This window comes from Nomascus leucogenys, chromosome 3 (assembly GCF_006542625.1).
Source record: "Nomascus leucogenys isolate Asia chromosome 3, Asia_NLE_v1, whole genome shotgun sequence".
In the NCBI taxonomy this organism is placed as follows: domain Eukaryota; kingdom Metazoa; phylum Chordata; class Mammalia; order Primates; family Hylobatidae; genus Nomascus; species Nomascus leucogenys.
In genome coordinates this window covers 123,361,792-123,433,880 of record NC_044383.1, presented here as the reverse complement: position 1 = coordinate 123,433,880, position 72,089 = coordinate 123,361,792, and the positions used below count along the sequence as shown (strand labels likewise).

At 39.9% G+C, this 72,089-nt stretch overlaps 1 protein-coding gene across 4 annotated transcripts; it reads left to right on the top strand.

Annotated features, from left to right (window-relative positions):
• Window positions 1-47,215: 47,215 nt before the first annotated feature.
• Window positions 47,216-69,187, top strand: IFNGR1 (interferon gamma receptor 1). Of its 4 annotated transcripts, none has more exons than XM_003255777.4 (7): window positions 47,216-47,405; window positions 59,604-59,718; window positions 60,340-60,512; window positions 62,149-62,321; window positions 62,976-63,162; window positions 65,727-65,854; window positions 68,033-69,187. In XM_003255777.4, the coding sequence occupies exons 1-7, from the start codon at window positions 47,321-47,323 to the stop codon at window positions 68,639-68,641; spliced, it is 1,470 nt and encodes a 489-aa protein (XP_003255825.1). In that variant the 5' UTR covers window positions 47,216-47,320; the 3' UTR covers window positions 68,642-69,187. The 4 variants fall into 4 exon arrangements, with proteins under 4 accessions (XP_003255825.1, XP_030665615.1, XP_030665614.1 ...); XM_030809755.1 differs by having other exon boundaries at window positions 47,293-47,374; XM_030809754.1 differs by lacking the exon at window positions 47,216-47,405 and adding an exon at window positions 47,793-47,978.
• Window positions 69,188-72,089: the final 2,902 nt, after the last annotated feature.

Genomic DNA, 72,089 nt, shown 5'->3' with positions numbered 1-72,089 from the left:
AGTTCCCTCCTCAAAGAAACATAAACATAGCATAACAGAAGAGGACAGCCTTTTGCGCAGTTTTTCAGACACTGGCTCTCCTTGTCCCCTGAGGTTTTCTTCTTTCTGAGTGCACATTCCAGATGGCTGTGCTTTGAAATCCCACACCTGCTCCAACCCTGATCCTCTCCTAGAAACTCCTCTGAGGAGGCATCTCTGGTCTCCCGGCCAGGGTGACCAACTCTCTTCTCTGTCCCTTCGTTTCCTTGCATACCCTCCCTGTAGCACTTAACATGTGATATGAAACGCATTTGTGTCTCTTCCCTGGACCATAAGCTCCTTTAGGGCAGGGACTCAGCCTTTTAAACATTTCTTTCCAGTGTCTAATATCTTCTGGCAAATAGCAGACTCTCAGTAGCTGCCAAATACATGCATGCTCTGGTACTATCTCCTGTAAGCCTTGGTAACCTTAACAATGCTTCCACTATGAAAAATCTGTTCTTAATTTCCTTTATGAAGTATTGAGCTTTGGATGTTTCTGCCTAGCAAAAAGCCTGTCCTCTGAGCCAGTAATTTAATCCTCTACCTGTTTTGTTGATTAAAAGATAATACTTGTCTCTCAGGGTTTCTAAGGCGCCGCACCCAGCCAAGAGTTTTTATTCCTTGGCATGTGTCCAGGAAATTCCTAGTTAAGAATAGGCTTATGATAATCTGGTCTAGGATCTAGAAGATTTACAAGTCATAGGAGTTTTAATTTATGGGATTCTGGAAAGTGAACTAGTTGCATAATTTGTATATATATATATCCATTTTCCTGAACTATTTTAAAAAACATCTTTCGTGAGATGTGTCACATACCATAAAATTCAATCATTTAACATATACAATTCAATGTTTTTAAATATATTAATATATTTGTGCAAACATCTCTATAACTTTAGAGCATTTTCATCACCAACCCTCCTCCAAACACCCTGCTGCCATCACTGCCCATTCTCTCTCCCCTCCTTGGCCCTAGGTGTCCACTAATGTACTTTCTGTCTCTAGATTTGCCTACTCTAGACATTTCTTATAAAGAAAATCATACAATATGTGATCTCTTATGACTTGCTTTTTTAATTTAGTATTTACAAGGATCATCCATGATGCAGCCTGTGTCAGTACTCCATTCTTTCTTCTGTTGCCAAATCCTATTTCGTTGTATAGATACACCTCATTTTGTTGATCCATTCATCAGATGATGAACATTTGGGTTGTTTCCAATATTTGGCCATTATAAATGATGCTGCCATGAAAATGGCAAATTAAATTTTTGTGTGGACTTAAATTTCCATCTCTCTTGGACATATATAGCTAAGAGTAGAATTGCTGGGTCCTATGGTACCACCATGTTTAACTTTATGAGGAGCTGTCAAACTGCTTTCCACGGTGGTTGCATCATTTTACATACCCACCAACAATATATGAGGGTTCCAATTTCTCCACATCCTCACCACTTACTATTGTTCCTTTTTGTATTACTATAGCTATCCTAGTGAATGTGGTTTTGATTTGCATTTGCCTAATGACGAAAAGATATTGAGCATCTCTCCACGTGCTCATTGGCCATTTATATAACTTGTTTGGAGAAATGTCTATTCAAATACTTTGCCGTTTTAAAATTGTGTTGTCTTTTCATTGTTAAGTTATAAAAGTTCTTTATATATTCTGGATTAAAGACTCTTACCCGATATGTGATTGTCATAGTTAAGAAATCATTGATTTGCCCAAGGTCACAAAGATTTAATCTTGTCTTAGTCTGTTTTCTGCTGCTATAACAGAATATCACAGGCTTGATAATTTATACACAAAAGATTTATTTGGCTCACAGTTTTGGAGGCTGGCAAGTCCAAGGGCATAGTGCCAGCATCTGCTTAGCCATCTGGTGAGGGCTTTCTTCTTGCATCATACCATGGCTGAAAGCAGAAAGGCAGGTGACAAATGAGACAGGGAGAAAATGGAGGTCAAACTTATTCTGGAGTCCTCTCCCTCAATAACTAATCCACTACTCTGATAACAGCATTAATCCATTCACGAGGGCAGAACCCTCATGATCTACACCTCTTAAAGGTCTTAACCCCTAGTACCACCCCAATGGCAATTAAATTTGACCATGAGTTTTGGTGGGACATTCAAACCATAGCAAATCCCATGTTTTCTTTTAAGAGTTCTGTAATTTTAGCTCTTTCATTTCAGTTGTCAGGGAAGCAAAAGATTACCTGTCCCTGTGTAAGTTCTTAGTTGAGACAAGCCCCTGTAACAAAAGCAGATCAACAAGAAAAAAACAAACAAGTTTATTAACACGTACAGTGAACACCATGCAGGAAAAACCTCAATGAAAAGTAACTCAAAGCAATTGCTTAGAACTCTGGCTTATATCCCATCTTCGACAAAGAACAATAAATTTATAGAGAAATGACAGGACAAAGGAAGGCAATTTCCCTTCAGGGGTAGGAAACAGTGGGAAAATAACTATATGGGGGTAAACTAATGAAGTAACGTTTGTTTGCAGATTCTTCTGGTGCCTTCACTGGGTGAATGGAGTCTAGAGTTGTCTCCAGTAAAGGAGAATTTATATCCTACCTTGAGGCATATAAGGGGAAGACAAGGAGAGCTTTTTCCATTTGCTGCTTCTTAATTGCCTTCAGTCCCAAAATAATTGATAATTGTTTTAATATAGTGTGAAATAGTAGTTGAAGTTCATTCTTTTGCATGTAGAGATCCAGTTGTCCCAGCAGCATGTTTGGAAAGACTTCTTTTCCCCATTGGAATTGCCTTGGCAATCTTATCTAAAATAAATTTATATACATATATATATATTTATATACATATATACACATGTATATATGTGTGTGCGTAGGATTTTTTAAAAAAACTTTTATTGGGCTATGATTGACATAGAAAAAGCTGTACATATTTAATGTATGCAACTTGATGAGTTTGAGGCTAAATATACATCTGTGAAATCATTACCACAATCTAAACATACCCATCACCTCCAAAACAGTTTCCTCCTACCCTCTATATTTATAATTTTTTTTTTGTGTGTGTGTGTGTGTGTGTGCATGTGTGTGTGTGTGTGAGTGTGTGTGTAGTATGTGATAAAACATAAGATCTACCCCCTTAGCAAATTTTTAAGTATGTAATACAGTTTTGTTGACTATAGGTATTATGCTATACAGCAGATCTCTAGGACTTACTCATCTTCTGTAACTGAAACTTTGTCACTTTTGGCTAATAGCTCCCTATATCCCCCTTTCCCCAGCTCCTGACAACCACCATTCTACTCCCTGCTTCTACAAGTTTAACTATTTTAGATTCCTTATATAAGTGGCATCAAGTAGTACTTGTCTTCCTGTGTCTAACTTATTTCACTTAGCATAAAGTCCTCTAGGCTTATGCATGTTGTCACAAATGGCAGGATTTCCTTGTTTCTTAAGGCTAAACGATATTCCACTGTATATATATAACACATTTTCTTTACCCATTCATCCATGATGAATATTTAGGTTCCTTAGGTTCATGCTGCAATGAATGGGAGTGCAAATGCTCTTTGAAATCCTAATTTCAATTCCTTTAGATATATACCCGGTAGTGGGATTGCTGGATCATATAGTAGTTCTATTTTTAAATTTTTTGAAGACCCTCTATAATGTCTTGCATATGTAGGCTGGCTTCTAGACTCTGACTGTATTCCCTTGATCTATGTGTCTATCCTTATATCAGTACCATGCTGGCTTGACTATTGTAACTTTGTAGTAAGTTCTGAAGTAAATGTGAGTCCTCCAATTTTGTCCTTCTTTTTAAGGATTCTTTTGATTATTCTGGGTCCCTTGCTTTTCCATATTACTTTTAAAATGCATATATCTTGTTCTTCTGAAATTATTTCATTTATATGTTATTTCTGGTTATATCATCCAAGTTTGTTTATTTTTTTTCACTCATGATTTCCTTATCTTCATTTCTTTCTCTTTAAGATTTTTAAAAATCTTTCAGACAACAAATTTGGGTTCCAAAGTGACTAGCTTGTATTTTAATATTTTAGCTAAAAGCATTTTAAATTTGTGTGGTATATGTGTGTATTTTGTGACTGAATCTTCTTACATCCTCTTATTACAATTTCATTTAATAAGTGCTTTACCAAAATTTAATTAACATAACATAAAATTCAGCCTGATAAAATGTAAAATTCCGTGTTTTTTAGTAAATTCACTCAGTTGTTCAACCATCTAATTCTAGACTGTCTAACTTCAGAACGTTTCATAACCCTCCAAAGAAAATCTTGCCATCTTAGTTTTTGAAAATTTTTTGGCAAGGTTCATTCTTGACAACTTCTTTTTTTTTACTTTAGTAAAACCACCACCTTGCCTTGAGCTATTTGCTCATTCAAAACTAAAATTTATTTAGGCCACTTGATATGATTCACCTTGTCTCTAGAGAAATCTTAAAACTTTTTCAAGGAAGTGGTCAATTATTTACATAAACTTGAAAAGGCTTTGCTTCTCATCACTTAAAACACAAGGCTTTGAGAATTACCCATTTGATTTGCTACTTTGCAAATTCACAAATAACTCTATACTTGAACATGTAAATTGTTTGAAGTGTTTGGGGAAATAATTTACTTCCTGGCTCTATATCTTTTTTAGTTATCTCTTCCTTTTATGTAAGAAGTGCATTAATAGATGACTTTCAAGAATATTATGAGAAAAAATAGTGAAAGTAATTTAAGCAAAGTATATTCTGTACTCAATTCTACATCAACAATGAACGAACCTCTTGTCCACACCCATTTGAAAACACTGCATTGAACTCAGATGTAAAAGTTTACTGAGTTGTCAGTGGAAACTTTGCCAAGAACAAACAAAACAATGAGGCCATAACTGGAGAATGTTCTGTTCTCTATTTTTTTTTTTTTTTCGAGACAGAGTTTTACTCTTTCATCTGCCTCCCAGGCTAGATGAAGTGCAGTGGTGCAATCTCGGCTCACTGCAGCCTCCATCTCCCGGGTTCAAGTGATTCTCCTGCCTCAACCTCCTGAGTAGCTGGGACAACAGGCCCACCACCACGCCTGGCTAATTTTTTGTGTTTTTAATAGAGATGGGTTTTCAACATGTTGACCAGGCTGGTCTTGAACTCGTGACCTTGTGATCCACCCAGCTGGGGCTCCCAAAGTGCTGGGATTACAGGTGTGAGCCACTGTGCCTGGCCTATCCAACTATTTTTCAAAGTCATCAGAAAAGCCTTGATATCCATCATTCACTATAATGCAGAAAAACCTCACATTTTGAATTTAGGCATACCTGGGTTAGAATTCCACTAAAGAGCTGAGTTACCTTAGATAACATATAACAACTGTAAACCGAAAAGTATCTGAGACAAGTCACAATCCATTTAGAAGTTTTTTTTGCCAAGGTTAAGGATGCACCCAGGAGATAGGTCTGTGCCTTTCTCCAAAGATGATTTTAAGGGCTTCAATAATTTAAAGGGGAAAAGCAAGCTGGAGAAAGAATAGGGAGGGTATGGTCACGTGACTGAACTCACATATTGCAAGACAAAAGGATCAGATAGAGGAATAGTCGATTATGTATTTGTCTTGCACTCAGTGAATCCACACTTCACACAAGATAAGGTGAACACGTTACCAGTGGAAGGTGTCCAGGAACAAAGAATTGGACAAAACGCACAAATAAAGCAAGGAAAGAATGAAGCAACAAAAGCAGGTATTTACTGAAAATGAAAGTACACTCCACAGTGTGGGAGCGGGCCTGAGCATAGGGGCTCAAGAGCCCCGTTACAGAATATTCTGGGGTTTAAATACCCTTTAGAGGTTTCCATTGGGTACTTGGTATATGCCCTATGTAAATGAAGAGGATGAAGTAAAGTTACAAAGTCATTTACTCAGTGTACGCCCTATGTAAATGGAGACAATATTTCCTGTCATAGCTGAAGCATTTCCACTTGATTTAGGTGTAGGAAGTCATTAGGTTCCCTGCCTCCAGACCCTATTCTCCTGCCTCAAACACAGAGTGAAGATATTTAATCTTTTATCTGTAGCTATCTGCTTAGGAACAAAAGGAACGGCAGGTGCTTGCATGAGTCAGCTTTCAGCTTAATTTTTCCCCTTGGCATACTGAATTGGGGTCCCAGGTTTTTATTTTCCTTTCATACAACAGACCTCCACTCTCTGACCCTCAGCTTTCTCATCTATATATATATAACCTGACTTCTTCCAGACCTCACTGGCTGGAGACGTAGATGAAGTAAGCTATAGTTTGAATGTTTGTGTCCCTCCAAATTTAATGTTGCAATTTAATCTCCAGTGCAACCATATTAGAAGGTGGGGCATTTAGATGGTGATTAAGTCATGAGGGCTCCACCACAGCAAGAAGGTACAAGCCTCACCAGACACCAAACCTGCTGGCACTTTGATCTTGGACTTCCCAGTCTCCAGAACTGTGAGAAATAAATTTCCATTGATTATAAGTTACCCAGTCTGAGGTTTGTTTTTGTTTTTGTTTGAGACAGAGTCTCGCTCTGTTGCCTAGGCTGGAGTGCAGCGGTGCCATCTCGGCTCATTGCAGCCACCACCTCCCGGGTTCAAGCAATTCTCTTGCCTCAGTCTCCTGAGTAGCTGGGATTACAGGTGTGCACCACCAAGCCCAGCTAATTTTTTTTTTTTTTTAACTAGAGACAGGGTTTCACCATGTTGGCCAGGCTGGTCTCGAACTCCTGGCCTCAGGTGTTCCACCTGCCTCGGCTTGCCAGTGTACTGGGATTACAGGCATGAGCCACTGCACCCAGCCTAAGGTATTTTATTATAGCAGCAGGAATGGACTAAGACAAAGTCACATTAACAATCATAACACATACTTCCTTGGCAACTTTCCACCCTAGCCTTTGCAGGATTTCCGCTTCCATGTCAAGTTCATCACCCCTGAGTGCTTCCTGGGCTGTCTCTCATGTGCTTACCTACAAACAAGTTGGTTTCACTCCCACCATCAAGGGCAGTGCCCCTACTCCACACTCCACAGGGGGATCAGATCTGTTTTCTTGCTTCCCTGGACTCGAAGCAAGCCCTGCTGCTGCTTCTCCAGTGAATGAAGGAGTGCCCACCAGGTTGAGGATGACCAGGCATCTGAAATCATTTTGTTCTTAGAGTCACAAAACCTCTACTCTGATCTAAGTTTCTCTCTTATCCTACGGGCTGGAGTTTGTGCAAAAAATCTTGAGATACATGGGTTTCCAATTCTAGGGCACATAAGAATAACTTGGTGAGTTGTTAAAAATGCAGACTCGTGAGCCCCACCCAGGACTCTGGATTGAATTTTTCATGTTGAAAGTCCGCAGGTCACCTGAAAGCTGTTCCCTGGTGTACTAATGATTTGGATAGCCAATGGTCTGTTGTCGGGACTATTAAGACAGACTCACTTCTTTTCTCTGTCTCTCCAGTCTCTTACTTACAGCCTTGAGCTGACCTCTAGCCAGAGTGACATATGAGAAATGCAAATCTCTATCATTTATTTCTCACCATCCAGCAACTCAGTCATTTTCTCTCAATAATATGATACAACAAAAGCCCAATACATTAAACTGATGTCATTGGAGCTGCTCAGCTGAAGGGAACTCATGAGATGGGTTGATGGGGAGTGGGGAGCAGACCTCCACCCAGCCACTCAGTCTTCCTGACCCTTTCCCACCCCCCTGCCAGCCCCAGCAGCAGCCCTGGATAACCTGTATAGAACCAATGACCATGGAACACAGCCTGAAAATCACATCTCCAGGGGACAAATGCAAAACTCCCTGCCTAACAAACAAACAAACAAATAAACAAAGCCTGGCATAATCCGACCCCCATTCACCTCTCCAGCTTCATCTCTCCCATCACCCACTCAGAGGTACTCTATGCCCTACAGCTGTGCTGACAATATGGTAGTCACTAGCCACATGTGGCTATTTAGATTTAAATTAATTACAATAAAACAAAAGAAAACATTCAGTCCCGTTGTCAACTAACCATATCTCAAGTGCTGAATAGCCACATGTGGTCAGTGGTGATGGTGATAGGCAGCACAGACACAGAATAGTTGCATCATCACTGTAAGTGCAGCAAAACAGCAGCGCTCTAGCGACACCAAGTTAACCACAGCTCCCAAAGCCCACATACTTTCTCACAGTCTAGAGCCTTCGCATATGCTGTTCTATCTAGCCCCTTCTATTCTCTATTGTCTATTTGGAAAATTCCCAGACATTCTTCAAGATTGTCTCCAAGCTCCCCCTGCCAGGAGCCTTCTAGTCAATTTCCAATCTCCAATCTCATTCAGAGATGACTTGAGCACTGTTTCTTCTCTGATCTCTTAATACCCTGAAATTCTTTTCAGATGACACTTTTCACATGGTTTTACAACTGTTTGCTTGGCTCTGTATATTTCATATTAGATGTAAACATATACATTTAACTCATCTTTATAGCCAAAGTAATCAATAAATATCTATTAAATTAATGACTTTATTGGAGAATAATCAAATTGCTGTATATATCTGAGTGAAAATGGCAATAATCATGGAAATGGTGGATGTGGGAGGCAGAATAATGCCCATCTTCCCCATAAAGATGTCTGTATCTTAAACACCAGACTCTGTAAATACGTTACCTTAGCAAAACGGACTTCACAGATATTAAAGGGCCTTGAGATGAGATTATTATGAATTATTTAGGTGGGCCACATGGAATCACATTGTGATCCTTAAAACTGGAAAAGAGAGGCAGAAAAGGAGGGCAGAGTAAAGCAATGTGAGAAGGGTTCAAATTGTAGTTGCTGGCTTTGAAGATGGAGGAAGAGTCCATGAGCCAAAGAATGTGGGCAGCCCCTAGAAGCCAGAAAGGCAGGGAAACTGATTGTCCCATACGGCCTCCAGAAGGGAACACAGCCCTGCCTGCCCTTGGATGTTAGCCCAGTGAGACTCACTTCAGACTTCTAACCTCCAGAACTGTAAGATAATAAACTTGTGCTCTTTTAAGCCCCTATGTTTATAGTAATTTGGTAGAATGCCAAAAGGAAACTGACATGGTGGAGTTAGAAAGGGAAGGGTGTTAGTACAGAAAGAATGTGTTTCACTGGGGAACTGCTCAGCCCCGAGGTCTCAGGGTCCAGTGGAGAAGGAGGCCACACTGCAGCAGGGCAGGAACATTATTGCTGGCCCCAAGGCACAGAGGATGTGTCCTGGGCTCTTGCTTTAGTTTGAGGAGCTCTGTCAGGTGTGAGAAAGGCTTTCCTGTGCCCCTGGAGCTGGTGATTTTGGTACAGGTAGGAAGATAAGTTTCCTGAATAAATCTAATAGTGCTAACACCTAGTTTAGACTTTACCCTCTTTGACAGCACAGAAAATTACCAAACACCTCTTAAAATTCGCAAGTGTATAGCCCATTGCATGACTTCAGCAAATATTTACAGTGTGACGTATAAAAGACACTGTATACCTTCACAAACACACTGGAAATTTTGTTTTGTACAGTGTAAACAGAGTAACTTGCATCACAACTATAATATATCCACATAAGCAATGAAGAATTTCTATTGTGATAAACTGTAAATATTTACTATCTAGTTCCCAATCAGGGTTTCAGTATGAATTGAATAATTTCCAGTGATCTAATTTTTTTTGAAAAAGCATTTCTTTAACAAATATCTCTTATTCCCAGAACCATTCAAACCCTTCTGGATGCAGTGATAAAAAACCTGGTCACATTCTAGCAGTGGGGATAGAGCTATAAAGCAGTGAACTCAATAAAGTGCTAGCGGCATTGTGATAAGAGCTCTAAGGCCATGGTAGTCATCATGGCCACCCCCGTCCTTAAGGAAAGGTAATGATTAAACTATGTCTTAAGGATAAGTTGGTGTCTGCCAGGTGAAAAAGGTGGAGTAAGGGTGGCTCCACAAATATAAATGAGGAAGGTGGCATTGCCAGCAGGTATCAGCTTGAGCCATGATCCAGTGCCCTGGTTGACTCAGGAAACTGTAGTCATTCCACACTGCAGGCCCAGAGTGTAAGTGGAGCCAGCGAATTCTAGGAAGACCTCCCTGAGGAAGTGATGCTCTGAGCTGAGATCTGAAGGAAGAATGATGGTTAACCAAGTGAGAGGTAGGGAATAATAGCAGGCAGATGGAACAGCACATGCCATGATCCTGGCGCAGGATGAAGAAAGAAAGAAGGAATGATTGGTCTCCTCTCCTAGAACAGGTCAACCTTCAGGAAAGAAGGTCAAGACATTCATCTTCTTCACATTCCATCGCCACTTCACCGCTCTTCACAATATCAGTATCAATATTAGGTGGCAAATATTCCTACATTAAGACTGTATCCAAAGTTGGGATGTTTTTCAACTTTCATTTAAACATTTTTCATTCATAGTTCTCAAATTTTAAATTTCAGATTTGCATGCAGAAACAATCAGTGGCCCAGGATCATAAGATCTAAGTTCTAATTACTGTGTGATCTTGGTTAATCACTTAACTTCTCTGGGTTTCAGTTTCTTTGTTTGTAAAATTAAGAAGTTAGACCATAGGGCTTCTACAGAAGCCCTGAGAGTTCTATATTTATGAGGTTTTAAGGATTTAAGGCTTGAAGGGGCCTTGGCATGGTATAATTTAGAGCAAATTATGACATGGCTTATATCCCAGCTCTGCCATTTTATAGCTATGTGACCTTGGGCAAGTACTTAGTTTTTTTTTCTGATCCACAATTTCTGAATATAATAATATCTACCCTGAAGAGTTAGGAGAAACCGATATATATTTATATATATGAGAAACCCATATATACAGAAGCTATTTTTATTATAACAGAAATGCACTATTTTAATACTTTGATAAGTTTTATAACTTTTTTTAAAATTGTGACACAATATGTAATAGTCTCAAGAAAACTTAACCTTTGTCAGAGTTTTTCCAAGGAGAGTAATAATTTATCTTCCGCAGATGTGAGGTGTTATTATCACCAACTCAGACACACACAGATAGAAAATTATATTTACTAGCATGTGCCCTTCTGCTGAAAAGACCATTGAACTTGAGAACATGGGAGGGCTTTTTCTCATCAAATAAGAGACTGAAGAAGAGAAAAGAATTAGTATCAACAGGGAACTAACATCTACAACCTAACAATTTTTGTTTGTTTCAGCTTCCATTCTAAAAGGCATTGTCACTAAGATTTAAGGAACCAAATGTAGGAAGTGAACCCATGAAAACGACAGGCTGTGAGAATGCTCACTGGAGAATTTAGTTCAGTGCAGTTTTAGAAAAACTGAATTATCGGGGAACCCTGCCCCCAATATTTCAACGTAGGTTCTTTTTATTTTCCCTAAGTGTCGGCCAGTCGGAGAAATAAAGAGAAAGAGTACAAAGAGAGGAATTTTACAGCTGGGCTGCCAGGGGTGACATCACATATCGGTAGGTCCGTGATGCCCACCTGAGCCACAAAACCAGCAGGTTTTTATTAAGGGCTTTAAAAGGAGAGGAGGTGTACGAACAGGGAGTAGGTCACAAAGATCACATGCTTCAAACGGCAAAAGGGAGAACAAAGATCACATGCTTCTGAGGCCAATAAAGGTCACAAGGCAAAGGGCAAAGCAAAGGTCACAAAGCAAAGGATGAAATAAAAAACTCCTGATGAGGGTCTATGTTCAGCTGTGCATGTATTGTCTTGATAAACATCTTAACAGAAAACAGGGTTCAAGAGCAGAGAACCTCAACTGCACAGGACAGACACTCCCAGAGCGGCCGTTTATAGGCCTTCCCCCAGGAATGCAATTCTTTTCCTAGGGTCCTAATATTGTATTCCTTGCTAGAAAAAGAATTTAGCGATATCTCTCCTACTTACAGGTCCATTTATAGGCTCTTTGCAAGAAGAAAAATATGGCTCTATTCTGCCAGACCCCACAGGCAGTCAGACCTTATGGTTGTCTTCCCTTGTTCCCTAAAATCGCTGTTGTTCTGTTCTTTTTCAAGGTGCACTGATTTCATATTGTTCAAACACACGTTTTACAATCAATTTGTACAGTAGTGGTCTTGAGGTGACGTACATTCTCAGCTTACAAAGATAACAGGATTAAGAGATTAAAGTAAGACAGGCATAAGAAATTATAAGAGTATCAACTTTGGGAACTGATAAATGTCCATGAAATCTTCACAATTTATGTTCATCTGCCACAGCTCCAGCCGGTCCCTCCGTTCCGGGTCCCTGACCTCCTGCAACACTGAATAAGAGAAATAATTTTCACCTTTATTTTACCTACATAGGCCATAGTCCTGAGATTCCATTCATGTGCAGCTCCTTTTCTTTTCTTTCCTTTTTTTTTTTTTTTTTTTGAGATGGAGTCTCACTCTGTCACCCAGGCTGGAATGCAGTGTCATGATCTTGACTCACTGCAACCTCCATCTCCTGGGTTCAAGGGATTCTCATGCCTCAGCCTCCCAAGTAGCTGGGACTACAGGTACATGCCACCACACCCGGCTAATTTTTGTATTTTTAGTAGAGATGGGGTTTCGCCATGTTGGCCAGGCAGGTTTCAAACTACTGACCTCAAGCAATCTGCCCACCTAGGCCTCCTAAAGTGCCAGGATTACAGGTGTGAGCCACTGCACCTGGCCTTATCTTCTCTTTTCTCAATAACTATGACAGAAACAGGGCTATGTGCTTCTAATAGTGATAGATAAAATTAGATGTTTGAAGCTACATTCTTCATTATATACAAAAAATTAAATGATTCAAGTTTTGAAATCTACCAAAATTTGCATTGCTTTACTAAACTAAAAAAATCACATTATTTATTCCGTTTTTTCCATTTCTTCCATTTTTGGCCAAATGACATATTGCCTATGTAGAAAAAAACCTTCCAGTACAGAACACCTATATTAAAATTACATTTCGAAAACATTTTTAAATGCAGGGTTGAAGTTATGGAGCAGTAAGGCGAGTCCTTAGAGGTCCCAAAGAACAGCACTAAAGTGGTATTTATGCTGAGGGCATCGTCTTCATCCTGGTGGCCCAGGGCATATAGTCTAGGATTCAAATCAGTCAGGTTAAAGCCCCGTGCACAAAACATAAAAAGAGAATAACTGGGGACATGGAAACCCACTCTGCAGAGATAGATGCTAGCACTACTTGCCAATTATAACCTCAGAGCAGGAAGAAAAAGAAGGAAAGAAGAAGCTGGGTGCAGTGGCTCACATCTTTAATCCCAGCACTTTGGAGGCTAAGGTAGTCAGATCACCTGAGGTCAGGAGTTCGAGACCAGCCTGATCAACATGGAGAAACCCCGTCTCTACTAAAGAATACAAAATTAGCTGGGCGTGATGGTGCATGCCTGTAATCCCAGCTACTCGGGAGGCTGAGGCAGGAGAATCGCTTGAACCCAGAAGGCAGAGGTTGTGGTGAGCTGAGATCGTGCCATTGCACTCTAGCCTGGGCAACAAGAGCGAAACTCCATTTAAAAAGAAAAAAAAAAAAAAAGAAGGAAAGAGGAAAAGGAAAAAGTAAGAAAAGAAGGAATGAAGGGAGGGAAGAATGGAGGGAGGGAAAGCTAAAGAATACAATCATTTGTGACACTTGTTCAAGATGTTAAGGCAGACTTTATTCAAGGGAAGCCTGGTCATAGGTATAGGGAGCACTGTAACAGGGTCTTCCAGTTGCAAGAGAGATTTGGCTCAACTCCTACTCCAACAAGAATAAGTGGAGATTTTTAACCAAGGAGCAGAGTGGGGATCAGTGAACAGAAAATTACTCAGTGGAAACATCAAGGACAAGGGTTTCTGGCTAGACTGATCTAGCAGGATAATTCCTGAAGGCAAGCCAGGGGGATCAGATATGGAGGGGGCTCAGATACCAAAGGTAGGGGATTTTCTACAGCTAAGCTGACTTAGCAAGATCCTTGCTCACACTGGATTCTACAAAGACAGGGAGGGAAGCCCAAGGTTGGGCCTAGTCAGAAAGTGCTCAGGAGCCTGACTAAAGTTTTAGTCAAAAGAGAGAGTCTTTGTTGGAAGGAAGGAAGGATAAGAGAGAGAGAGAGGAAAGGAGGAAGGTTAAGGATTTAGGGAAAGAATGAGAGAGAGAAAAAGAAGAAAAGAAGACAGGGAGAGGAAAGAGAAGGGAAGGAGGAAGAGTCACTTCAAAGAATTCCTTCCATAAGCTGATCCTTATGTTGGCTTGCAACAAAATTCACATAACCTGTGTTCCCAAATTGAAGCCCCAAGCTGAAAATTTAGTTTTAAATCTCCAGGTTGATAGTATACCAACATGTTTAGCAGAAGTAAGTGCAGTCAGTCCTCCACATCCATAGGTTCCACACTGGTGGATTCAACCAACTGCAGATGGAAAACATTTAGAAAAAAGAATAGATGGTAGTGTCTGTACTGAACATATGCAGACTTTTTTCTTGTCACTGTTGCCTAAGTGATACAGTATAATAATTATTTACATTGTATTAGGCATTATAAGTAATCTAGGGAGATGATTTAAAGTTTACCGGGGGATATATGTGTAGGTTATATGCAAATATTACATCATTTTACATCAGGCACTTGAGTATCTCTGTGAATTTTGGTATCTGCAGGACATCCTGGAACCAATCCCCCACGAATACTGAAGGACAACTGTGTATATATATATATATATATATATATATATATATATATATATATATGTATACACATATATACACACATATGTATGTGTTTAATATGTTTAAAGAAATAATAGAAGGAATTAAAAATGACATAGAGTAATAAGACGCCATTAAAATAGTCAAGCGGATTTGAAATACTGAAATAGAAAATGTAAAATTAATATTTGAAGTTAGAAATTCATTGGAGGTATTGAACAGCAGATTAGACACAACCGAAGAGATGATTACCCAAACACAGCCAGAAAGGTGGTACGATGAAAACTGGGAAGGAGAGGTTGAAAGTTTTGGGGCATAGAATGAGAAAACGTAAAATATATCTAATCAGTTTTTCAGAGTGAGCAAACACAATGAAGGAGAAATGTTTTTGAAGAGAGAAATTGGCTGAGAAATTTTTGCAACTTATGAAAGATTATTCTCAGATTCACTGAGTCCAAGGAAACTTAACAAGATTTAAAAAAAAAACAACAGACCTATATCTCTAGACAATACATTAAAACAAACCAAAGAGACACACCGAAAAGAGAAAATCCAAAAGTAGTTAAAAGGAGAAGATATTCACCTCAAAGAATCAACGATTAACAGCTGCCTTCTGAAAAGCAAGAGTGGAAGTCAAAAGATTGTGATATATTGTCTTCAAAATACTAAGAAAAACTCAGTACAACTGTCTTTCAAGAACAGGAATAAAACACATTTGCAGACAAAGACAGATTTTGCTAGCAACAGACTTCACTAAAGAACCTCTGAAGAAAAAGGGAAATGATCCCAAAGAAATATCTCAGATGCAAAATGGAATGGTGAGTGAAGAAAACTATAACACGTGGCTCCATCTAAGGAATCACTGATGGTACGAAATAATAATATCAACAGTGACCACTTTTTGCAAGTTTAAAAATTAGGCAGAGCCGAAATACTGAATAAAAATAGCATTGCAGTTGGGTGAGAGGTAATCAGGGTTGAAGCATTCTAAGACTTTAATGTTTAAAGAGAAGGAAAAGTTTAAGTTGAGACTTATTAAATTAAATGTAAACACTAAAGTTTCTAAAATAACTATTAAATACCTAGACATAGAATGTATAATTTCCTTTTTTTTTTTTTTTTTTTGAGACAGAATCTCACTCTGTCGCCCAGGCTGGAGTGCAGTAGCGTGATCTCGGCTCACTGCAAGCTTTGCCTCCCAGGTTCACACCATTCTACTGCTTCAGCCTCCCAAGTAGCTGGGACTACAGGCGTCCGCCACCATGCCCGGCTAATTTTTTGTATGTTTTAGTAGAGACGGGGTTTCACTGTGTTAGCCAGGATGGTCTCGATCTCCTGACTTCGTGATCCACCCGCCTTGGCCTCCCAAAGTGCTAGGATTACAGGTGTGAGTCACTGCGCCCGGCCAGAATGTATAATTTCCAAATCAGCAAAGGGAAAAAAATGGAACACAAGTGAGGGAGATTTTAAATCAATCGATTTACATAAGTCAAAAAACACAAAACTAAACAATATACATTTTGACATACTTATATGATGACATTAGTTCTTTTTAAGCAAAGGAATGATTAACACAAAGTTTAAACCGGTATATACCTCTCCCGAGGATAAGGGAGAGCCTCCGCCGGCCCAGCTCAGGGGGAGCTGGTTGGATCCTTAAAGGAAGTAAATAGAAACCTCAAGTTAATTTGAGGAGAAGTTAAGAAAGGGATTGTGTACAAAAGTAGGGACAGTGTGTAGAAAAACAAGTTTAATGCAATACTCCATTGGCCAAAACTAACTGGAAGTTGAAAAGCAAAGGAGGCTACAGATGGTGTCCATAGACATCCTCTCCCTAAAGCCCAGAGCCAGTGAGGCAGTGAAGAGGGAGCCAGATGAAGGGCAAACCCAAGATTACACTCAGTGAGGCTCATTTCATCCTCCTTTTTAAAACAGTGAATGTACGTTATTTCTACCAGTTTGTATGCATGATATATTTTACTGGGGAAAAAATACAATAAAATAAATAATGTTTGGGCTTTTCTTTTCTCATTGAAAACTTTAAAAATGTTTCAAAAGTAGGAAGGGGGAGCAAAGAAAGTAAAAAAAATTAAAATGACTAGTAATCGCCATTATTTTTCTTTTGTTGTTATCTATCTTTTTTTACTTCTATGTATCCTCTGCTATGGTCTAAGGGTTTGTGTCTCCCGGAAATTCACATGTTGAAATCCTAACCCCCAGAGTGATGATATTAAGAGATGGGGCTTCTGGGAGGTCATTAGATCATGAGGGTGGAGTGCTCATGGATGGAATTAGCTCCCTTATAAAACAGGCCCACAGGAAGAGTGAACCAGGAGAGCCCTCACCAGGCACCCAGTCTGCCTGTGCATTGGTCTTGGACTTCCCTCCAGAACTGAGAGAAATAAACTTCTAATGTTTATAAGCAACTCAGTTTATTGTGTTTTCTTATAGCTGCCTGAATAGACTAATACACTCTCATCTGCAAAGAGGACAGCAAAATATTTTAAAGGGTCTCAATCTTAAATTATCTCAAGCACAGAGCACCTGAGGCAGTGAAGCCAGTAGCAAAGTGAGGGGCAAAGAAGCTTAAATCAAGTTTGGCCTACAGCTGTCTCCTTAAGTATTTTAAGTTTGACTTAAAGGCTTCTCTGTACCTAGGGAACTATAACCTCAATGGATTTGTAAACAGACTGTAACCTACTCTTGTGTCAAACACTGAGTTTTGGCCTATCAGAGAGGGCCAACCGTTTCAACCGTGTTCAAATAAGGCATGCACCACGCTGTGACCAATCCAGCTGCTTCTGTACCTCACTTCCATTTTCTGTGCTTCCCTGTTCTCTTTCTGTTCATAAATCTTACACCATGTGGCTGCACTGGTGTCTCTCTGAGCCTACTCTGGCTCGGGAGGCTACTTCATTCGCAAATTGTTCTTGGCTCAATTAAATTCCGTCAAATTTACTTTAGCTAAAGTTTTCCTTCTAACACTCATTTATCAGATCTGTCAGTGAAGAAATAAAGGCAATTTCCAAGTTTCTCACTGGGAAGTCAGGGATGACCATTTATGAGGAGGTAATTTGGTAGATCAAAAATGGCAGACTGGGAATGAATTAAATCTCATTTACATGAAAATAACATACAAATAAAAATTAAACAGAAAAAAACAATTTAAACATAAGTTTAAAGATCACAGACAAAGTGGTTTTCCTTTTTTTTTTTTTTTTTTAGTTTCAGTGTTCTTGATTATAAAAAACATTGTATTTAAAAGCATAGTCAAGCAGTAATAATGACTAACAATTCCTGGGTGCTTGCTTTTTGTCAGGCAGGGTTCTGAGTGTCATACATGCATTTAGTCCTTTTGTCATGACTGAAACCTACAAGATAGGACTATTAGTACCTTTTTATAGATGAGGACACTGGAGCATAAAGAAATCAAATCACTAGGCAGTGGTGGAGCTGAGCTAATGTCTTTCATGCCTGTGGCCTTGAAGCTGCTTGTTCTAAGGGGTGGGATGCCTGCCCACAGCTCCATCCCTTCCATCTTCTCCTCAAGCAATGGGGCACCCTAAAAGAGGGCCTGTGGAACTCAAAGAACTATGTGGAACACAGTTTGAAGTCTACTGACTTAGAGGTCAAGAAGAACATAATAACATTCAGGAAAATATTGGAATTGAGTATTTCATTTGATACAGGGCTTCCCAGAAGCCAAGAAAAACTGGGAACTAGCATGGCTTAGATAAGGATTTCTTAACCTATGACTCATTGAAGGCCCTGAAGTCAAAGGTAAGCTCCTGTTCATGTGGTTACCTAAGTGTCCTAGACACCCTTGCCTGTGGAACTGTTTCCCTTTAATGTCCAAGTCAGGAATAATCTGAGTCTCCAGCAGGGTTGGGTGACCAAAGTCCAGTCTTTATCCAGCTTCTGATAAATGGAATCTGGGAATTTCCAGGCAAGGCCATATGTGCCAAAGATCATCCTGATTGTAGCTTGCCATCCCAATCAGACTTCTGGCTCTACAATGTAGTTCCTCCCAATTTCTTACCATTTTATGTGAATAATTCTACACATATAGCATAATTACAATATAAAACATTGGTTAAGGCCACAAACTTAGAGATCTAACAGACCTCGGTTTGAATCTTGTGTCAAGCACTTATTAGGTGTGAGCAAGTTGTTTAACATAGCTTCGGTTTCTTCATATGTAAAGTAAGGATTATAATATACACCTAAAAGACTATAGTGAGAATTAAGTTCAGTAAAGCATGTGCCTGGGTCATCCGATGTATTCTCTGAATGGTAGCTCTTGCAGAATTATTAATTTTTGCAACAGAGTCTTCTAAAAAGATGCAGAAACCTTAATTCCATAGGACCATTTCTCATATCAGCATTCAAGAATGCCAAAGACATTCAAATAAGGCAGATTAACTTACATTAGTAAAGGCAACTTTACAAAGAGTTACGCTAAATAATTCTGGTGATCTAATTTGATAAATATGGTGATTTAATTTGAAACAAGCTAGAACCTGAAATCGTACTAGAGATGAATGGTTAATATTTTACTTAAACTGTCATCAATATCAGTTACCTTAATTGCACTTTTCTCATGAATTAAGTCAATTCAAAACTGAGCTTTCTGATAAGTTCATAGAATACAAATATTATTTGTTGTAAACTGAGACTAGATGCACAGTTTCCAGATGTGTAGATGGCAAACTTAACTTCTTATTTGGAAATTATGAAGTATGTTTTGCTTGCTAAATAAATGGGAATTTGTTCCAATCTTGTAAGGAGGGGGAAAACAAGGGCAGTGAAATTCGTCTCCCAGAGAGCACTTCTCCTTTTGCTTCCCAAAATATCACCAAGAAGGGCATGTAGATCTTCCTTAAAACAGGACAAGAGAGTTTTTGCCTCATAATCAAAACTTCTGCATTCAGTTTTACAAAGCTCACTCACAAACAATTAATGGTGTTTGGGTCAAAATTGAGAAGTTAAAATATTTTTGAAATAACAAATCCCAAACAATAAGCAAATGTATTAAAGGATTTGTTCAAATCAACCTTTAGTAATCTGTTCTTCTCTTTAAGTAGCAATTAACTGCTGCAGCACTGAAATAATGCTGTCACAGTGGCGTGCAGCCTACTCCAGCTGCTCATCCAAAGTCATGTTTATTTAGCGGTCATTTACTTCACAGTTATTATGCATTAAATTATACTAACAAGTATAGCATATTATATATTTATATTTTTCTAACATAGTTTTTCCTCACAATGAAACAGACTTGTCCTTCATACTAAACTTTGTGAGGCAGTCCAGGTCAGTGTTCTAGGACAGGTGCCCCCATCCCCCACGCCGTGGACCAGGGCCAGTCCACGGCTTGTTAGAAACCAGGCTGCACAGCAGGAGATGAGCGGCAGTGAATATTACCACCTGAGCTCCACCTCCTGTTAGATCAGCAGGTGGCATTCAGTTCTCCTAGATGCATGAACCCTATTGTGAACTGCACATCTGAGGGATCTAGGTTGCATGCTCCTTATGAAAATCTGCACCCTGATGATCTGAGGTGGAACAGTTTCATTCCGAAGCCATCCCCTGCCCTCATCTGTGGAAAAACTGTCTTCCACAAAACTGGTCCCAGGTGCCAAAAAGGTAGGGGACTACTGTTCTAGGACATAGCTTAAGCATCTTAAGGAAGGGAATATAAAGATGCATAAAAGATTCTAGTTCCTCACCAGATGGTGAACTAATGCTGAATACCATCATTCCTCCCCAAACTGAGCCCAGAAGTGTCATGGCGAAAAGAAAGTAGATGATGGATCAGGACATAAAGACTTTGAGAAACCCTAGACAAGATAAAAAAAAGCCTGTATCCCAGGGTTGGAGCTGAAGAGACCACAGGTGCAGCAGGCGGGGATGGGCTGTGGAGAGCTTTCTGGTGGTGGCCATTTCTCCACCGCATGTGCCCTGCTGGATCATCACCAGCCAGGATCTATGGCACTTGTCAGAGGCTGTGACATCACATCAGGACAACCCTGAAACCAGGTCACTGAGAAGAGTAACAGCAGGCAAGGCAGACCAACTGCTTCCTGATCATTCTTCCCCCAGTCCCACTCAGGCCACCCCTTGGGACCAGGAGATGACAGCCCAGGAGGCAGCTTTGGGGAAGACCTGTGCAAAGTGAGATTCAGAAAGGTCCCCTGAGAAACAGGATAAGGAGTGTTGAGGGCATAATAAATGAACCTCACCTCACATCAGAACTCTCCAAGCTGAGAAAGCACACGCACACTCACTCCTTAAGCATACTTGGAAAAGCAAAAGTTAGGACGTAAGCCTCTATTCGTTCTCCCAGGCATACACAACAGCCAACAGCAATGTGTTAGCTTCCCGGGAAAATAACAGGGTGTTTGATGAGCCATGCGCACTTCTCCTGAACTTATCAGTTGTTGTTTTATATAGCTTGATGCTAGATTGATTGGTGCATGAATGGGTAGGGAAAAATAAAACCCCAATATGTAGTTGAAACAGACCCCTATTACAAAACACAGATTAACAAACAGACATTTATTAACATGTATATTTCATATATATGTGGAAGACACCCAGAGAATGAGTAACTCTCAAAGAGGTGTTTGGAATTTCTGCTTCTACAGTGAAGAAGTGAAGGAAACATCATCCCCAAATAAAACAAATTGGTATATTTTGAGCTAAAAAGCATTGGAAAAATTACAGTTTCAGAAACAGTCTAGTCACCCCGTCTTTTCCTGCATGTAGCAAGCCAAAAAGATTCTTTTGAGAGGGCTGCCTTCTCCTTACCTAGGTAAAAGAATATTCCTTATCACCGGAGACTGAGATTTGGTGTTGCAACAGGCCTAGGTAAATAAACTTCTGGAAGTAACCCTTATCTTCCACTAGTTTTACATACTCCAAATATCTCCTAGTGACTTCCCTAGAATTTACTATCCCTAGCCAGATCCCCTTTCCCCCCTGTCATTTCTTCACAAATTTATTGTTGTTTATCTAAAAGGTATAAAACCATCTTATTTTGGCTGCTTCTTGAGACTTCCCTCTCTTGTGAACATCCCCATGTGAATGTAAAATTAATAAAACTTGCATGCTTTTCTCTTTTTATTCTTCCTGTCTCAATCTGTTTGGGGGCAGGGAACGTATGTCAAGACTTTTGTATTGAGTGATGCATTTTGTAGAATGGAGCAACCCAACCGAGGTAGGCCCACCAAGGGCTCAGACACTTCAGGAATGAAGGTTTGAAAACAATCAAGGGCCGGGCATGGTGGCTCATGCCTGTAATCCTAGCACTTTAGGAGGCCGAGCCAGGTGGATCACTTGAGGTCAGGAGTTCGAGACCAGCTTGGCCAACGTGGCAAAACCTCATCTCTACTAAAAACACAAAAATTAGCAGGCGTGGTGGTGCACACCTGCAATGCCAGCTACTCGGGAGGCTGAGGCAAGAGAATCGCTTGAACCTGGGAGGCAGAGGTTGCCGTGAGCCGAGATCGTGCCAATGCCCTCCAGCCTGGGAGACAGAGCAAGACTTTGTCTCAAAAAAAAAAAAAAAAAAAAAAAAAAAAAAAAAGAAAGAAAGAAAAATAAGAAAAACGATCAAGTAAAAAAAGCATTTAGTCATATAAAGAATCCCAAGTAGCTAAGGTGCTGGCTAAAGGTAAAGGGAACATGAATGTGTAGGAGGTGAAGGAAAGCATAAATATCAACTAGCTTTGAGATAATTTGCAATAAGAAGTACCAGACTGCCCCACAGGTATTGTTGTATGGCTGGGAAGGAGATTACTTGTCATCTTTACGCATCGGTTACCTGGCCTATAGGATGCAAGCTGAGAATAATCATGTCTACTGTGCGAGGTTATTTTCAGGATTATAATCAAGATATAAATATTTGGCACTTAGTAGGTGTTCAGGACATGATGATCATCCTGTAGATAAGAAGTAGGATATAGTGTAGAGGGCTAAGAGCAGAGACTTTGGGGTTAGAGTAGACATTGGAATCTCATACGTTTACAGACCTGGTGCATGTTGTTTAAGTTCTCAAAGTCTTAAATTTTCACTTCTTCAAAATAGACTTAGATACACTTATTTAATGGTGTTCTAAGTAACACACAATAGGCAGAATATAACACTTGATAGTACTCAAAAATAGTAGCCATTATTTTTTAGTGAGGTAGAGTCCAAGTTTCTCAAATCAAGTAGGGAAACACACATAGGCAGATGTGTTCAATATAATGCCGTAAGTGGGGAGAAATCGATAGGTAACCAGGGTGCAATGGGAACAGGAAGAGTAGAGATAATGGGAGCATCTAGCCCAACCTGGTGATGCTGTTAATAGGACTATATCCAGAAAGGTAAACATAAATGTGCTCATGGACCCAGACATAATCAAGGAGAGAGGTGCGACTGGGATCCAGAACCTCCAACCCTTGTATCAATTTATTTTTGTAACAAAATGTTATATTTGTATGAAATATAAGTACAGATTACTTATTTTTCCTACTCAGAATTCTAATACAGAAGATAAGACATAACCACCATATAATTATACCTTTCAGGGAGTAATAGCTAAAATATAAGATTTTCTTGTTTGAAACTCCTATCTCTCATTCAAACCCATCTTTTAAACACAATATCATATGGTAGGACCCTTAATAGTTACAGGAGCTACAACGGAAGACAAAGACACTAATTAACTCATTGAACAAAGATTTCAGTGTCTTTTATATACCAAGTACTATTCTAGGTGCTAAGCATACATAAATTAATAAAAACACACAAAATTATAGGGAGAGATAGTAATAAATAAGTAAAATATATAGTACTGTCTCTGCTTTTATGGTATTAATGGTAAAATGGGCCAGTATAGTGATAGCATGTATTTCTCTATTTCCAAATCTTACTGCTTAAAACATAATTGCTTAAATATACATTTTAAACTTAGAGTTTGTCATGACTGTGTTTTCTGTAGATCCACCCTCTGAGAAAGGTGACTGTGAAGTGACTCTTTAGTATACATTAGGGAAATAATAAAGCTGGAGCTACAGTTGAACAAAGAGAGAGGATTTTCTAATTAGTTAAACTATATATATATTAGTTTTAACAGGGAAACTGTAAAGCCTTTCATAGGCGGATACAATTGTCTCTTTCACTTCCATTTGGAAGGAATAATAAAGAAATTCCAATTTTCAAATTTCAAAGGAAATGAGACCCTCTGGGAATTACCTTAGAAGTAAGACTTGAGGAAGCCTTAGAAAAAGTGGCAAGAATTTTAATATTCAAGAATCTGAAAGTAGCAAGAAAAATATTAGGAATTCTGCCCTCATGAATTGGGTAGAATCCTCAAAGCCCTGAATCTGTGCATAGGATGGGAGAATTTGGGGCAAGAAGTATTGAGATTTAGGGTAAAGCTAAACAAGTATTTTTCTAAGGGAGAAATGAAGAATGAATGGAGCACCAGTATCTGTGAAATAGGGATGAGAATGGTAATTATATTTAAGTTTTTGTATTTCTTTGGTCCTTGTTCTAATTATATTTTTTGATCACAATCCCTATGCTTAAAGCTTTATGATTTCCTTAGAAGCACATGACAAAAAAAAATAAAAAGGCAGAGCTCTCATCTGAATCTTATCTCTAATATGGCCAGTGGTGACTCCTCATCTGGACTGTGAACCAAGGCAAAGTTGATTCTGGTATGTGCTCATTTCAACACACAAGTATTCCCAGCACAGAGCTGGTACATTCCATTTTGCTTTATTTATTTATTTTTTTTTTCTATTTTGCTCCCTTGTGGGATCCAATGAGCTGGTAAATTCTAGCAAACACAGAGCAATAGCAATTGTCACAGCCAGTCAGGATAATCTACAAGCAAAAAGAACTTCCAGGAAGCCAACATAATTCTCTATATAAACCCTCAAATATTTGACTAATGTACCACAGACACTGTACAAATAAGCACAGTCCCACATTGCCATCTCTGGCTAGATACAGAACTCTTTCATTGCCAGTTAGCAATGAGCACTAAAAGTGAATATAACGCAATGTGTGTCCCACATCCTGATCAGCCATTTCTAATAGGCAGTACAGGAGTACTAAGAAAAAGACTAGGTTAATGAACATTCTTTTCTGGTTTTGAAAAATCATAACCAGAAAAGCAACTCATGTCCTAGGGATAATGAGTCAATAGTAAAGACTTTTTCAGTGGCAGATAGAACATTTATTTGGGGCATCTTTCCAAAATCTAAAGTTCATATCTTCTGGAATGTCAAAGTTAATGGAACTTGAATAAGAGCCTTTGTCGCCTCTCTTTCTTGATAACTATGGCTGATGTTTCTGAAAAGTTATCCCTAAATATATCCTTGTATAAAATAATAGAGAATAAAGCCATTATCCAGTTTTTGATAAAGAAACATCCAGTATAAGGATTAAAGGGTTCACTTTAGAGACAAAGTGAAGGAAATAAGTCATGTTGCATATTCTAGTCTCTATAATAAGAAAAGGCTGCCAATCTGAAGCATTTCTATTCAAAACAAAAAGTACAGCTGAACAACAATTCAGAAACTTGCCAGTTTTTCTCAATACCCAGAAATCTGTGTTTTAAACCATACTTTACATTATTCGAAAATGTTGTGTTGGCCCGGCACGGTGGCTCACGCCTGTAGTCCCAGCATTTTGGGAGCCCGAGGCGAGCGGATCACCTGAGGTCAGGAGTTAAGATGGTCAACATGGTGAAACCCCACCTCTACTAAAAATACAAAAATTAGCTGGGCGTGGGGGAACGTGCCTGTAATCCCAGCTATTCGGGAGGCTGAAGCAGGAGAATGGCTTGAACCTGGGAGGCGGAGGTTGCACTGAGCGGAGATCACGCCATTGCACTCCAGCCTGGGTGGCAGAGTAAGACTCTGTCTCAATTAAAAAAAAAATGTGTGCTCCAGCTGGGCTCAGTGGCTCATCCCTGTAATCCCAACATTTTGGGAGGCTGAGATGGGAGTATCATTTGAGGCTAGGGATTCAAGACCAGCCTGGGCAACAAAGTGAGATCCACTCTCCACCAAATTTTTTTTTTTTTTTTTTTTTTTTAATTAGCCAGGCATGGTGATGCATGCCTGTAGAAGCAGTTACTCAAGAGGCTGAGGCAGGAGGATTGCTAGCCAGGCACGGTGATGCATGCCTATAGTTACTCAAGAGGCTGAAGCAGGAGGACTGCTTGAGCCCAGAAATTTGAGCCTGCAGCAAGCTATGATTGCACCACTGCACTCCAGCCTGGGCAAGAGAAGGCAACTCTGTCTCAAAAAAGAAAAAAAAAAGTGTTCCTTGGAACAACAGAGAAACTTTCTTGTAAGGTCAGCATAAAATAAAGTACATGGTGTAACTTCCCCTCAACCAAACCACAAACAATTACAGCATAAACATCCATGTCTTTATAAAGCAACAACTAAAAATGTTACATTCAAAGTTAGGACTATGGAAAAAGGGACAATTTTTTAAATGCAGCTTGATGTGTTTTATGGTATGGAATATCTCTTCCTGTAAGTTATCAAAATATGGAATACCATTTATTTACGTGCAAGCTGCTATACTGCATTACATGGGTTAGCTCATTCATTCTTCCCAAAATCCTATGGAAAAATTATTATTATTATCCACCTTTTATAAGTGAGGAAAATAAGGCATAGAGAATCAGTTTCATGGCTGATAAATGAATAAGCCAAAATTCAAAACCATGGCTGTCTGACTCCAGAATTAAAGCTCTATTTTTTTTTTTTTTTTTTTTTTTTAGCAAATTGTCTTTCCCTATAGCTATGGATATTTCCAAAAGAAGAGGCTTGAAGGCCTTTGCTCTTTTCTATACATATTCTTTTATTTATTTTACCTATTGCTTTAAAAAAACAAAAAAACAAAAAAACAAAAAAAAAACACTTCCCCAAAATGAGTATGTTAGAATTAGAACATTGCCTACCTATAAGACTTTACGACTGGTGCTGTTTGACACATCCTACACTACTCCTCCATGTATGCATCATGTATCCTTAATTTCTTCCTCTCTCTTTTTTTTTTCTTTTGAGGTCTCGCTCTGTTGCCTAGGCTAGAGTGCAGTGGCGCGATCTCAGCTCACTGCTGCAGCCTCTGCCTCCTGAGCTCAAGTGATCCTCTCACCTCAGCCTTCCAAATAGCTGGAACTACATGCCCATGCCCAGCTATTTTTTGTAGAGATGGGGTTTCGCCATGTTGCCCAGGCTGGTCTCGAACTCCTGAGCTCAAGTGATATACCTGCCTTGGCCTCCTAAAGTGCTGTGATTACAGGCATGAGCCATATATCCTTAACTTCTGAGAATTTCTATTTTGAATACCGTGCTCTCAATTCATAACAGGTAGTATATAAGTTTACGCAGGCATTTAATTTATTTTGCTGGCAGATTTTTTAATCCTAGAAATAAGTACATTTAAATGCTCTCTGGTCTACCCTGTACAATTCCATGAGTCTACAAATAGGCCTAAATGCCATTACATTATCTATTATGCCCCAAACAGCTCCTTCCCAATGTCCCTGTTTATCAATGGATATTTAAGCAGGCTCCTGATGGAAACGAGGAAATGAATTGCACGCATATCTAGGTAAAACAATTCAAGTAGAGGAAACAGAATGTGAGGTTGGAGCCTGACTGGTATGTTCAAGAAACCTGCAAAAGGCCTTACAAATGGAGCAGAGAAAGCAAAAGAAAAAGTGGCACAAGACAAGGTGTGAGCAGGGCTAGCTGTGCAGATGTGCAGTCACAGAAGGCCATGGGCGTAGAAGGGCACTGCACTTTGTTTAATGCTCTGTCATCAGCACCTTGAATTGCTTCATAATATTTTTCATAAGAAGCCCCACATTTCATTTGGTACTAGGAAATGCAAATTATGTAGCCAGTCCTGGGTTACAGCAGTAGCAAGAAATCAATTGTTGTAGAATCCTTTAGCCATTGACTATTGTAAGGACTTTAACTCTGAATAAGATAAGAAACCATTGAAGGATTCTGAACAGCAGAATGACAAGCTTAGAGTGTTTTTTCTTTTAAATTACTCTGGCTCCTGCCATTAGGATGGATCTAAGAGGACAAGAGCAAAAACAGAGTTTCAGCAAGAATCCAATTAGGAGGTAATGATTTTGGTTCACGACGGTGCAGTAGAATCGGAAAGAAATGGTCAGATTCCAGGCATATTTTGGAGGTGAAGCCAGAAACATACGCTGATGGAGATAATGTGGGGCATAAAAGAAAGAGGGACATCAAAGGTGATCTCAAGGTTTTGCGCCTGAGCATTTGGAAGAAGAGAGGAAGACTGAAAGAAGCAGGCTTGGGGTTATGGAGATCGAGAGTTTGGTCGTGGATATGTTGAAGTTTGAGATGTTTATTAGACACTCAAGGGGAAGTGTTGAGTAGCTAGGTAGATATGCAAGTCTGGGGTCTGATAAAAAGGTTTGGGCTAGAGATTTAAATATTTGGAGGTGGGGAAGATGAGGAGGAACCAGCAAAGGAGAATGAGAAAGAGCAGCCAGTAAAACAAAGGAATCAAGAGGAAGTAGAACAGTACTCTAAGATTCAGAGAGGAAAGACGGGACCTTCTTGCGCGTCAGTTAGCCTATGTCAAGATGCTGATAGGTCAAGTAAAATGCAGCTGGGGAAGTGCATGACCATTGGATTTAGCAAGACAGGGACTTGAAAAATGTTGTTTCACTGTGCTATTGGGATCCTTCTCTTTATTTTCTAAATGTGAAACTTCAAGCATGTCAACTCCTTATTTACCCTCATGTCAATAATATTCAGCTACTAATTTTGATAATCCTTTTATCATTTCCACCCTCTTTATACATTTTTTTATTTTATCACACCCAGCCTTTACCAATATTACAATCTAGTTCAGGCCCCTGTTATTTCAGGACTGGATTCCTGAGTACCGCCCCAGGCTGTCTCCTAGTTTAAGCTCACCAGCAACCCATCTTGCTTAGTCATCTGGGAACAAAGCTTTCTTGGGAATTTCCCAGGTTCTTCAGCTCTTAAAAGAAACATACCAATGAGAGACTTCCCTCACCCACTTCCCCACCCCAGTGCACAAACATACCCTCCTGATATACAGCACACTCCTAATACTTGTCAACCCCAAAGGTCTGCCTGAACTCCAAAGAACCCACAGTTAGAATTGCCACCCAGGAATTCCAAAAGGCCTCTTCTAATCATCAGAATTTGAGGGACTGATCCAGTCTCTGTTAATCTATAAGGAAGTGTGAGAGATTGAAATATATCAACACTGATTAAGTTGGGAAAAGGACAGACGCTTTCCAATAAAATATAAGCTCATATACCTATTAGAAAAAAGTAAAACTTTTAAAAACCTGAAAATATTTTACTGCAAGGGCACAGAGCAAGTGGAATTCTCATTTATTGCTGGCAGGAATTCAAAATGGTTCAGCTGCTTTGGAAAATAGTTTGGCAGTTTCTTATAAAGTTAAACAAATTCTTGGCACATGACCCAGCAGTCCCACCCCTAGGTATTTGGCCCAAATAAACTAAAACCTATGTCCACATACAGAAAAGTCTAAAAGTGAATGTTTACGGCAGCTTTATTCATAATCACCAACAACTGGAAACAACCCAAATGACCACCAACTGGTGAACAGATCAATCTTTTAAAAATGTTGTACATCCATAAAATGGAAGCCTGCTCTAGAATAAAAAAGAACTAAGTGTTGATGCACGCAACAACACGGATGCATCTCAAAAGCAGTATCCCAAGAGAAGGGGACGGAGACAAAAGGCTAAGTCCTGAATGATTCCATTTCTATGGCATTCAGGAAAAGGCTAACCTGTACAGATGGAAAATAGATCAGAGTTTACTAGGGGCTGGTGGTGGGTGGAGGTAGGTGACTGCAAAAGGACCTAAGGGAACTTCTTGTGAATTAACTTGATTGTGGTTGTACTTAGATGACTGTATAGGTTGTCAATGTCATAAAATGTATGTTGAAAGTGATGCTTTTGACTGCATGCAAATATAAATAATACCTCAATAAATCTGATTTTAGAAAGAAGTGGCCGGGCGCAGTGGCTCACGCCTGTAATCCCAGCACTTTAGGAGGCTGAGGCAGGTGGATAACAAGATCAGGAGATCAAGACCATCCTGGCTAATATGGTGAAACCCTGTCTCTACTAAAAATACAAAAAAAAATTAGCCAAGCGTGGTGGCGGGCGCCTGTAGTCCCAGCTACTCGGGAGGCTGAGGCAGGAGAATGGCATGAACCCAGGAGGCGGAGCTTGCAGTGAGCTGAGATCGCGCCACTGCACTCCAGCCTGGGAGACTGAGCGAGACTCCATCTCAAAAAAAAAAAAAAAAAAAGAAGTAAGTTAGAATCATGAAAAGCAAATGAGGGCAAGTACTTTGGTTTACTCACTGCTTTCTCCCAAGTACCTATAACAGTAACTGGCACATGAAAAGTATTTACAGTAAGGAAGGAAGATAGAAAATAGAGAAAGAAAAAGAAAAAGTGAAGGAAGAAAGTGGGGGAGGGAAAGAGGGAAGCAAACAAAATATTTCTGTATTAAAATGTCAACCACTGCACTACTTGCTTGGCAACAATTTGGAAATCATCTAAATGTTCACCCTAAAGGGAATAGGTAAGTACACGATGGTTCATTTATAAAATGACAATATTCAGCCTTTTAAAATGTTTATGAAGTCTTTAATGAAAAATAAAATGCTGAGTTAAGTATGGTGGCTCATGTCTGTAATCCCAACTACTCAGGAGGCTGAGGCAGGAGGATCATTTGAGCCCAGGAGTTCAAGACCAGCCTGCACAAAATAGGGAGACTTCATCTCTAAAAAGATTTTTGAAATTCAACTGGACATGGGGGTATACGTCTGTAGTCCCAGGTACTTGGGAGGCTGAGGCAGAGGATTGGTTGAGCACAGGAGTTCAAGGCTGCAGTGAGCCGTGATTGCACCACTGCACTCCAGTCTGGGTGACACTAAAAATAGTAACAGTAGGAATAATTTTTTAAAAAATAAATGCTAAAATACAATATTAAGCCAAAATAAGACAGAATTCAAAGTTAAATACACAGCACACTTAGCTTTGTAAAATTTTTAAACATTTCATATAAAAAGTATTCGAAAAAAATAGCCAAAAATTATAATAGTAGGTCTCTATAGGTGAGGAGATTATGCTTACTGGTTTTCAGGTTTTTTCTCACACTTCCCTGTAGGTTCTAGGCTTTCCACATGAGAATAAATCGAAAACAGTATTAAAAAATACTTTAAAAAAATTGATGTTGGCCGGGCGCGGTGGCTCACACCAGTAATCCCAGCACTTTGGGAGGCCGAGGCGGGAGGATCATGAGGTCAGGAGATCGAGACCATCCTGGCTAACACGATGAAACCCCATCTCTACTAAAAATACAAAAAATTAGCTGGGCGCGGTGGTGGGCGCCTGTAGTCCCAGCTACTCAGGAGGCTGAGGCAGGAGAATGGCCTGAACCAGGGAGGCGGAGCTTGCAGTGAGCCGAGATGGCGCCACTGCAGTCCCGCCTGGGTGAAAGAGCGAGACTCTGACTCAAAAATAATAAATAAATAAATAAATAAATAAATAAATAAATAAATAAAATTGATGTTTAGCAAAAGAATCTAGACACCAGACTACATAAAGTAAGATTCCACTTATATAAGGTACAAAACAGGAAAAACTAAGCTCTGCTATTAGAAGTGAGGACAAAGGTTCCCTGTAGGCTAAAGAGAAAAGAATAGCAAGGAGTATAAGGAGGACTGGGGGCTGCTGGTTATTTAGATATACTCAGTTTTTGAAAATGAATAATTACATTCACGTATGTGCACTTTTCTGTATGTATATTATAATTCGCTCAAAGTGATTTTAAGAAAAAGTATTATAGTTCTCATCCCAGAAAGAGGCAGAAGTGGATATTTTAAAGATCCTAGAAGTCTTCCTAAAACTATGCCCACAACTAACATTGCCCAATTAATTAATCTATTTTCTTGGTTGAGAACTTAATTCATACCAACAGAACAAGCAACCAAGTTTCTTTTAAAAAGTTCAGGACTTAATATACTAACCAGTCCTCCAGATTCTCACAGATCATACTAAATACCCATAAAAGCATTGAAAGGTTGGCAAAGAAATGCCTACTAAACAGGTGTATGCATTAAAGAATTAGGCTACAGAGAGTGCGCCACTGCACTCGAACGTGGGCGACAAAAAAAAAAAAAAAAAAAAAAAGGCTATAAATATGACTCATCTACATGTTTCTACTGGTGAAAAAACTCACTGCCATTTCCTTCCTCTCAAGGAAGTAAGGACGCCTTTTATAGCCCTTTCTTGCAGGTGGATGGATGGCTGGAAGAGAAAGAGGACAGTCAAGCAGAAAAGGAAGAGTGATGAACCTCAGTGGGGTTTGTCCAATTAAAGCCACATCTGAATATAAGAAAGAAAGGATTCCTGAGAAAAATACACGTGTACCAGCTACTTATACAGAGGTAGTCAATTAAGGACATGGTATAGAAAGCAAATTGCAATGTTAAGAAATAAAAAATAATTTTTAACCAATGGGTATTTTTAACAAAAATGTGTTAAAATGAGTAAGAGATATGGCAAATAGAAAATATAATAAGAAGAATGTGCATTCAAAGAGAGAAAGGAAAATAAATACTTGGGTGTGCTTTCTTCCCTTCCTCCACTTCCTTGTTTTTACCATCAATAAACACTGATCCTTCTCCTGAAAAGTCCCCAAGATATAAATCCTTGCTTCCTCAATCTTGAAGCAATGACTCATCTTTTCAGCACAGCTCTCCCCTTTCCTCTTCCCACGATTCAAAGTATCTTCAATTGAAAGCAGACCAGATTATTTGGCAACTTTAGAAGACAAGCTTTCTTTTCAGTAGTCAGAGCCAAAGGGATTTCCCTGAGGAAAATACTACCAGGAAATGTGCACCAGTAGAAGGAGACTCAGAGACCTGGCCGAGTCCTGCCTGCAGGACAGGCCAACTGAGTCACCTGGCTTGGGACTTTGGGAAGATCAGGTAGTTGATCTGCCTCTCTGTGACCACATCTACAAAATGATAATAAATAACACTGGTGTGCTGCCTACTGCTTACAGTTGTGGGAATCCAATAATGCAATGGTTGTTTAAAAGTTCTCCCTACATTGTAGAGCACACAATGATGAGTTCCTGTTACTATTTTACATCAGAAGTCAGTATTGAGAGCTAGCCCATAGGCTCAGGTCAGCTGCAGTGTGAAAGATTAACAGAAAAATTAGATACAGTTCCTAGACCAGGGCTCCCCAGCTGGATGCCTTTGATTTAAAATCAGGCTGTCTCCAAACCTTTTGCCCAGCATGGTGGCTCACGCCTGTAATCCCAGCACTTTGGGAGGCCAAGGCAGGCGGATGGCTTGATCTCAGGGTTTGAGACCAGCCCAGGCAATATGATGAAACCCCAGCTCTACAAAAAATAGAAAAATTAGCTGGGTGTGGTGGCACATGCCTGTAGTTCCAGCTACTAGGGAAGCAGTGGTGGAGGATCGCTTGAACCCAGGAGGTGGAGGTTGAAGTGAGCCGAGATTGCACCACTGCACGCCAGCCTGGGCAACAGAGTGAGATAATAAAATAAAATAAAATAAAATCAGGCTGTGACAAGTGTCACTCTCTACATGTAGCAGAAACTGATTCATGGGTAAAAATCAGAAGCTGTACAGTGGCTTCTTTAATCGCAGACATGGCAACAGAAAAACAACAAAACCATCGCTCCATAGCCCATGGTGCTCTAGTTCCTGCTTCCTTTCCCAAGGCCCAACCTTTGGAGTCCCTGATATAAATTGAAATGCGAATGAATTAAAAACAACATCAAAAATACTTTTAAAAAGCATGGATGTTTAGCAAAAGAATCTAGACACATAAAAGTGCATACAGTAAGATTCCACTTATCTCTGCCCCCGCATCCTTCCAACAAATTTCAATTTTGGACTAAAACAATTTACAATTTAAAAGCCTCATAGTGGTGCAAAGGAGGGCCAGACGGAGGACCTGGAACCTAGCACTTCCCGGTGCAGTCACTGTCAGTGTGAGGCACTGCAAAGACCTGCCAACTGAGGAAGACTTGGCCAAAAAGAACAGACAATGGAGCTGAGCTGAGAATGAACGAGGATCAGATGGCAGGCTGTTGCAGTGACCAAGCAGAAGCGCCCAAGGCCAACACAGTGACCACAGATATGAGGACAAAACGACAAACATGAAGGACATCATGTGCTAGTCCAGCAGATTTTAATGCAAATCACATATATATCATTTTACATTTTCTATTAGCCCCTTTAAATAAGTATAAAAGGCATAAAGAAATAGGTGAAAATTATTTTGGTCATATATTTTATTTAACTCAATATATTCAAATTATGATCATTCAATGTATAATCAATATTTTTTAAACATTAATGAAATGTTTTACTTTCCTCTTTTGTACATACATCTTCCAGAGCCAGTATGTATTTAACACTTACAGTTCAACACCGTGAGGGCTAGCCACATCTCAAGTGCTCAGAAGACACATGTAGCTAGTGGTCATCATCGTGGACAAGGAAAGCCTAGACTCTTAAAACACCTTTAGATGTGTTAGTCTATCCCATTTCATAACCTACAAACTGGACCAGATTTACTGATTTTTAAATCAAAATCTTTGACTCTTAAAAATGGATTGTATGTCCAGTCCATTTCATGTTCCAAAATCCTCCACTTAGAGAAGAGTCCACTCACATGAATTTGAACTAAAGGCAATGTTCACCGTGAGTGTTCTAGCTAAAAAAACCACAAAATCCCTAACTCATCTTCACTGCTAAGACATTAACACACTTCTAACCACAGAGCTGAAAAAGCAAATCTTTTGAAGTGATAATGAGGCAATGACTAGAACTTAACACCTTCTAAAAAGGAAGCTCATTGCTACAGCTATCTAAACCGCTAAGTTCTAATTCAAAACGTCTCAATTTTATTTTTGACAGGGAAAATTGGATCAATTTCTACTGTCTAAAAGAGTATTGTTTCTGTAATTTCATTCCCTTTTCCTAAAAGAAACATAAAAATAACTGAAATTTAATATAATCATCATCACAGTAACCATTTAATAACAAAACTACTCAGTAGCTGATAATTTTAAGGCAACAGTGAAAGATAAAGAATCTGTTTCTCATGAGGTTGGGCATAGCTTCAGGAATGGGGGGGCTTTCTCTTTGCCCTCACCGAGTCAGAAACAGTGCTCGTGTCCTGCAAGGCAAGTTCGGGGCTCAATTCACCTCCCTAACTTCTATCTCAGATGCCCTATCTTCCTAAGGCACCAAGCATAGAGTGTATATGAAAACTATACTGGACACCATTTTTTTTCTTACTGCAGCAGATTCCAACTACTGTGCCTTTTTCTGGAAGTTTTGCCACTCAGAGGCAGTCGGGAGCAAGTTCAACCATGTGGCTAGGTAGTCAGACCTTCTTTTGTGCTACCAGGCCTGTCTCTTGGAACTTGGTACTGTGAGAGTCCTTACCTCCTTGTCAGAGACAGGTGCCCCACTCAGAAGCAAGTGCCCTAAAACTGAAATATGACAGAAGAAATTCTGCCAGCAGACAGCCTTGAGACTCGAACTGCAACATCAGCTGCTCTCTGGTCTCTGCCTGGTGGCCCATTCTACAGCTTTTGGACTTACCAGCCTCCATAATCATGTAGGCCAGTTCCTTAAAATAAATCTTTCTCTCTGCAGATACACATCCTATTGGCTCTGTTTCTCTGGAGAATCCCGACTTATACCATCATGTGCAACGTTTCAAAAGTGTAGTTGGTGATTTAATGGACTATGCTGCTAGTGATTTCTGACCAAGCCTAGGAGAGTTTGAAGATTCCTCTTGAACATAGGGTTGTCTCTTAAAACATCCATTCCAGCCCTCCCCAACTGCATAGCAGTCATGGGGTTTGGGTGGAGCGGACCTCACCCCTCACTCCAGGCGGGACCACATTGGTGATCCAGACCTAAGCCATTACTGCCCCTAATTCCCTGCCCAAGGAAACTGGTCAGAGATAGTCTGTTTGAAATTTATAGCAAATGTCCTGTCTCCCTCTGAGTGAGAAGGAGGAGCATCTTGGCTCTGTGGCTTCTGCAATTTACCTTGTGACCACGGGGGAAGTCAGCCTTAAGATGAGGAAGGGACAAAACAAGCACAGAAAAGTGGAGCCGTGCGAATCAGGCCTAAAGCCATCCCTGCTTCTAGCATGTTTACCCATTTGAACCAGTCTTATACCTGACCCAATGGCAGTCTCATCTAATGGCTTTAAGCCCTGTTCCTGCTGGATGGGTGGCTCAGAATATAGACATGATGCCCTACGTGTGGTCTCTCCTTTGCCCCACTCTAGCATTGCTGTGTTTGCAGAGCCCCAGCCTCTCTGGAATTTCCATGGTAAGGGTCCCTGATCCTTAGAACTTTAGTCTGCTCAGCTTTATTAGCACTCTAATTTCTCACCAGAACTGGAGCACTGCCCAGCAAACCAGCCACCTGGCAGGGGTTCTGAAACCCTGCCTTATCTTTATCTCTCTCTCTCCCACCCACCCCATATATATATGATAGCCCCTGACTTCTTCTGAACGACTGTATCAAACAAGAGAGCAGAATCCCTCCACTCACCACCACCCCCAGCCCATGCCACGGCACTACCACCCACCTGATAGTATGTCAGATAAGGACCCTGGGATAGAGATGCTGCTTGGTCAGAGATTGTTTTCCCACCTTCTGGAAAATTTCCTACCTGCCTCAAAGGCCAACTTTAGAGCCCAGTTCTCCCCAGCCCCACCTCTAGTATTTCAACTTTCCCAGCTAAAAATCCAGCATATTCCGTTAACACATCTTTTTAGTCTGTAAATTGTGAGAGCATGAGGAGTCTTGTGTGGCTGTCTCCCGTGAAAACAGGGGGAAAGTGGCCTAAATGGAGGAGGATGAATGCAATGTGGATGTGGTGATCTCAGCCACTACCCCCGCACCACGAGAATGCAGCTGCACAAACTCCCTTCCAACTGAAGTCTTGCCATGTGTGTTTGAAGAAATGTAGGCACTTGTCCATACCCAAGATATAAGGGGGGTCTGGGAAATATAGTGTTTGTTTAATTCTCCCTTGAGCAAGCAAAACTTAAGGAATCATCACAATGACTGGAAGTGTCAAAATGCATTGAAAGGTTTTAGACCACAAATAGGACATGTTATCTACACTTGTCCTTACTAAGTGCACAGACACTTAAGATGGGAAAAAAAGTACAATCGATGGAAAGCCAAGCTCAAGTTCACACTTTACCAGAACCACTGGCCCTCACTAATGCCTGGTGCTGCTGCCCAGAATGGGTCACCCTGCCACACTTCACTCCCACAGTGGCTTTCTTCCAGAGGCCGACTGTTCTCTCTGCCATCCTTCATATCTGTTTCTATGTCCCTGAGTCTCATTTGCAAGCAGGATTCAAGGTCATTTCAAGAGATTCCCAGTCCAGTTTAAATCAGGGGATATGGCTCAGCACCTGTGTAAGGCTCCTGTCCATTTCACGGCAGTTAGGAAGTCCCCCAATATTTTGTGACCATTATCAGATTTGCTTGTCCTATGCACTCTGAGGAGCTCTAGCTGGTGATTCTGCTGAACGCCAGCTGTCTGAGTCTCAGCTTTAGCCCCATGAAGGAACCAAAGTTAAAATCAGGAATGTCAAAGTGGAGTGGGCCTTTGTGTGAAATGTGCCGGGATTCAGGGCCAGACGAAACAGAATGAAAATGTGAGCAGACAATGCTGAGCAAAGAGAAATACAAGCCATGATTTATCCAGCACGTTCTCTGTCCCAGGCACTGAACAACTCATATGCCTTCACTGAACCCTCACATCTACCCTATTGAGGTGACTATTACTGTGACTCCCAATTTACAGATGAGGAAAGTGAGGCAAACAGAGATATAATAACTTACCCAATGTTCTAAAGCTATTAAATGATGGGGCTGGGATTTGAACCCAGTGACTCTGGTTTCCCATACTTTTTTTTTCTTTTTAGAGATAGGGTCTCACTCTGTTGCCAGGCTGGAGTGCAGTGGTGCTGTCATGGCTCACTGTAATCTTGAACTCCTGGCCTCAAAAAATCATCCCACCTCAGCCTCCAGAGTAGGTAGGACTACAGGTGCATGCCACCGTACCTGGCTAATTTTTTTATTTTTTGCAGAGACATGGTCTCCCTATGTTGCTCAGGCTGGTCTTAAACTCCTAGCCTGAAGTGAGCCGCCTGCCTTGGCCTCCCAAAGTGCTGGGAGCCACTGCACCCAGCCAGGCTTCTCATACTCTTAATTAACCCCTGCATTCCCTGACAAAAGGACTAGACATGTGCATTATCAGGAAAAGGTATCCTTTCTCTTGGATGCTGCTGGGAACACGGTAAACAATTTTGCTTCCCTGAACTCCACATTTTTACCATGTTTCCATCCTAACTATTCCTTTGTGGTGTAGTTTTCTAAAAAATATGCTTATGTCCTCAGATAGGTCCCAGTTAAATTGTTCCTCCCTACTTTGGCCTAAGGAATAGTGTTGCCCTCATTCTATCTTGATCTTAATAAGTAAGCTCTTACAGTCTTCTGTCAGACTGCTGATATACTTAACCACAAATGACTACGGAATAGGATAGAGGTACAATAACTGTGGCTGGCCAGTGCAGGACCTAATAAAAGGCAAAGCCAGGAGAAGCACAAACTGAACATGCTTAGATTTGTCACATGCAATTATTGGAATCTAAAGCTGTAAACACGTTTTTCAAAAATACAGTCATTGCTTATTAGTCCATAGGAAAATACACACTTTCTAAAAATGACTATTTTATTTTCTCTACCACTATTCGGTGGTTACTAGGAGCCCAAAGTGAGAGTAGAAAGTGGTTTCAAGATTCAGTTCAAAGGTCTCCTCCTACTCTAAAAAATTTCCTAACCACTCCCCACCACTTTGAGTAGAACTCACTGCTCCTTGTGGCATTCTTGCCACAGCTGGCCCAAACTTCCATTACAAGTCAAAGAAATCAAACTGTGATGCCCTTTTTTGTTTACAAATCTCTCCCTCTCTCTTTCTCTCATTTGCTATTAGAGAATAAGCTCTCTTTAAATCACAGAGGAGCAGGGAGGTGATGTAGGAAATAATAACACAGCTAACACTTATCTAATAACACAGCTAACATTCATCTAATAACACAGCTAATGTTACTTGTCAGGCAGAGGACTACAGATTTTTCATAATTATCTCATTTCACCTTCACGAAGATCCTATGCTGTGTACATTATTCTATCTCCACTTTACAAGTAAGGAAACTGAGGCACAGAGAAGACAAGTCCCTTGCCCTAGATCACATGATGAAGCAGTGGTGGTGGGAGCCCTGAATGCAGGCAGTCCAGCCTCGGAGACTTCACGCTTGATCGCGGTGCTGCACAGTCTCACTCACAAAATGCCTGACTGACCGAAGACTGTCTTGCTCACTCCTAACCAGCAACTAGGATTTCTGTGACAAAATGAACCCATTTCTCAGATGATACATTCCCATGCAGATACAATTATCCTCTATGTAATTTGGAGTAGTAAGAAATTACATTTTCATTTTTGTTTGATTTCTTGTCCGAAAAGACATATTATAAATTTTTCATTCACACAAATGGAGTGTATTTCAATTCTCTTTTTAAAGGTCTAGATGTTAGCAAGTAAACATTCTTTGACCAAAGTACTGGTTGTTATAACTTGATGATGTAGGGGACAAGAGATTCTTTTCTCACCCACTGTTAGGTTCATGGCCAAGGCACCTATAACAAAAGACAGATTAACAAGAGAAGTGCTTACAAATGTATTTAATATAAGTGTTTTTTTTAATGCTGAGGTTTGATGAAGAGTGGGCAGCCATGCAGAAGTGTGCTTGGAGGACAAAAGGCTGTGATGCAATGGTCATAAACTGAGGGGAATTTAGCAAGCCTGTTTGTAAGCTATTCTCTGTGTCCCTGTGTCATCAGAGATTAAAAAAAAAAAAAAACAAAAAAAACATTCCTTTCTTCCTGATATAGAAAGGGCACTCTGTAATGTGGCCTTATGACCTCCTTCAGATAAAGGCCCAAGAATTTTTTTTTTGAAATCGAGTCTTGCTCCCATCGCACAGGCTGGAGTGCAGTGGCAGGATCTCGCCTCACTGCAACCTCCACCTCCCGGGTTCAAGTGATTCTCCTTTCTCAGCCTCCCGAGTAGCTGGGATTACAGGTGTGTGCCACCACACCTGGCTAATTTTTGTATTTTTAGTAGAGACGGGGTTTCACCATGTTGGCCAGGCTACTCTCGAACTCCTGACCTCAGGTGATCCACCCACCTCGGCCTTCCAAAGTGCTAGGATAACAGGCATGTGCCACCGCGCCTGGCCGCAATATTTCTTTTATAACCTGCTTCAGGGGAGAAGTGTGGGAAAAAGTCAGAGAGTCATCTTCTCACTTCTGCTGTTTCTCCAAATGCGCGAGTACCATATTTTCAGGTAGCCTGTTCTAAATCCCATCATTGACAAATGCCTACCAGTAAGAACCAAAAAGGTAACAAAAATCAAGCTGCAGAGTGTAAGACAGTTGAGATGGTAGGCGTGTGGTTCAACTGTGGAATTGTGGGCCATAGAGACAATATTTTTACGTTTCTGAACAGTTAGGGTTTTCTGAGCCCATTTTACTGAATCTTGGAATCTGAGCTAAAAGGACAAGACTGATGTTAACTTCGAAGTGATTAGTGAGAATGCCAGAGAAATTTACCTCCCCAAAGATATCTGCATTTTCATTTCAAGGAAGAATTAAACTCCCAGGACCATGGAGACATCTCCTGGGATGTAAAGCCAGAGACACTCGTCTCATCTTTCCAGTGGGGAAATTTATTTACATTCCAAAAGCTAAGCTCCCAGAATCTTTCCTTCTGTTCCCAAGGAGAATGTGCTTATACCAGGGAGCAAAGGATTTCTCGTCATTTCTCAGAGAGGGAGGGGAAAGTTGGCCCGTTCTCCTATATAAATGCCCAGATTCATTTTGGAGGGTGTCCTCACTTACAGTAGACACCATTACATATAGGATGACATGTGCAGCCTAATGTACATCTGGGTCTCATTGCATAGCCCCAGAGATAAGAACTGGGACAAAAGAGAGCTGACAAAATTATTTGCTGTAAATTAAAAAAAAAAAGTGTTTTGCTCTAGAAATCTAGTATTGGCATTCAAGATAATCACATTAAATATAGATACTTAAAACGTAACAGGACTATATGCCCTGCCTAGAACCAATGAAAATGGAATTCTGTCTGCTGACTAAATAAAACATATCTGTTGGCTGAATTTAGGCTCTGAGCTGCTAGTTTGTGGTAATTATATAAGGTATGCCCCGCCTTTTGAAAAATGAGCCATCACACCATGATTTGAAAGGCACGCAAAATACTTTTTTGCCTGGGGCAAAGTATCTTATTGTATCCTTTCTTGTCAAGACCTCCAGCGTCACCATTGGACACATTGGTTCTGCTAGTTAAGAACTGTTTGAATGTCAAAATGTCTAGGAGTGTCCACCCCAAAATGGTTATCAAATACTGATGTCAATAAATTAATTTGTTCAATTTGTTCATCTATCATTACCCAGAGCCATCTAAGAGCATCTGCTATGGAATACAGAACCATTGACCTAGATGTTGATGAAAGATAAGGATAGAGAGATGCCTTCAGCTGAAGCCTTGTGAGCTAGGGAAGTTTTTGTTATTCTCCAAGTAGGAGGACTCTGGGCTTCTGAGAAGCAGCAAGAAGCCACTGGGCTTTGGTGTGTGGTGAAGGAAGTAAGGAGACTGGAGGGGAAGACGCACTGAAAGAGGAAGTGTGAGGCTCTGAGGACAAACTGCATGCTTCTTTAGATTACTCAGTTCTTTTTAGCAAGTTTTTTCAGCCTTGTGTTTAGTGTGATATTGGGAAATGTTTTCTAAAAGAGTAGGGTAGCTGCCCTTTATGATGCTGAAATGGCTAAAAATTTCATGGCTAGAAATGAAATTCATTGTGCTTTTTTGTTTTCTTTTTCTTTTTTTTTTAAGATGGAGTCTTGCTCTGTCACCCAGGCTGGAGTGCAATGGCACAATCTCAGCTCACTGTAACCTCCGCCTCCCCAGTTCAAGCCACTCTTCTGCCTCAGCCTCCCAAGTAGCTGGGACCACAGGCGTACGCCGCTACACCAGCTAATTTTTAAATTTTTGGTAGAGACGGGGTTTCACCATGTTGGCCAGGCTGGTCTCGAACTCCTGCCCTAGTGATCCACCCACCTCAGCCTCCCAAAGTGCTGGGATTACAGGCGTGAGCCACCGCACCTGGCCTGTTGTGCTCTTTTAGTTGCAAGGAACAGAGACATTTAGGTTACCTTTAGTGACAAGGGATGTTGGTGAAGATGTGTGGGAACGTCAGAAGAGGAAAGCCTCTCCAATGAGCTAGTGCCCAGGGAGCACAGTGAGGGAGCACCATTCGGGGCACATGGCAGTTCTGCTAAGCCTCTGGCTGCTGGGCCTCTTGTTCTCCCCTCAACAAGTGATCTTCTTTGCGTACTATTCTAGTCTTCTACATGCTCTACTTGAGTTTGTTGTTTCTTCTTTTCTCCTTTCTCCCTTCCACTCGGTCATCCTCTTCTCCATCATGGTTTACATTCCAATTCTCTGAAAGCGAATCTATTTAGGTTGGCCTGACATTGAGTGAAAAAAAAAAAAAATCTGCACGATTAACAGAAAATCGAACTGATGGTGACTTAAATCAATAGGGGTTTTTTTCTCCCATAAGCCAAAGGCAGGTGGTCATAGACATTAGTTCAGAAACTCAACGCTGACGATGATTCAGGCTTTCTATCTTCCTCTTCTTCCACTGGTAGCTGTTGACTTTTCATCTTCAATCTTGTTGCCTCATGGTTGCAAAATGCCAAGATCTGCTGCAGATCTAGGCATCACTGGATCTACATTCAAGGCAAGAAGACTGGAAAAGGGCCAAGGCCAGCAAACTCTCCCATTGCATCTGCCCCTTCTATGAGAAAGGAAAAGTTCTCGCAGAATGCTTTCCAATCCTCTCCCCCATTATACTCCTGACACCCACCACACACATATGTACCTCACAGACTTCTGCTTGTGTTTCGCTGACCAAAACTACATCATATACCTACACTTAGCTGCCACAAAGGCTGGGAAAGTGAGTAATGAGCCTGTCTAGCCTCTGCAGTAGGGAGGCAGCAAGATAGAAGGGGACTGAGAAGAGCTGTTAGCAGTCAGCTAATGAGTAGTATCTGCCACAGTCACCACGCAGCATGTGACATCTACCCTAGGCAGTGCTCTAAGACAAGCCAACTACTAGAATACTTGACTGTCTATGGATAACCATCTTCAAGCCAGGGGTTGGTCTGATACAATCGGATGTCAGCATGAGAGCTAAGAAGAGGGTTGAGTGCAAGGCAAGAGGATAGTGCTTTGTTGAGTACTAGTATGATATCCAAATATCTCTCTAAATTCTTATCAGTGACCCAATTATAGCTTAGCCAGCCATAAATTCAACTATACCTGCTTCAGTCCCACACCTCTTTACAAGCTTGTTTTCTTCATCATGTATTTATTTAATAAGTGGCCACAGACATTGGTTCAGCTGCTCAATGCTGACACTGATGATTCAGGATTATAATCATAATCATACTATTGATGATTCAGGATCATCAATATTCCATAAATATTAATGGAGTAATAGGCACTTGGCTAGGTGCTCGGGATCTGACAGTGAAGAAAACAAATTTATTTTTTAGAGGAAGAGGGAGACTACTGAAAGAAAATTTTCTATGTGTGTATACACATATTTTATGTATGCACACACACACACACACGGATGCATTTCCTTAAATCTCAGATTAAGTCCCTGTTTATGCACCTATAATCGTGTTGCTCTCCTTGGTAACAATTACTACAATTTCAGTAATTATTTGTGAAATATATATATATATGCATATATTTAACACATACAATATATTCATATTTAATTCAAATTTAATAGATATATTAAATTTTCAGTAGAATCTCCAGATAGTAATAAGTACTATGGAATAAACAAAGTTAAATAAGGGCCAGTGTAAAGGCATGGGTAGAGTGTGAGAGGGCAAGAGTATTGGCTATAATTTACAGACTCATCAGGGGAATTTAGAACTATATGCTTCAGCAACAAACCTTCACGCTGTCTCCTTTAAAGGGAAGCTGGCAGACATTTCTGCTTTGGAGAAAAGAGGAAGGAAATGCATTGTGCTCGGAGCCAAAATGCACAGTTTGTTCCGCACACACAGGCTCTGTTCTCATTGGATCATATTTCTAGCTTCTTAAATTGTTTTATTTGGCCTATTAACATGAAACGCAGGTGAGTATGGTCTTCAAATTGTAGCCTGGCTCCTGAGCAGCAGCACTTCAGTATACACTTGGCTTTGGAATGATCTACGCTCCTCCCCAATTTGTTTTCTTCATTTTAAAAACTAATCTGAGGCTCTAGTGGGGACCAACGTATACTTGGATATTCCCCAGCCATTAGGCATTGGAAATTTATCAAGGAAAGCTGGCACCGCTCATTTGTTTCTGTGTTAGCTGTATGAGATTTTTATATGGGATTTAAAAATACAGTTTATTGTTCTTCTTCCTACCTCTCTTATTAGCCGGTGGCCACCCCCATCTTTTAACTTTATTCAGGCTAATTTTACCTTATCCTTCAGGTCACAACATAATGGTAACTTCCTTAAAACAGAATTTCCCTAAATCCAGACACAGTGGCTCACACCTGTAATCCCAGCATTTTGGGAGCCTGAGGCAGGAGAATCATTTGAGCCCAGGAGTTTGAGACCAGCCTAAGCAACACAGCAAGACCCCAGCTCTATAAAAAATTTAAAAACTAGCCGGGCATAAGGGCAGGCAAGGTGGCTCACTCCTGTAATCCCAGAACTTTGGGAGGCCAAGGTGGGCGGATTGCTTGAGCTCAGGAGTTTGAGATCAGCCTGGGCAACATGGTGAAACCCCATCTCTACAAAAGACACAAAAAAACGCCTGTGGTCCCAGCTACTTGGGAGGCTGAGGTGGAAGGATGGCTTGGGCCTGGGAGGTGGAGGTTGCAGGCAGCTGAGACTGTGCCACTGTACCCCAGCTTAGGTGATACAGCCAGACCCTGTCTCAAAAAAAAAAAAAAAAAAATTAGCCAGGCATGGTGGTGTACACCTGTAGTCTCAGCTATTTGGGAGGCTGGGGCAAGAGGATCATTTGAGCCCAGGAGTTTGAGGCTACAGTAAGCTATGATCATGCCTCTGCACTGCAGCCTAGGCGACAGAGTGAGACCCTGTCTCAAAAGAAAGAAAAAAGAAAAGAAAGACTTTCCTTAAAATGTAGACTAAGTTAAATTCCTGTTTATGCTCCTTTAATCTCTTCCCAATGCTCTCCTTGGGAATGATGATCACGATTTCAGTACTTGTGTAATTCCTTGTTTAACAGCTATCTCCCTCAGTAGACGGTAAGCTCTGTGAGGGCAGGGGCCATGTCTGTCTTGCTCAGGTCTTTATCTCAGTGCCTGGCCATATCAGTCACACGCAGTATCACTTGATAATATTCACCCAATTAATAAATATATTTAGTCTCCAAATGACTAACAAGCACAGTCTTCAGAAGGATGCATAGGGTGACTGGTGCTGTGATTGTGAAACTTGCCCAGATCCCTCTCAGGAACAGAAGACTTCCTGATGCTAGGAGTGCTGCCAGTAGACACCCTCAACCGTCAGCCTTCCTCTGGGGAATGCCTCCATGAAAGAAATGGCCAGCCCCAAAATCATAACAGTTGGTATTCAATGACTAATCAGTGCTGGGCTTGAAGCCCCAGCCCCTCATACCAACTCAAGACACCTTTCCAAGGCCATCCCAACTCCAGAGCGCCCCTTGGGAGCCTTTACTGGGATGGCATCACAGATCAACTTCTTCCTCTGCTCTGCTTCCTCCACCTCCCCTTCACAGACGTTTATTCCAAGAGCACTCCCTAATCAATGCCTTATACCTTAATCTTGACCTCAGAGTTTACTGCCAGGGTAACCCAGCCTGTGACGAGTGCCACAAAAATGTTTACAAACTGGATATCATATTTTGTCCTGCTCCATAAACGCCTAAACAGTAAAGATCAGTTATTTATCCTGGCATCCTTACAACGACTAGAAGGTGTCTTTCATATAGTGGACATCAGAAACACATCAAAGGAAATATTCTCCCTAAACTTAGTCTAGATTGAGCTAAATTCTTCTGATTCAAAGTGTGGTCCTGTTGAAAGGGGCACTGGCATCCCCTGTGCATTTTGTCCGAAATACAAAATCTCAAGACCCAACCTGAATTAGAACTACCGAATCCAAATCTGCATTTTATCAAGATCCCCAGATGGTTCACATGTACGTTGAAGTTTGAGAAGTACTGAGCTAAGGGATTTATTAATACAAGTAAAATGATCTGGCTGATAATCCCTCTAGTTTATATAGTGTCTTTATAAGGATTTTCCCTCTTTAAAAATTTTCCTTAACACTAGTAATCATGCAGTCTTTCACTCAACAAATACTGAGTGCCAAGTAAAGATGTCAGCTCTACGGAGCTTACATTTTAGAAGGAGAAGAAAACAAATATCAAGGTGTATATTATAGTGTGCAGCAAGGTGAAAAGTGCCATGAAAAAAACAGTAGGGCGGGGTAAGGAGGAGGAGAAGGTGTGTTGCAATTTAAAATTTTTACAAAAGATCATGATACTCAGAGAATTGAAACAGGTGAGATCATTAGACATACGCATGTTTGAGCACAAGTGCTGAAGGACTTAGCAACGTGGCTGCACTGGAATGGGAAAGATGCAAAATAACAGACAAACCCAGAGAGGTAAGAGAGCAGACCTCTTCATGAGAGCCTTCCTGATAAACTGATTTGACACTGAATTGCTGAGAAGGTAATGCAAATAGTTTTTTTCTCCAAGAACAAAGTAGTTCTTGGTCAAGCCGATTTGATTTGGGCTGTGGGAATCTGCACAAACCATTTCACTAGCTAAGTCTTAGGTTCCTCGAATGAAAAAGCAGGGACTGGAAATGGCTTTTAAAGTCTCATTCTCTTCTAAAAACGTCAGGCTCCAAGACACCCAGGTGAAGTCTAAGAGTTAGTAAAATAAGGATTGTGGCTCGGCTGTGGCCTAATGCAAACTTTCACAACCCCAGGACACTGAAAAAAACTGGAAGAAGAATTGCGGAATGGGGTGCCAAGTTGAAAGACCTTAACCTTTGCACTCAAATTCCTCCCACACCCAGAAGTCCAGGTCCCGACCGTACGACGCCGTGCTCACCGCGGGGTGCTGCGCCTGAGTCCGTCTCCTGCGGCTTCCGGGACTTGGCCCCGCCCACGCCCTGGTCCCGCCTCCTGCCGCTGCCGGCACTGACCCCGGTGACGGAAGTGACGTAAGGCCGAGTCTGGAGGGCCGCGCTGGGCCGGGTCCGCAGTCGCTCGGGGTTGGAACCAGCGACCGTCGGTAGCATCATGGCTCTCCTCTTTCTTCTACCCTTTGTCATGCAGGGTGTGACCAGGGCTGAGGTGGGCACCGCGGATCTGGGGCCGTCCTCAGGTACCGTCGCTCGCGGCAGGGCTGCGGCCGGGTCGGGACGAGAGGGAGGACGGGATCCGCCCCAGCCGGGAAGCCCCTCCCCGCTTCTCCGCGGTAGCCCTCGCCCGGGACCCTTACGTCGGGCCCTGAGCGGGCGACCGGGACGCGAGGTGGGGTCGCGAGACTGGGGCTCCGTGGTTTGCACTCGTCGGTTGCCTTTCTCCTGCCCCTTCCCTGGTTGCCGCCACAACAAATCACGCCGCTTGTTTTTCCGACTCTTGTAATCTACTTTTAAATACGATTATGCGCTGCAGAAAGACGTTGCCAGTCAATGTGGGACAGCGTGGTCTCATAAGATTATGATATCGTCTTCTTACTGTACCTTTTTTTAAGGTTTGATATGCAGATACTCACTAGCATGCTGCGGTTACCTGCAGTGTTCAGCGCAGTGACAGGCTGTACAGGTTCATGACCTAAGAGCAGTAGGCTGTGTCATCTGGGTTTGTGTCAGTGCACTACTGCCCGAAGAAATTGCCTAAGGGGACATTTCTCCATTTCTCAGAACAGATCTCCATCGTTAAGTGACGCATGACTGTGAGTGTCCTGATCAGCATGTGACATCGTGGTCTCAGTTCGTGGCTTAAATACTTCTTTCGTAGCGATGGGGACTCAAAGTGCTTAGGGTAGGAAAGTGTGCATTCTGTCGCCAGCTGAGAAGTAAGTGGCAGTCCGTCTTAGGTCTCAGTCTGGAAGTGGTGGATTGCCGGCACTCACTAGCAGATTTGGCAGTAGGTCTCTTCATACGGGTTTGTTCTTCGGAGCATTTTATTTCCACCTGCTTATTGACATTTCCTAGGAAACAAATGTTGAGGGTGGCTTTTCTGAAGTGCAGAGTAATTGTGATTACGAGCTCCAGAGAAAACAGTAAACCTTTTCAATTCAGGTTTCTTTTTTATTATGATTTATGATTCATACGGACTTTGAAAGGTCCACGTTTTGGTTCTGTGTTCACAACAATCTTCTAGAGTAGGCGTTATTTGTCTCTCTCTTTATGGACGAGAAATTGAGTTACGGAGAGGCCTGCCCAACTGGCAGAGAGGTCATAGCCACTCAGTGGGGAGCTGCTCAGTTTGGCTCCAGAGTCCAAGTTCTTAACTGCTCTGCCAGGCTCAAGTCAGTCATCCACATGGGCAGTTGCAGTACTTTGCGGTAAGAGCTTGCACTTAGGCACAGACTAATGGAAAGCCAGGTGGGGTGCTTGTCTCTTTTAGGGAAGTCGGTGAAGACTTCACAAAGGTGACCCCAGTGTTGGAACCAGAGGTGCAGAGACTGAGGTGCAGAGGTGTGATAGCATGTTGAATTCGTGGAATATTAAGCGTTTTATTGTAAAGTGTGTGAGAGCCTACAAGGGGAGATAGGTTAGGTGGAGAAGTGGGAACCAAATAATGAATTGCCATATTATGTGTACCAGCAAGAAACTTAGCTTTATTAACTTAAGCAAAAAGAGGAATTTATTGTCTCAGAAAAACCAGAGTTAAACAGAAAATTAGAGATGCCAGCTAGGTCTCAGGAAGCTAGAACCAGGAACCCAAACTGCTAGGACTCTCCATTTCTTATTTCTGACTGTCTGGGTATTGACAGCTTTCCACACTTGGCAGGAATCATGGATGCTGACAGCTTCTGAGTTTTGACATCTTGCAGCCTCCTCCATTCTAACAAAATCCCAGGGAAAGGCTCTGATTTGCCCAGTTAGGTTCAGGTGCCAGCTTGCATGGGAAGGACATTCTCGTAGAGGGTGGGGTTGGGTTACCAGAAGAAGTGGAATGGCGTGCCTGAAGTACAGGTGTTGAGCCAACAAAATAATACACCCACTATGCCTTGCTGAAGTCAGTCATTGTTTACTAATGCTGACATCATTGGATTATCAATTACAAAGGGAAATGATTTTATGCAGGATCAGACATGCCATTTAGAAAGACCAGTCATCTTATAAAATAGTTTGAGGGTAAACACAAGGCCCATTAGGAGGCTGCTGCTTAAGTTGGAGTCGATAAGTAGTTTAAGTGGAGAAGAGGACAGTTAGCAGAACATTTAGAAGGAAGAGTCAGTAGGCCTCTGACTGGATGTCAGCAGAGAAAGAGGGTAACGCTAGCGCAGGCATAGCATTAAAGCAAGTGCCAGGCCCTTCCTTCTGAGTACGGGGCCCTATGAGTGCACCGTGTGGCCCCTATGAGTGCACAATTTGCACGTCCTTGTAGCTTGCTCTGGGAGGAGGATTGCCTGTCTGCCTCCCGTGGGAAGATCAAATGCGGCCTTCTATATTCTGCAGAAACTTTAGAATTTGTCTCTGTACCTCTGGTTCTAAAACTGGAGTCACTTTTGTGAAGCCTTTCCTGACTCCCCTAGAAGAGACAAGCACCCCGGCCTTGCTTTTCATTAGTTTCAGTTAGCCCTCTTTTTAAAGTGCATTTCTAACACATTTCTCTAGATTTTTCAGTGCATTTCTCTAGATTTTGTTGTGTTCCCTGTTTTTTTTAAAGTTAATTTAAAACACCAAATCTCCAAAGTAGGAAGAAACCCACAATGCTCTGGCTCTTGTTTAGCTTCCCAGCCTTATTCTTACTGTTGCTGGGCTTGACTCTATAGTTGAAGTTCATCTTAGACGAGAGGACCTGGTAAGAACAGGGAAGCAGACAAGAGAATACAGTGATGTAGTCAGTCTCCAGGAAATCCAGGTGTTTAGGAATGTATTCTGTTACATTCATGGGCTTTCATTAATACTTCTTAAGTGAAAATAAAATCTGTGTGTGCCACTTAATAATCAGTAGTATTTCGCTCTTCATGCACTTTTGCACATAAAAGTAGTATATATTTTTAAGTGAATCAGGGTGTGCCACTGGCTTTCTTCATCCAGATGGGTGTCCCACTCTGAGTAACATCTGAAGAGCTAGGCTGGACTTCACACCAACTGGAAGCCTCTTCACTGACCTTGTACAGTTTATCAGCTCTGCTTCCTACTGATTATCTGACTTTAGGATAAAGCTCTGAGTACTGTTTAAATTTTTCACCTTTTCTTTGGATTCTATAGTTATTTCAGAGATTCAAAATACACAGGATAATACTTTTTAGTTACATTTATTGAATAGGGTATTAAATTTTCTTTTTCATTTTATTCTGATTCATGATTCACACAGACTTTGAAAGGACCACATTTTGGTTCTATCTAAAAGAAAACCTAGGCTGGGGGCAGTGGCTCATGCCTGTAATCCCAGCACATCTGCAGAAGGATCACTTGAGCCCAGAAGTTCAAGACCAGCCTGGGCAACATGGCAAAACCCCATCTCTACAAAAAAATACAAAAATTAACCCGGTGTGCTGGCATGTGCCTGTAGTCCTAGCTACTGGGGAGACTGAGGTAGGAGGATCACTTGAGCCCAGGAGGTCAAGGCTGCAGTGAGCCATGATTGTACCACTGCACTCCAGCTTGGGCAACAGAGTAAGACTCTGTCTCTCGTGTTTGTGTGTGTGTGTGTGTGTGTGTGTGTGTGTGTGTGTGTTTGTGTATGAAAACCTAAAGAAAAGTAATAGTTTTAAACAGCTATCTTACAAAATTTGGCAGCATACCAATAGTGAAGTTGCTTTACAAACCAGATGAGTAATTAATGGTTCAATTTTGATTGAACAAAGAATCAGAATGAGGTTTGAACCAGAATGAAGTGAATTCCGTCTTTTGATTGAACAAAGAATCAAAATGAGGTTTGAACCTGAATGAAGTGAATTCCTAACAGAAAGGAATTTACTTGTAATTTTCTTATTAAAGGGGTGCCTTTATTTTAGATTATCCTAATGCATAGTAATCAAAATACTAGGCATCTATTTAGGTCTTGTGCATTTTTAAGAAATTATTCATTTTAATGCATTGTTCAACTTTTGCAGTGGCCATAATATAATTGTGATAGTGTAATAAAATCAGGAAACATTACCTGAAGCAGATGCTTTTGAAGTCATCAGAAAATAGTCTTCTCCAATTCCAATTTAAATATGGAGGTAATTTACCCCTTATTTTATGAAATGATCACAAAGATGTTGGAAGCATTTTTCTTAATGAAAACCAACAAAACTTTGCATATTGTCAAGTTGTTACATAACTTCTCTAAGGCTTTGTTTTCTCATGGGTAAAATATATATGGTAACATTGTCTCCCTCACGGGATGGATGTGATGAGTATCTGAGGTAATGCATTAAAAAGGTAAGCACACTGTGTGTCTTGTAGTAAATACTTAATATGTTAGGGATTATTCAATAATATGCATTATTATTTTAACAAATATATCTTTAAATATTAAATTCCCTTAGTCATATGTGAGAAATTGCGTTGGCTTTTAAAAAAACCAACTTAACCAGATCAGTATGAGAAACTTAAAATAGGCTCAGCAGCTAACTCACTCTTCCATCTGTTCCAACAGACAAAAAAGTTTGATTTTTTAGTAGACTGGAAAGGCCTGCATTGTTTTTTTCATGTCCTAAACTATTTTTCAATTCAGAATGAGTTAGTCCAAAAGAGAATTAGTGTTGAGAAATGACTTCTCTCAGGGACTAGATTGGTCTGGTCTAGTCAGAACTAATGCCAGACCAAACCCAACTAGATGAAATTGGATAAATAGGAGTAAGAATAAAGCCCTGGATTTCAAGTCAGAAAAGTGGCTGAGCAGATATTTATTGGATAAGCCCCAATTTGGTGGTGGTGCGAGGCAAAAATATAGGGGAGGTTAGTTACTTACAAGTTCACTGCAGGCCACTATGTGTTATGCCTGGCTCTTTAAAAAGAAAAATTTCAATTAGAGGATTTCAGTGAACACTTGAAACATCACGTACAAGAATTATCAAAATGTCTGTACTCAGCTTAAACCTGGGGGATGCAGCTCCTTGCTACGGTGAAAGTTGGAAAGCATTAAGAAAAATAGTCATTTTATCACCACTGGAAGCCGTTCGGGAGGTAGATTGTAATCAAATATATTCTGACAAAAATACAAAGGCCTTGATTTGGTACTTTTCATTTATTCAGTGTGGATTTCTTATGCTGGTTCTGTTTGCTGTGCGGATGAAACCTTTGTGACAGTCCCCATTCCTGTCCCTGTATCTTTAACATGGGGAAGGTGTTAGATCTTCTCTCAGAGTTGTTCTTAAGGAAAACATCCAGACGCTTTAATTTGAAACATTTGTTTTTGAGTTGTAGTGTCAGATGACTTAGAATCCAAAACAACAGTTTACCTCATCCTCACTTCCTTATGCTTCTCAGTGTGCTCTTCCCATGAAGAGGCTGGGGAGCAGGTTGTCAGATGATTTCTGCAGAGTCTATAGCCCTGTTCCACCATAGGTGTACAAACCTTTTATACAGTCTTTTTACACTAGCGTGTTAAGATGGGTGATGAACTCCTCGGGCTGTCCTTTTTTAAAGAGACACAGATGCTTTTGGTGGTTACAGGATGGAGCACAGGTAGCAGCCCTGGTTCCTGTCACCCATCTATGCAGAGGAAATGGCCAGTGTCCTCAGACTATACTCTGCAGGTATCTGTAGTTTGCCATCCACCCTACATTCACCAACATTTATTGCAGAGCTATGGTGACATTGTTATGATCCCATCAGTAGCACTGCTCTATATCACCTGCTGATCTTCACTGGTCTTTTCTGTTGTCTCTCTTTTTTCATATCCTGTCTCTTCTGGCTTATCGGCTTTCTGAGGAAACAGTTGGCTTTAACCAGGGCCCTCCTTTTTTCTGCATTGTAATTAAAGGTTAGGAAAAACAAATTCTTCTCTCCTGTGTTGGGTTTTCTTAAATTATCAGCTATGAGTTGTAGGGGAGTTCTGGGAATTAGATCTTAAAATAGCTAAAGTTTACTCCGGATAGTATGCAGATGTAATACATTAAATAATTCTGAGTCCATTTCCAAAAGTAACATGAGTTACACAAAACTATCTATCTTGGCATTTTCAAGAGATGAGAAAATCTGTTAAGATTATCTTATTTCATGAAATCACTCTGGTAAGATCTTTTCTTAAGCCCCAGAGATAATAATACTTTTTTGCTATTTCTACATGTATTTTTATTTACATAGTGTAAATGTGTTAGAAGTTAATTGTAAGCCTTAATTAATCTGAATATATAACAATTTAAACCTCACATTACAAAATTCTGAAGCTTAAGAAAACTGCTTATGTCTGTCATATTATTTTGGCAAATAATATTTGGCAAAAAATAATATTTGGCAAAACAAAGGCAGATGTCTAATAACCAGATAGTTTCTCTTCTGGTAGCATTAAAAACCACAGATTACATCTTTTGGTGTAAATTTATAAGTTTTTCTTTTAACCTAGTAATAATTTCTTTTTGCTATAAACCATTGAAATATTTTCCTCCTACCACCTGTCTGTCTTGCTTTGAAAGCTATGATTTAAGTCCTTGTCCTAGTCTAACCATATCAGGCTTTTACTTAAATTATAGGAAACATACTTTGATTCACATTAAAAACTAATCTAATGCTGCACAAGCCTGCTCGTGTTTGTAGTTTTCCATTGTGTGATTCAGTAGTCGCTTCCTAAGTACAAATGCACTTTGTTTGATATTCTAGTATGCAGATTGACTTCTATATGCCTTTTTCTCATAGGAATTTCAGGTTGAGCATATACCATTATAAAGCCATTCCTACTGGGGATAATTAAAAAGAGAGCCTTAGGCTGGGCCCGGTGGCTCATACCTGTAATCTCAGCACTTTGGGAGGCCCAGGTAGGCAGTTCACGAGGTTGGGAGTTTGAGACCAGCCTGACCAACATGGTGAAACCCCATCTCTACTAAAAATACAAAAATTAGCCGGGTCTGGTGGTGCAAACCTGTAATCTCAGCTACTCGGGAGGCTGAGGCAGGAGAATCGTTTGAACCCAGGAGGCAGAGGTTGCAGTGAGCAGAAATCATGCCATTGCACTCCAACCTGGGCAACAGAGCAAGACTCTGTCTCAAAAGGAGGGGGGTGGAGCTTAAAAGGAAGCGAAGGATTTCCAGTCTTGGAAAGCTAGAGGAAGGGGGATCCTTGCTATGTAGTGGCAGAAAGCTGAGTGGCACTGTAGCCTTCAGTGACACCAAAAGTAGAGAATGTCTGAGGAGCTGTGTGATCTAGCTCAGTAGGTTTCTAAGCAAAGTGCTGAAAGTGCCACCTGGTTTCTTCGTGCGTCTTAAAGTAACAGGTGAGACTTTGCTCAATCATGGGAAGAACTGTTAAAAAGAAACCAGGACCACCTGGTTTGAAAATTATCAGCCTCTCAAGAGGCAAAAAATGCCAAAATGAAGAAATGGTCTCTGAAGGAAGGCTCAGATTTAGTATGAGTTTTCTTAGCATCAAGTACCTCTGTTTTCTGGTTGAAAAAGTATGTTTATATGTGTGATTGTTATTTGATATTAATGTTGATTGAACCCAGGTGAAGAGGAGTGACTTTTTTTTCTACCTAAAATATGGATTGTGAAGTATTTGAGTTGTTTCAGGAGGTTGAGATGCAAACATGTGATAGAAAAAAGACCCTCTTAAGGAAGCCTCAGTATCCCCTGCTATGAATGGCCATGGGAACTCTACAAAAAACAAAGAGCCAAGGCTACTCTGGCAAGAACAGTGCTTTTGGGATCACCTACAAGAAAGTTGCTTAGAGAACCAGAGATAGCAGGTACCAAGAGCCTTCAGCTGCGCTTCTGGAAGCAGAAGGAGAAAAACTAGGTGTCTGGTCACTGGCCACAGAAAGGTCAAGTTAGTAGTATGAAGTATTTGAATCTTCAGATCCTCCCCAGCTTGATAATCTCAACCTTTTGGCCTAAATTATTACACCATTTTGGTAAATAATATAGAAGTTAGATATTTTGGCAATAACCAAATCTATTCATTTGTTTGAGGGGAGCCATGAAATATACCAGTTTACTGTAAAGCATTCTGTTTTTAAGTTAGTTTTTCCTCAACTTTTTTTTTTTTAAAGAACACTTAAATTGTAAACATAAAGCAGGGTTTCTCAACCTTGGCACTGTTGGCATTTGGGGCTATATTATTTTTTGTTGTGGAGGCTGTCTGATGCATTGTAGGATATTTAGCAACACCCTTGGTTCTGCCCTCTAGATGCCAGCAGTACCTCCCCCACCCACTTCTTCTCCAGCTTGTGAGAGCCAAAAATGTCTACAGACATTGATTGCCTAATGTCTCCTGGCAACAAAATCACTTCCCACAGAGAACCACTGCAATAAAGGAAAAAATAACCAGAAAAAGAAAATAATAATGGTGATAGCATTTAATTGTCCATTAGTGCCTATTATTTACCTAAAAACCTCTTAATCCATGTTCTGCTTTGAAAATGTATGTGTTAAATAATTGTAAATTAAGGCAATATACCGGTTTGGTCTTGAATATTGGAATTTTTGTTTTGGGGAAAATATAGATTTTTCCCTTCAGCTGTAAGCAAATATCTTAGGGATATGAAAGTAACACCTCATTTGACAGATGAGGAAATCTGAAGTATTTAGCAGTGTGGCCAAGAAAGAACCCAAATTTATTAATATTTGACCTAGGGAGTATTTTTCTTATTTAAGCAGTCTGCTTGATATAAATATGAATCATCATCATTATCATCCAAGGCACTTTGAAAAAATAGAAACTTCTGTCCCTCTCACAATTTTTGAGGATGATTATAAGTTATGTTTGGAAGCCACTGTTCCTGTCCACATGGACATTCATTTATTTGTTTTAATTATATAAGTAAATCATGTTTAATAGAGTGTTCCAGTTAGGTGAGATTGAATAACCATAAATTTGGGGTCACATCACTAACTGTGTACATTCATGTTTATCTGTAAAGAAGTGAAGGGAGAAAGGAGAAGTGTGTGTAAAGAAGTGAAGGGAGAAAGGAGAAGTGTTTTCCAAGGGGTGTTGGATAACAACTTTTTACACCAAACAGTGGGGAAAAATGACTACTTTTTTTTTTTCTAAAAGAACTGAATGCAGTGGCAAAGTCATAGCTCACTGCAGCCTTGACCTCCTGGGCTCAAGCAATCTTCCTCAGCCTCCCGAGTAGCTGAAACTACAGGCACAGGCCTCTTCGCCTGGCTAATTTTTTAATTATTTGCGGAGAAAGGGTCTCCAACTCCTGGGCTCAACAAATCCTCCCGCCTCAGCCTCCCAAAGTGCTGGGATTACAGGCGTGGGCCACCGCACCTGGCCCATGACTACTTTTAATAACTAGATTTTGGTAGTGTCTGATTAGATGTTAAAATGACTTCTGTCTGTTCTCTTACATGACTCTTTCAAGTCTTATCAACAGATGTTTTCTGAAAGGTTTAAAAGAGTGAAGGCAAGAAGAAATGTTGGGTATGTTTTGTAAAAAGCCCTGCACACCCCAGAGAGCAGAATGTTGATGAAACTGGAATGTGTGGCTCCATTGTTCAATCTTTAGGTATCTATTCCTGTACTATAGAAAAAGTGTGGAAGGCGTAATAGTAGTATGTGTAGAGTTGAGAGGTTGGTGGTATTTTAGAGTGAAATTGGCCATCCTTAGTGTAGCCAGTTCCTCTGTAGACATTTGTATTAGTCTGTTTCATGCTACTGATAAAGACATACCCAAGGCTGGGAAGAAAAAGATGTTTAATTGGACTTACAGTTCCACATGGCTGGGGAGGCCTCAGAATCACAGCAAGGGCAAAAGGCACTTCTTACATGGTGGCGGCAAGAGAAAAATGAGGAAGAAGTAAAAGCAGAAACCCCTGATAAACCCATCAGATCTCGTGAGACTTATTCACTATCACGAGACTAGCATGGGAAAGACCAGCCCCCGTGATTCAATTACTTCCCCCCTGGGTCCCTCCCACAACATGTGGGAATTCCGAGAGATACAATTCAAGTTTAGATTTGGGTAGGGACACAGAACCAAACCATATTATGCTGCCCCTGGCCCCTCCAAATCTCATGTCCTCACATTTCAAAACCAATCATGCCTTCCAAACAGTCTCCCAAAGTCTTAATTCATTTCAGCATTAGCCCAAAAGTCCACAGTCCAAAGTCCTATCTGAGACAAGGCAAGTCCCTTCTGCCTGTGAGCCTGTAAAATCAAAAGCAAGCTAGTTACTTCCTAGATACAGTGTGGGTACAGGTATTGGGTAAATACAGCCATTCCAAATGGGAGAAATTGGCCAAAACAAAGGAGTTATAGAGCCCATGCAAGTCCATAATCCAGTGGGGCAGTCAAATCTTAAAACTCCAAAATGATCTCCTTTGACTCAGGTCTCACATCCAGGTCATGCAGATGTAAGAGGTGGCTTCCCATGGTCTTGAGCAGCTCTGCCCCTATGGCTTTGCAGGGCACAGGCTCCCTCTCAGCTGCTTTCACAGGCTGCCATTGAATGTCTGCAGCTTTTCCAGAAGTTGTCAGCGGATCTACCATTCTGGAGTCTGGAGGATGGTGGGCCTCTTCTCACAGCTCTACCAGGCAGTGCCCCAGTAGGGACTTGTGTGGGGGCTCCAGCCTCACATTTCCCTTCCACACTGGCCTAGCAGAGGTTCTCCATGAGGGCCCCGCCCCTGCAGCAAACTTTTGCCTGGGCATCCAGGCATTTCCATACATCTTCTGAAATCTAAGCAGAGGTTCCCAAACCTCACTTCTTGAGACTTCTGCGCACCCATAGGCTCAACACCATGTAGAAGCTGCCAAGGCTTGTGACTTCCACCCACTGAAGCCACAGTCCGAGCTATATGTTGGCCTCTTTCAGTCGTAGCTGGAGCAGCTGGGACGCAAGGCACCAAGTCCCTGGGCTGCACACAGCACGGGGACCCTGGGCCTGGCCATGAAACCACTTTTTCCTCCTAGGCCTCCAGGCCTGTGATGGGAGGCGCTGGCGTGAATGTCTCTGACATGGCCTGGAGACATTTTCTCGATGGCCTTGGGGATTAACATTAGGCTTCTTGCTACTTATGCACATTTCTGCAGCCGGCTTGAATTTCACCCCAGAAAATGGGTTTTTCTTTTCTATCTCATAGTCAGGCTGCAAATTTTCCACTTTTATGTTCTGCTTCCCTTATAAAACTGAATGTCTTTAACAGCACCCAAGTCACCTCTTGAATGCTATGCTGCTTAGTAATTTCTTCCACCAGATACCCTACCACACATCTCTAGGGTGGGGCAAAATGCCACCAGTCTCTTTGCTAAAACATAGCAAGAGTCACCTTTGCTCCAGTTCCCAGCAAGTTCCTCACCTCCATCTGAGACCACCTCAGCCTGGATTTCATTGTCCATGTTGCTATCAGCATTTTGGGCAAAGCCATTCAAGAAGTCTCTTAAGTAAAGTTCCAAACATTTTCCTATTTCTTCTGAGCCCACCAAGCTGTTCCGCTCTCTGCCTGTTACCCCGTTCCAAAGTTGCTTCCACATTTTCTTGTATCTTTTCAGCAATGCCCCACTCTGCTGGTACCACTTTACTGTATTAGTCCATTTTCATGCTGCTGATAAAGACATGCCCAAGACTGGGAAGAAAAAGATGTTTAATTGAACTTACAGTTCTACATGGTTGGAGAGGCCTCAGAATCATGGCGGGGGAGAAAGGCACTTCTTAATGGTGGCAGCAAGAGAAAATGAGAAAGAAGCAAAAGCAGAAACCTCAATAAACTCATCATATCTCATGAGACTTACTCACTATCATGAAAATGGCACAGGAAAGACCGGCCCCCATGATTCAATTACCTCTCCCTGGGATCAAGCCACAACACATGGGAATTCTGGGAGATACAATTCAAGTTGAGATTTGGGTGGGGACACAGCCAAACCCTATCAACGTTGAATACAATCTGTAGTATCAAATATTGAAAATTCTAGTGATGAAATGAGGATTATTCAATAATCAGTGCATTTGATTATAAAACTTCTGTCATATTAAGGGAATTTATTGCTTCATGCTGTATTTCTGTTTCCTTTATATTGCAATGATGTTTCCATAATTTAAAATGAATCAGAACTCTTCTATAGATTTTTCAATAAAATTAATTTCTAGATGTCTACTCTTCATTTAAATAATTTTGGTATCCTGGTGAATTCTACTTTTCTTCAAATATACATATCTGAGCAATGTGGCATCTTACAATAAGGTTTTCCATTGTTAATGTTAGTTTCTTACAATTGTCCCTTTTACTTTTTTATTTTCTTACAGTGCCTATACCAACTAATGTTACAATTGAATCCTATAACATGAACCCTATCGTATATTGGGAGTACCAGATCATGCCACAGGTCCCTGTTTTTACCGTAGAGGTAAAGAACTATGGGTGAGTGTCACTCTTTTATTTATCCTTTTTATTCCATTTTTGTTTAGGTCCTTGGAAATTCCACAACTGTGTTCTCCTTTCATCATCCTTCCTACGTGGCAAAACATTCTGAATTGCTGATAGATGTCCAAAAGTACTAAAGATGCAAATTCTTTGCCAAATATTTCTTGCCTCTTATTTCCTCTTCCTTATCAGTATTGAAATAGAGAAGTATCACTAAACTTCTGAGATTAGCATGACAAATAAAGCTAATAGTTACTATGTCATCTTCCTATAGTGTATTTTTAGTAGAACAATATAAATTTCAAAAAACTTTTTTGACAACTGTTATTTTTTTAATGTGCTTCTAGAATTAACATAGATAAATGGAATTTAGAGTTGTTTAAAAAAACAGATTTTTAAAAATCGAATGTGGAATGTCCTCTTTACTGTAACAGAGTTTGTAGTTCTTCTAACTAAAGAGTAAGAGCTTCCTACTTTCTCTAGCGTCTCCATCCTATTCTTAACTCTGCTCTTTCTACTGCTTTGTGCTGTGAATTAAAAAGCAAATCACAGACAGAAATGGTTTGAGTTTATTTAATAACAATAGAAGTTATCTTTGCATTTTTTTATTCTTTTTAGTGTTAAGAAGTCAGAATGGATTGATGCCTGCGTCAATATTTCTCATCATTATTGTAATATTTCTGATCACGTTGGTGATCCATCAAATTCTCTTTGGGTCAGAGTTAAAGCCAGGGTTGGACAAAAAGAATCTGCCTATGCAAAGTCAGAAGAATTTGCTGTATGCCGAGATGGTGAGTAGAATGTGTACACATGTAAATTTTAAATTGGAAAATATTTATACGTGTCTTCTGTATGTTTGCTTTTATTAGCAGTTGCTGAAAATTATCACAGTGCTTAAGAAACACTTGGAGGAATTTAGAGTCAGTACAGGTTGAGCATCCCAAGTCTAGAAACTCAGAATGCTCCAAAATCTGAAACTTTTTGAGCGCCAGCATGGCACTCAAAGGAAATACTCATTGGAGCATTTTGGATGTTCAGATTTGGAATGTTCAACTGGTAAATATAATGCAAATATTCCAGAATCCAGAAAAAAAAACTCAGAAACCGAAAACACTACTGATCTCAAGCATTTCGGATATGGGATACTCAACCTGTATCCTCCCCTTCTTTCAAGCCCCACAAAATAGGGCTAACAGGTGGCCATCACTTAGCTGCTTCTATGCCATGACATTTCCACTTCATACAATTATGGGTCTGTGCTGCCCAGCGGTCCCCTGCACCACCCTTGCCCTTCCCATCTTTTGTCATTCATTTGTAAGTTATATTCACTAAGGACTTTGGCAGCTAACTCTTATTCTTAATGCCTGGGGAATTTGAATACCACCTTAATACATTAAAAAATTGCAGAGTTCCTTATTCTCTTCAGCCACCGTGATTTTCAGGTCTTCAGTCTTCCAGCATCCCACTCCCATAGTGTACCTGATGTTTGCTGTCACCTCAAACTCTTGAATCTTTAGTGCCAGTTCCTGTTTTCCAACTGTGACATCCTGCCTTAGCTCTCAGACCCTCACTGCTGGGTAAAAGACACCTTTAATTAGTCACTTGACTCCTCCCTAGGCTTCTAGCCCTTGGGTCCCTTTCCCTCTAGCCTCACTTCCTTTCTCTGCTCCTGCCTTTTGGATTGTGCCTCCTTGGTCTCTTCTACAGGCTGTTTCTCTCCTTGCCCTTTAAATACTTTTCTTCCCCAGAGTCCACACTTTTGTCATCTGATTACCACACCATCTGCATGTTAGATTTTTTTCCATACAGATATATCAAGGGCCTACTACGTGCCGGAAAGTATCCTTGGCCCTGAGGATACATTGATGGGTTAAAAACAGACCTGCCTGGCACACAGTGGTACACAGTAATATGTGAAGACTAGATAAATGGTTCACCAACAAAGTTTCAAACATCAAAGACCTAATAAATATTTATGGAATAAGTTCTGATTTTTCACAGTAAAAAGAGTTTTGATGAGGGAAGAAAACTAATGCCATTTCTGAAACGTTTTTTAGAAACCAGGCTTCTTAATCCACAGAAGCAATGATAAAGAAAAAATTACTTAATAGAGTTTATATTATGTGAAGTCTTTTTTTAACCAAAGTTTATAACTATTTTTGTTTACAACTAAAAATGAAATTAAACTGCTAAAGAGGCATTTAGATTAAATAAGAGTACTTCTTGCCTGAGATTTATGAAACATTTGTTTACTAAGGACCCTGAGACTATCTTCTAGATATTTGTGGAGTGGTTTAAATGTGGTGCTGCTTTAGAACAACCAGAACAAAAAGAGTAGGTTGATTGATAGATTCTGGTAATTTTATGAAATGTACCATTTAGTTCCAAGGTCAGTACTTATGATACTTCCTTCTCCTCCTTCCCTAGGAAAAATTGGACCACCTAAACTGGATATCAGAAAGGAGGAGAAGCAAATCATGATTGACATATTTCACCCTTCAGTTTTTGTAAATGGAGACGAGCAGGAAGTCGATTATGATACCGAAACTACCTGTTACATTAAGGTGTACAATGTGTATGTGAGAATGAACAGAAGTGAGGTATGTGTTTCTATTTCACAGTTTTCATAATGGAAATTCTTGTGTAGCTAGCAAAAGTTGTTTCTTTCTGTAGTGTAATGAAAATAGGATGCTTATAAATATTCAAGCAAGACTCACAGATCATAGATTTGATAAGAAAAATACGTGAATGCTATTAAAGCAAAAATGATACGGAGTTAGTCACTAACACTGACCCTGTGAATACATTTAGTTTTTATTTGCTTCATTTAGCAGAATGGCTCTAATCTAGGATTTTTCCCAGTACACCTCCATTGCTCCACTGGTAAAATGAGGATTTTCTTCCTCATTGGCGGTGATGTAAAGTAATATTAATACTTCTGTTTCCCACCAGCTAAGTTTCTGGACAAATGAATAGGACAAATGAACATTTGTTAGTTTAACAACTAACAATAAACATTCCTGCAATTTGAGTTTTTAAATTTACCGTTTTTATAAGGAATATAACAGATGCATAGTATCGTGCTGTGTTGAAGTAACAAATTGACTTATTGATAGTAAAGCTATTTTTAGACATGTTCAAGTCAGGCATATATGTTTTCTTCAGTTGTTTGGCCAGGACTAATATGGTGATTTTTTTTTTTTTTCCAGATTAAAAGAAGCTGTGCATTTTTACTGTTTTCTTTTTCCATCTAGATCCAGTATAAAATACTCACGCAGAAGGAAGATGATTGTGACGAGATTCAGTGCCAGTTAGCGATTCCAGTATCCTCACTGAATTCTCAGTATTGTGTTTCAGCAGAAGGAGTCTTACATATATGGGGTGTTACAACTGAAAAGTCAAAAGAAGTTTGTATTACCATTTTCAATAGCAGCATAAAAGGTAAGTTCTTGCCATTTTTTTCCTAAATATAGAGGGAGCAGTAACTAAAATAGGATCATGTGAGGAAAGCAAACTCATTTGCAGTTTCAAAAGATCTGTTTTAACAATATTCAGTTGCATTAGTTCCATTCCTTAGAAAAGTTCAAAATTAAAAATAAAGCAGTTTCTCACACATTTAAAGATATAGAACAACTACTTTGGAAAGCCATGTGATGGCCCCTTGACCCAGGAAAGAAAAAATATATAATAAGTACGTAAAACTGCACAAATGTTTGCATTTCAGGATTATGAATTATAAGTCAGTTTGTTACTTCACCATAGCAAGATGGTATGAATCCACTAAAATGTTCTTTATGGGGATTGTAATTTAAAGACTGAAGAGCAGGAACGATCACTGATTACAACTGTATGACGTGGACTGGACAAAGACTTGCGATTAATATCCAAAAAAGTTTATAGATGGGTTTGAATAATAGATAATGGGTCATTTTTATAACATTTTACAATAATTAGTTTTATTTCATCTTTTAATGTGGGGAGTGGGGAGGTAGAGATATATGCTAGGTAGATATATATGCTAGAACTTGAACTTTAGAACTGTTACTCTCAGGTGTCAGGAACCTTAAAGAAGTTTGGACTTTTCTTTGCAGTTATGAAATGTAAGTGTTCATTATAGATAATTTATAAAATATGAAAAACCAGAAGAAAACAAAATGATCTGTAGTTCTACCATGCAAAAATACCCCATTATTCACAGGTTGATATTTTCTTTAGTTTTTCTACGTAGACATGATCATATTGCATAGTATATATGATTTTGTGTATTGCTTTAAGCATATAACTCATGCTTTGATGATTATCTGGGTGTGTGTGTGTGTGTGTGTGTGTATACATATTTTTTCTTACGATTTTTTTAGAATAGATTTCATAGGTTTAAAATTTTATGATGCAAGTATATTTTCAAAGAATGGAAATATAGGCTGAAGAGTCAGAACAAACACCTAAAATTCAATACTAGTAACTTCAAGCCATTATATGAAGGTTTCAGATAGGTGACTTAAAGGAGTGCAATGCATTTTATGCTAATTTTCATTATGCTATTTGAAAAATAAAACTCTTCTTAATGTTCAAAGTTTGAAATAATGCAAATACCGCAGATTTGTTTTTAGCCTGAATTATAAACTGCACTGATAATATGGCCACACGGTGGCATTGCCATGGCTCCTGAGCAGCAGTCCCTGCCTGCTTGCCTCAATGCCTTGCAGCCAGCACTTGCTCAGCCCGTGGGACTTCTAACAGCACTAATGTTGGTTTTGTAGTTATTCTCCTTTTTACTTTTGTAATGATTTAACTTTTTTCACATCCTGTAATAAGCGTAATAGAAGCATTCATTAACTAGTAACTTCCATAGTTAGAAAATTCTAGGTAATAAAATGCCCTAAAGGATGCCGGACATTGTCACAATATGTTAGAGTGCTGTTAATTTGGAAGAGAGAACTATGAAAAAAAAAAAAATACTGAAGATTGTGCTGCAAAAATAAAAAGCAGCATTAGAGCAAAATACACAATGGTGATTCTAGATGTATGTGCTTGGAAACAAATCTTTCCTATTTTATATTATTTATGTCTGGTTTATAATTCAGGGGACTTTATTCCTGTGCAACATTCCTGTGTGCATGTACATCTGTGAAGCTTTATAAGTATTTGCAGTCGTGAAATAAATGTAACAGGAAATTCTGAGGAGTGGGGCTAAATAATCTTAAGAGCAATAAGCATTGCCAGAATTTTTCTTTTTCTGTTGTTGTTTTGTTTTGTTTTGAAATGGAGTCTCGCTCTGTCACCAGGCTGGAGTCCAGTGGCACAATCTCAGCTCACTGCTACCTCCACCTCCCAGGTCCAAGCGATTCTCCTCCCTCAGCCTCCCACATAGCTGGGACTGCAGGCACATGCCACCACACCCAGCTAATTTTTGTATTTTTAGTCCAAGCGATTTTCCTCCCTCAGCCTCCCACATAGCTGGGACTGCAGGCACATGCCACCACACCCAGCTAATTTTTGTATTTTTAGTAGAGATGGGGTTTCACCATGTTGGCCAAGATTGTCTCAATCTCTTGACCTCGTGATCCGCCCACCTCGACCTCCCAAAGTGCTGGGATTACAGGCGTGAGCCACTGTGCCCAGCTTCCAGAATTTATTTCTAAGGAGAAGTATTTTTAAAATTATTCTTTTGCATTTTTAACCAAAAGAAATGCATAACCCTGGAAACACACTGTATGTAGGGCTGTAAGGAAATTATTGTAGAAAAGCTATTTTAACTATGTTGTGTCATAGCAGAATAGTCCCAGAAAGTTCTAGAATTGCAGAGCTGGGAAGAATCACATTGCTATCTAAGACAGATACCTAATTTTTTACTCAGATTTCCTAACTTCTCCTTCCTTCAGTGTTCTTTAAAACTCTGGCCATATTCACTAATGTGTAAATCTATTCAAGAATGGCACTAAGACTTTTTGATAGATAATAGCAATACTCCTTAATTGTAACTTGTGATTTCTGCCTTTTTTAAGGTTCTCTTTGGATTCCAGTTGTTGCTGCTTTACTACTCTTTCTAGTACTTAGCCTGGTATTGATCTGTTTTTATATTAAGAAGATTAATCCATTGAAGGAAAAAAGCATAATATTACCCAAGTCCTTGGTAATGTATTTAATTTTTTTTATATACACTAAAAGGTTAACTTGAACCTTTGATAGTTTCTTAAATTATATTTTTAAAGTAGAATGATATTCAACAGGGTGTCACCTGCCCATCAATCAGTCAATCTACCACACATGCAAAATCACATACTGTGTCTTTTGCTGTGCAGCAGGTATTTGTTTTTTTTTTTAATTCTCAGGGAAAAACACAGTGAGACAACTCTCTTAAAGATCTTAAAGTCTAGGGGGAAGAAAAGATAAGTATACATTGGATATATAAAGTGTGATAGGTTCAAAGATTTATACCTGAGCCCGTGAGGACTTTGTCCAGCTTTGGGGTGGGGTTAGTCATGGCTTTTCCAGAGGCAATGCCTGAGCAGTCTTGAGGGACATACAGGAGTTTAGGCACTAGGGGACAGAATGTGCTGAGGTCCAGAGCCAAGAAGGCATGACTTTGAAAGATCTGCAAATATAGAAACACTTCATTATGGTTGGAGTATAAAAGGAAAGTTGGCCAAAAATGAGACTAACATAGGAGTTTGACGATTTTAATGTCCAACATTTCAAAGCCTTTGATGTAAAGAACATTTAAAGGTAACAGTATAGTATCTATTTGAGTCAAATATGACAGGAATAATATCTGTGATGCTCAAAGGGCACATTAAACTTTGCTATAAAAAAACTACCTTTAAGTAAAGTGGATAAGAACTCTCAACAGTTAGTAGTCAACTCACAAATGAATTATAATATTTTATTCTTGCTAGTAATTAAGCACAAAGCAACCTTGCAGTATGCCATTTACACGTGCTAGAGAAGAAAAAAGAAACCTGGATATCCAGTAGTACTAGCAGTAGCATAACGGGTAAATGCTGGTGAAAAGTAATCTAGCCCTGGTAAAAAGAAAAGCACACAGTGGGTATTCAGTGTAATAGTGCCGTAAACATGCCATTTCTTCGATATGGTCACTCCGCTCTTGAAAAATGTATTATAAGGAAATAATTTCATAAATAAAAAGATATGCAGGATATTTAACATGTTCCATAGCTAGTAAAAATTGGAAACATTTCCACATCCATTAAATTATTTATCAGTATAAATAAATAATATCAGCCACTAAAAATTATAATGATGAAGGCAAGTAATGAGAATATTACTTAAGTAGATGTGCCCACTTTGCAAACATAATGTGCATACATGTGGAAGATAATCGTATTAGGATTCTCTAGAGGGACAGAACTAATGGAATGTATATATAAAGATATATATATATAATACTAAATAAACTAAATAAACTCCCCTTTATATAATATATAAATATATATTTATATATTATATGTTTTATATATTATATTTATTATAATATATAAATATAAATATTTATATATTATATGTTTTATATTTTATATAATATATTTTATATATTCTATATTATATATGTTATATATATTCTATATTATATATGTTATATATTCTATATTATATGTTATAATATATATTCTATATTATATATGTTATAATATATATTCTATATTATGTATATATAAAGGGGAGTTTATTTAGTATTATTTAGTATTAACTCACATGATCAAAGGTCCCACAATAGGCCATCTGCAGGCTGAGGAGCAAGGAGAGCCAGTCCAAGCTCCACACCTGAAGAACTCAAGAGTCCGATGTTCAAGGGCAAGAAGCATCCAGCATGGGAGAAAGATGTAGGCTGGGAGGCTAGGCCAGTCTCTCTTTTCACATTTTTCTGCCTGCTTATATTCTAGCCATGCTGGCAGCTGATTAGATTGTGCCCACTCTGGTTAAGGGCAGATCTTCCTTTCCCAGCCCACTGACTCAAATGTTAATCTCCTTTGGCAACACCCTCACAGACACACCCAGGAGCAATACTTTGTATCCTTCAGTCCAATCAAGTTGACACTCAGTATTAACCATCACAGTAACATACAAAAAGCAACATATATTAGTAAGATATCTGATGGTTTTTTAAAAATTCTAAAACTTTGTTTTTAATATTACTATGGGACCTTTCGTTAAAAAGAAAAGGCAACCATCTGATACACCCGTTATCCTAAATGTGCCATTTGGTGGTCCATTACTTTAGACCTTTGTTTTTTTGAGGGTAGGCACTTAAGCTTAACAATTTATTATCTTTAATCAATTTTTCTCCCCATAGATCTCTGTGGTAAGAAGTGCTACTTTAGAGACAAAACCTGAATCAAAATATGTATCACTCATCACATCATACCAGCCATTTTCCTTAGAAAAGGAGGTGGTCTGTGAAGAGCCGTTGTCTCCAGCAACAGTTCCAGGCATGCATACCGAAGACAATCCAGGAAAAGTGGAACATACGGAAGAACTTTCTAGTATAACAGAAGTGGTGACTACTGAAGAAAATATTCCTGACATGGCCCCAGGCAGCCATTTGACTCCAGTAGAGAGAGAGAGTTCTTCACCTTTAAGTAGTAACCAGTCTGAACCCTGCAGCATCGCTTTAAACTCGTATCACTCCAGAAATTGTTCTGATAGTGATCACTCCAGAAATGGTTTTGATACTGATTCCAGCTGTCTGGAATCACATAGCTCCTTATCTGACTCAGAATTTCCCCCAAATAATAAAGGTGAAATAAAAACAGAAGGACAAGAGCTCATAACAGTAATAAAAGCCCCCACCTCCTTTGGTTATGATAAACCACATGTGCTAGTGGATCTACTTGTGGATGATAGCAGTAAAGAGTCCTTGATTGGTTATAGACCAACAGAAGATTCCAAAGAATTTTCATGAGATCAGCTAAGATGCACCAACTTTGAAGTCTGATTTTCTTGGACAGTTTTCTGCTTCAATTTCATGAAAAGATTATGATCTCAGAAATTGTATCTTAGTTGGTATCAACCAAATGGAGTGACTTAGTTTACATAAAAGTGTAAAGAGGATGTGTGGCATTTTCACTTTTGGCTTGAAAACTACAAAGACTTTTTTTAAACAAAAAAAGCATTGTAACTTACGAACCTTTACATCCAGATAGGTTACCAGTAACGGAACAGTATCCAGTACCCCTTGTTCCTAGGTGAGCAGGTGATGCCCCAGGGACCTTTGTAGCCACTTCACTTTTTTTCTTTTCTCTGCCTTGGTATAGCATATGTTTTTGTAAGTTTTATGCATACAGTAATTTTAAGTGGTAATTTCAGAAGAAATTCTGCAAGCTTTTCAAAATTGGACCTAAACTCTAATTCAAACTAATAGAATTAATGGAATATGTAAATAGAAACGTGTATTTTTTTTATGAAACATTACAGTTAGAGATTTTTAAATAAAGAATTTTAAAACTCGTTTTTGTATTCATTTATTTAAGCACTTAGGCAGTCTTTCATAGTTAAGCAGAATATTTTTATATCCACTGCCTGTTTCCATGCATTAATGCTATAGGATTATTTGCTAATTGTTCATATTTAATATTTAAAACAACCCTAAAAATAATATTTTTAAGTGGTCCTTACAGGTCTATATTTCAATGCTTAACACCCAGTGTGCAGAACACTGTTCTAAGTGGTTTGAGAAGAAAAGATTTAGCTGTAGAGCATGTGGACTGAGGAATCTAGCATAAAGGTGGTGGGCAGAGCCATGGAAATGGATGAAGGAACCTTGAGAATTACATGGTGTGGAAAGAATCCCCAGTGAGAGGCAAACCAAGAGTTAATATATATGTTACCCAAGGATTTCTTGGAATTACTAAGGGGATAGAAATATTCAGAAATTAATATGAATCTGAATTAATGGACCAAAAAAATGAAATACAATTTACTTGAGTAGCAAATCATATTTCTTTGGTTTCTGGAAGGATATTTCTCTTCACTTAGAAATGCAAGTTACAAATGAGATACTATCAGTGAAAAAAGTGGTGTGGTTTGCAGTGGAACTGGTACAGTCACTGATTTGGGGGTAATGTCTTGTAAATTGCTCTTCAAACTGATATCCCCATACATACCACATTCCACAAAAGTAAATATCCTTCAACAGACTTTGACCTCTCTTGTGGGAAAATTACAAAAAAAAAAAAAAAAAAAAAACTTTACATGAACAATGCACACATTAGAATGGGAAAAGCAAAAATATGAAAATAATTGAAATAGCCAAGGAAGAGGTAATACTTACTGCCCTCCAAAATGATTATACCAATGTGTACTCCCATCATGTGAATGAAGTACCTGTTTTTACACCCTAGCTAATTGACTGAAATAAGTCTTTAATCCTGGTAAAACACTTTGCGCATTAAATGTATTTGCATTTCTTTAGTAAATTTGAGCATGTTTTTATATCTTATATTTTCATGCCAACTCATCTTGTTCTTTGTCCATTTTTTTATGGTTTATATCTGTCTTACTACCCTTTATCTGCCCTGAGTTACAGATTTATTTTATAATTTCCTGCCTTTTGACTTACCACACAGATGTTTAAGATGTTTATAAAGTCAAATTTATTTATTCCCTTCTATTTTTAAAAAGCCCTTCCCCTTTCCCCAAAAGATACAAGTTTTCACTCATGTTTTCTTCTGGTCTTTGGTGGTGATTGTTTTACATTTAATTCTTCTGTCCATCTAGATTTTTTTTTTTTCATACAAGGACAGAGATAGAGATCCAGCTTTTTTTTTTTGTTTCAGTTTCCTGTGGCTGCCGTAATAAATTACCACAAACTTGGGTGGCTTAAAACAACAGAAATTTGTTATCTCACAGTTCAGAGACTAGAGGTCTGAAATCAAGGTTTCAATAGGGCCAGATTCTATCTGAAAGCTCTAGGGGAGGAGGGCCCCTTCCTAGTTTCTGGTAATTGTTGTCAATCCTTGGTATTCTCTGACTTATGGCTGCATTATTCCAATTTCTGCCTCTTGTCACCTGGCATTCTTCCCTGTGTGTCTCTGTGTCCAGATCTTTATAAGGACACCAGTCAATTGGATTGATTAGTCCCACTCTAATCCAGTATGACCTCCTCTTAACTTGATTACATCTGTAAAGACACTGTTTGCAGTTAAGATCACATTCATAGGTACCAGGGGTTAGGACTTCAACACACCTTTTTGAGGATACAACTCAACTCATATATTTCCCTTAAATTAGTTATCCCAAATACTATTCATTAAATTATCTAACTTTTCTATGCTGATTTCAAATGTCACATCACATGCCAAATTCTCAGCACTCCTGGAACAGTTTTGTTGTTCGGTGTTTTCCCGTCTATGTATCACACTTTTAATACACATTATACTGGGATATATTTTATGTTTTTTTGAGACAGAGTCTAGCTTTGTCACCCAGGCTGGAGTGCAGTGGCACAAACATGGCTCACTGCAGCCTCAACCTCTTGTGCTCAAGCAACACTCCTGCCTCAGCCCCCCAAGTAGCTAGTACTACAGACGCCCATGACCATAGCTGGCTAATGTTCTGTATTTTTTTGTAGAGACAGGGTTTTGCCATGTTGCTCAGGCTGCCTTCAAATGCCTGTGCTCAAGCAATCTGCCTACCTCAACCTCCCAAAGTGCTGCAGTTATAGGCTGTTTTGACTTCTGAGGCTTTCTGAATACTTTCAGCCAATGTTCATTGATCATATTTCTTAGCAATAATTATTTGTTTATTTATTTACTTACTGTATTTTTAGTAGAGACGGGGTTTCACCGTGTTAGCCAGGATGGTCTCGATCTCCTGACCTCATGATCTGCCTGCCTCGGCCTCCCAAAGTGCTGGGATTACAGGCTTGAGCCACCACGCCCGGCCAGCAATAATTATTTTTCAGGTGAAATAATTACCTAAATTTTTTGGCCAAGTTTTCCCTCAAATTTTAAACTCCTTTGGGATTTATGTTGGCATGGTGTTGACTTTATAAAATGTTTAGAAATAACTAATATTTTCAAGGGTTGAATGTTCTGCAAGAATAGAGACTATTTCTGTCTTCAAGTCTTACATCCCTCATTAGAGGTTTACTTCATACAGGTGTAGAGCATTTCTTACTAAGTGTATTCCTTGATATTTTATGTTTTGTGTTACCCATGGGAATGTCATCTTGCATTGTGGCTCCTGAATGGCTGTCTATATGTACACACACACACACAAACTATTGTTACAAGTTGTTTTTATATCTAGCCGACATCTAAACTGTTTTTTCTTCATGGTTTTTAGTTGATTGGTTTTCCCAGTATACAAACGTATTGTCTATAAATAAGAGTAATCCTGCCTTCTCATCG

What these genes read in the sequence shown, in the direction of transcription:
- IFNGR1 (XM_003255777.4), top strand. Translation starts at nt 47,321, where the DNA reads ATGGCTCTCCTCTTTCTTCTACCCTTTGTCATGCAGGGTGTGACCAGG. An exon ending in ATTTGCTGTATGCCGAGATG is followed by an intron (nt 60,513 to 62,148) that starts GTGAGTAGAATG and finishes CTCCTTCCCTAG; the next exon opens with GAAAAATTGGACCACCTAAA. An exon ending in TTTCAATAGCAGCATAAAAG is followed by an intron (nt 63,163 to 65,726) that starts GTAAGTTCTTGC and finishes GCCTTTTTTAAG; the next exon opens with GTTCTCTTTGGATTCCAGTT.